General features: G+C 38.9%; 2 protein-coding genes and 1 pseudogene across 3 annotated transcripts; 2 read left to right on the top strand and 1 right to left on the bottom strand.

The window, feature by feature from the left end:
• Nucleotides 1–31350: 31350 nt before the first annotated feature.
• Nucleotides 31351–33846, top strand: LOC145630751 (uncharacterized). Its single transcript, XM_081682924.1, has 4 exons — nucleotides 31351–31463; nucleotides 31549–31606; nucleotides 31705–31803; nucleotides 33588–33846. The coding sequence occupies exons 1-4, from the start codon at nucleotides 31375–31377 to the stop codon at nucleotides 33678–33680; spliced, it is 339 nt and encodes a 112-aa protein (XP_081539050.1). The 5' UTR covers nucleotides 31351–31374; the 3' UTR covers nucleotides 33681–33846.
• Nucleotides 33847–41238: 7392 nt separating this feature from the next.
• Nucleotides 41239–51791, top strand: LOC145630750 (condensin-2 complex subunit H2-like; annotated as a pseudogene). The gene is made up of 11 exons (XR_014112228.1): nucleotides 41239–41753; nucleotides 41869–41968; nucleotides 46203–46306; nucleotides 46393–46532; nucleotides 46616–47063; nucleotides 47160–47329; nucleotides 47403–47573; nucleotides 47725–47823; nucleotides 50324–50425; nucleotides 50516–50671; nucleotides 50772–51791. The product of XR_014112228.1 is annotated as a condensin-2 complex subunit H2-like (transcript).
• A 2068-nt stretch (nucleotides 51792–53859) lies between these two features.
• Nucleotides 53860–55669, bottom strand: LOC145630749 (RING-H2 finger protein ATL2-like). The gene has a single exon (XM_081682923.1). It carries the CDS (start codon nucleotides 55432–55434, stop codon nucleotides 54502–54504), a length of 933 nt encoding a protein of 310 aa, XP_081539049.1. The 5' UTR covers nucleotides 55435–55669; the 3' UTR covers nucleotides 53860–54501.
• Nucleotides 55670–72089: the final 16420 nt, after the last annotated feature.

The following is a 72089-nucleotide window of genomic DNA, read 5'->3' as shown; positions in this document are numbered from 1 at the left end:
AAATCAACGCGCTGTCCGACAAGGCGGCGCGGCAGGCTAAAGATTTGGTGAAGCTAGGCCAGGCCCTGGAGCAAGAGTCCGTGGCCAGGGATGTCATGAGACTAGAGAGGGATCAGGCCCTCCTGGACGGCCAGCGCTGGAAGGAAGGATTCGAGGCCTCCGAAAAGCTTAGAAGTGAAGTGGATTTAGCCCAAAAACACTTGAAGGAGGCCTTGGACGAGGCGGACGTTCTCAGGGCCGAGGTGGAGAGTTTAAAGAAGTCCGTTGAGGACTTGACTCTACATCTGCAAACTCCTCGGGCTCCTAGTGCGGATGAGGTCGTCCGCATTGAACAGAATGCTGAGGATAGGCTGAAGAGCCACTTCTTTGAGGCTTTTGAGCTCATGGTGGACGAGGGCGAGGCGGCCTTTTATCAAGAACGCTTCACCAAACGCCTCAACTTTGTCTGCCTCAGAGAAGAGGCTAAGAAGGCCGGGCAGCCTTCTTCTGAGCTGGACGTCACACCAACTACCTCCGAAGAGGAGGAAAACGAAGAAGTGACGGCCGGCTAAGACGGTGAAGTGGAAAGCAAGGAGGCGCCTGCTGAGGACGCGTCCCTTGCCGCCGTTCAAGAGCCCGGCCTAGGCCAAAGTCCAGCTTCTACCTCAGCCGCCCCTTGATTTTAGCTCTTTTTGCCTTGTTTAGTTAATTTCTATTTTCTTTATCTGCCGCCTTTTCGAGCGGTTTTATGTAAGATACTTTGCCGCCCTTTGAGCGGTCTTTTTATTAATCCAAGTTTTCTATTATGCTTCATACTTTGCAAATTTACACTTAACATGTTTTTGCTTTTTCGTACGCGTACTTTTTACACATTTTTGTATCCTCGTACAATTGGGTGGTATGCCCCTTTATTCGGCGTTCGCTTAGTCAATATTTTAAGTGGTTTGATTGACTTGGTAGAATTTATACCTTGGGGGGTATGACTACTAGTAAGTTAATCAAATCATAGTAATGATTGCCCTTGGACTAGGTGATACGCCGAATCAACACATTATTTGGCCGTTCAATTGGCTTTATGTGAGTTTGTCCGTTGAAACTATCGCTCGGACGCGCTCAAAAAATTTCAAGTATGATCTCAACTTAAAATTTCTAAGTTTGGCTGGGCTGGAATGCCTAGGTATGCCCTTGCCCCATTAGAGGGGTTTCAAAGGGTACCTTACCTTTTCCGTCCGTCTCAGGTCGGAACGGACGTATACGTGTGACTTAAGGTCAAGTCACTCGTTCTTATTATTTTTTTTTTTTATTCTGCGACCGGGTTGCTATGTTGCAAGCAACCTAATCACAAATTTCACGCGGCATCTCTTTGTAGACTATGACCGTACAACTAAGCATAAATATAATGGAAAATAATATAACAATGTTTGACTTTTCATTAATTTGTCAAAATTACATTGTTGTGGATGTACGGCTTACATTGCTCGGTCAACAGACCTAGCTGTATATACAGCTTTTGGCTTAGTACTAAACATAATATTTCTTCAAATTGTCAGTATTCCATGTACGCGGAATTGGTCGGCCGTTCATGGCTTCGAGACGGTAAGTCCCATCTCGGACTTCTTCCCTGATTCGATACGGCCCTTCCTAGTTTGGGGTCAGCTTTCCATCTTCATTTTCTCGTCCAACAACCTCCATCTTCCTTAGGACCAGATCTCCCAAATTTTAGCGGCCGCTTTGACACTCGGCGATTGTATGCCCTTGTCATCCTTAGGCGATAGATTTTGTGTCTAAGAGTCGCGTTGCCCCTAGCTTCAGGAAGGAAGTCTAGGGCGGTCTTCATGGCTTCCCAATTAGCCGCTTCATCATATAGCATCACCCTAAGGGTGGGCTCATACATCTCAATTGGGAGGACAGCCTCGGCGCCATAGACCAAGAAGAATGGAGTTTCTCCTGTGGAGCTCTTGGTCGTGGTTCGTATGGACCATAACACATTAACCAACTCATTAGCCCATAAGCCGCCTGCCCTTTCAAGCTTGCGCTTAATTCCATTGGAGATCAACTTGTTGTATGCCACTACTTGGCCATTGGCTTGTGGTCGGCCGACTAAAGCAAAGCAATGAGCTATGCTCTGGTCCTCCAACCATTCTTTGAGTTGAGGCGTTTCAAACTGGGGTCCATTATCGAACACCATATACTGAGGAACGCCAAAGCGTGTAATGATACTCTTCCATATGAAGGCTGAAACATCCGTCCACTTGATGCCCCATACAGCCTCGGCCTCCACCCATTTTGTGAAGTAGTCTACTGCTACAAACACATAACGCCTTTGACTAGATGCTGGTGTATACGGTCCAAAAATATCCATCCCCCATTTGGCAAAGGGGAGCAGACTACTGATGGCCGACAGACTGTTGGCGGGGCGGTGGATCAAGGTTGCAAATCTCTGGCACTTGTCACATTTCTTTACCATTTTCATGGCGTCCGACTTTAAGCTCGGCCAGTAATAGCCCAGATGAGCAGCCTTTTCAGCCAAGGCTCGTCCTCCAATATGAGAACCGCACTGCCCCTAGGGAAGATCGTCCAGGACATCATGTCCTTTCTCAGGAGTAATACACTTCAGGTACGGCTTCACAAATGCCTTTTTAAACAACTCCCCCTGCTTCATTTCGAACCAGGCCGCTCTCTTTTTCATTAGCCAGCTCTCTTTGGGATCGGCCGGGAGTAATCCATCCTTTAGATAAGATATGATCCCGTCCATCCAAGTGGAGCTTCTAATAATGATATGTACCGGCTCGGCATCAATACTCCTTCTCTCCTTTACCTCCCAAAATACTGACCTGGGAGTATCACATGATGCTGAGGATGCTAATTTAGAGAGGGCGTCCGCCTGATGATTGGACGAACGAGGAACTTGTTGTAGAGTAAAACGATCTAGGCCCTTAGCCTCCTCCTTTAAAATTTTCAAGTATTTCATCATAGCCGGCTCCCTTGCCTCGAAGTCTCCATTCACCTGGCCGACTACATGTAGGAAGTCCGAGCTTACATCAATTTTTGTTGCTCCTGCTACCTTACACATTCTAAGGCCGGCCAAGAGGGCTTCATACTCGGCCTCATTATTGGAGGCTTGAAACTGAAATCTCATAGCGTACTCAAACTTATCTCCCTCATGAGACTGACATATGACACCTGCACCACACCCGGTCGCTGTTGCACTACCATCCACGAACACCTTCCAGATCTGGTCTCCGGCCGGCTGAAGATCCGGCCGAGTCATCTCAGCTAAAAAATCAGCAAAGGCTTGTCCCTTAATTGCTTTTCTTGGCTCGAACGCAATGTCAAAGCCTCTCATTTCCAAGGCCCACTTGAGCATACGGCCACTTGCCTCTAGAGTTGTAAATGGCTTCTTCAGAGGTTGGTCTGTGTAGACCACAATTGAATGTGCCAAGAAGTATGGACGCAGCTTTTTCGATGCCATGTATAATGCCAAGCCAATTTTTTCAATAGGGGGATACCTCAGCTCAGCGTTGTGAAGTACATGGCTGATAAAGTAGACTGGGATCTGGTGGCCGTCCCGTTCAGCAAGCAGGACGGCACTTAGGGAGTGTTCAGAGATGGCGAGATAGATAAATAGCTTCTCACTCTTGAGTGGACTTACGAGCCGAGGCAATGTATTAAGGTGGCTTTTTAGCTGTACGAATGCTTCCTCGGCCTCCTCTGTCCACTCAAACATGGCTTTCTTCTTGATGGTTTGAAAGAAATAACGGCACTTATCCCCTGATCTAGACAGAAATCTACCAAGTGCTGCTAAACAGCCGGTCAATCTTTGTACTTCCTTAATCGTCCTTGGTGACTTCATGTCCAGGATGGCTTGAATCTTTTCAGGGTTGGCCTCAATTCCACGCTGATCAATTAAAAATCCGAGAAATTTACCGGACTCAACACCAAAGACACATTTCTTTGGATTTAACATCATCTTATGCCACCTGAGGTCGGTAAAAGTTTCTCGCAGATCCTTCAGATGGTCGGACGGCTCTTTTAACTTGACAATCGTGTCATCAATGTACGCCTCCATATTCCGGCCGAGCTGATCTCTGAAGACTGTATTAACAAGTCGTTGAAAGGTAGCTGGGGCATTCTCAAGGCCGAATGGCATAACTTTGTAACAGTACAACCCCTGCTCAGTTAAGAACGCTGTTTTCTCTTGATCTTCTTCCCATAATGGAATTTGATGGAATCCGGAGTATGCGTCCATAAAACTCATCAGGGCATGCCCGGCTGTTAAATCAACCAGGCGGTCGATTTTGGGCAAGGGAAAGTTATCCTTAGGGCATGCCTTGTTCAGGTCGGTGTAATCCACACACATTCTCCAAGTTCCATTCGGCTTCTTCACGAGAACCACATTGGCTACCCAGTCTGGGTAATAACATTGCCGAATGAAACCGGCGTCCAGCAGCTTTTTTACTTCAGTTGCGGCCGCCTGGTTCCTCTCTTCTCCATGATTCCTTTTCTTCTGGCGGACAGGCTTAATGGTTGGATTTACAGCCATGTTAGGGCTTATTCCTGGCATCTCACTAACATCAAATGCAAATACATCCTTGAACTCTCTCAGCAATTGAATTAACTCATCCCCAATCACACCCAAAGCTATAGTGCCCACACTAACCGTCCGACCTGGTTGATCGGGGTCAAGCACTATATCTTGGTGACTGCCGGCCGGCTGGGGTCGTAACTCTTCTGGCCGACCGACAGTCATTAGCTGCTATGCTTTTTCTATCTTGGCCGCCTTACGCTTCTGGCCGACCTGGTTTGCTGGGAGTGAGGTTCCTTCTTCTTTTGGCTCGGACGCCTTTGGTCCGCGTGCTGTAGGCTTAACGGCCAACTGATTACATTCCTTCGCCATCTTCTGACTCCCTTGGATTGTCCCTATTTTTCCGTCTGTCCTCTCAAACTTTAGCAACATTAGGTGAGGTACATGACTGCTTTGGCTGCGTTCATTGTAGGACGGCCGAGTATGACATTATATCCAGTCACCTCTTTCACAACCAGGAAGCGGACAACCATATCTCTTCCCTCCCCTTTTTGCCCAAAGCGGACGGGTAAATCTATCCGCCCAACCGGGTGGATAACATTCCCCCCAAATCCGACCAACGGGTGAGTGATGTCCTGGAGAGCATCCTCTGGGAAGCTTAGATTCTTCAAGGCGGCCAGGTTGATGATATCAGCCGCGCTACCCGTGTCAATCAATATTCGTCCGACCTTTAAATAGGCTATCTTCATAATGAATACCATGGGATCATTGTGCAGAGCTTTGACCTCCCCCCGGTCGGCCTCACTGATGACTACTTTAGGAAAGGGTTCGGCCTTCACTGAATCCGATTGCATCACCTTTCCCAAGTTCCGGGCGTCGTGCTTGATCCCTTTCATAGTTGGGCCGCCTGAGGCAAATCCCCCTGATATCACGGCCACAAAGCCTGAGTCAGTGTTATTCCCATCATCTTCCTTGTCTTTATTCTTATGATTTTTCTGTCTTTGCTCGGGCGTGTTGTTTGTCCTTGTGTAAGTGAATTTGGACTTCATCACATAAGAATTCAGCATGCCCTTCTCGGCTAGCTTGTCCAGCAATCTCTTCAAGTTGATACAATCATTTGTGTCATGTCCCACGTCCTTGTGGTAATGACAGTACTTGTTCTTGTTCCTGTATTGAGCCGGGCCTCTCAGCGGCTGAGGCTTTTCAAACTCAAACTTATCCTTGATTTTTATCAAGATAGAATAACAGTCCTTGTTGAATTCATACTGAGGCTCGTACGTCTTAACCTTCTTGGACTTCTGTGGCTGGGCATCGGCCACCCAGACTTCTTTTCTCTTTTTTCCTTCTTTCTTTTGGCCGGCCGAGTCTTTCTGAGAAAGTTTCTTCTCAGCCCCCTTGGCCGGCGCTTCTTATTTTGTGAGCGAACAAAAGTCCGCCGCTTCAATATAGGCTTCGGCTTCCCGCAAAACACCTGCGTATGTCCGAATCTTTTTCCTTACTAGGTCAAATTTAAAACCATTGTGCCTTAATCCCCGAAGAAATTCAGAGTAAGCCATTTCATCCGGCAGATTATGAATTTGGGCTTTTTCTTGGTTACATCGCTGGACGTACGAGCGTAAGCCCTCATTCTTCCCTTAGATGATTGTCGCCAAATTAAGGCTAGTCTTTCGAGGCGGTATGTTGTATGAAAAATTTCCCACAAATAGCAAACTAAGGGTAGTAAACAATTGATACATCCGGCCGGCAGACTGTTGAACCAATCCTGCGCCCGCCTTTCAAAGTGGCCCGGAAAGCATTTGCACCAAGTAGCATCATCTACACTTTGCAAGTACATCAGGTTCCTATACGAGGTGATGTGTTCTTCTGGGTTGCCCGTACCATCATAGGCTCCCACAAGTACACTCTTCACCTTTGGCGGCTGAGGGGCAGTTAAAACATCTTGTGAAAACGGAGGCGACTTATCTCCCAGAGTTAGTAGGCGCATCTGCCAATCGATGGGTTGTGGCTGCACGGACGGTCCATCCATGTAGGGAGCCTGTCCGTACGCCTGTCCGTAAGGCCCATATTGTCCGAAGACTTAGGGATTCGGCTGCATCAAGCCATTGAACCCCTAAGGAGGTTGATATTGAAATGATTGGGCTGGAATAGGAGTTGGAGTGTGGACAACTGGAATAGGAGTTGGGGTGCGGACCGCCTGACTTCTGCTGGAGATGGCCGTGTTGGTATGTTGGGAGAGAGAATGATTTGAAAAATCATCCGGCATAGTTGGGGTTGAGGCCGCGTCCGAGTAGGCGGCACGTTCCCGCTGCTTATGCCGAAGGTAATCCCTTGCGTCCTTCCATCGTCTAGATGGCTCAGGCTCCTCTCTTCGAGGCTGCCTACCCCTCCCCCCAGCCGACTGTGTTTTCGCCAACAAATCAGAGAAATTTGTCCGTGGTACCCTTGGGGACCTTCCAATCGGCCTTCGAAAGGGAGTGTTTCCAGCGTCCGTTGCATGGACTGCTTTGCTATGTGTCTTCTTTGGAGCCCTCTGTTCCTCTCTCCTGGGCGGCTGCCTAGAGGTAGAGGCTCCATTGCTCTCAATCTCCTTCCTGAGTTTGTTAAGCGCGGCCTTAAGAGAGGCTGCGGTAGCAGGAGGGTCATCAGCTTCTTGAAATGTGGCTATCAGCGGATCGCTGGTATGGATTGTAGGGATTATATCCTCCACATGTCTGTCCTCTCCTGGATTAGGTGTCTGATCGTCTATCGCCATAACGTACGAGTATCCCCACAGACAGCGCCAAATGTTTTGGGTGTTTTTTAGATTTCCTCGGATACTGGTCACGCTCTCCTGGCAACGAGACGGTCCGACTGCAAAACAACGAATATTCCGGTTGTCAGAATATTCGCCTCCGACGATCAAGTTAGTGATCGGAAACGGAAAAGGCTAGAGAGAGAAAGTAGAGAGAAGTTGGAGCTATTAATGCTCTTTTTTGTTGTAATGTCTTAATCCACCCCTCCCATCATAAATGATAGGGGTATTTATAGGGGTGGAACTCGTGCCCCTTTCTAGGATTTGTACCCTAAAATTGCGTGACGTGATTGGCTGCGCAATCAGTGAATGCCACGTGTTACTTTGGGGGCGCCGCTTTGCGGCTTTCAATGATATCTCTCGAGATTTGGGCCCTGACGTTATTAGGCCTCTTTTGCGTGCTGATTTCAGGGGAACACATGCCCTAAACACGTGGCATCTTCTTGTAACGACACGTGTCACCCTCTAACTGGGCCACGTGTCGCTACGAGATTGGCCTGAACCTTTGGGTGCTCTTAGGCTGGACATGTGGCATCTTCCCATAGTGATACGTGTCACCCTATAACTGGGCCACGTGTCACTACGGGACTGGTCCACGTATCCGGGGTATTTTTACCCTCAACAAGAACCATATGGGAACAATGAATTCCAAATTTCTTTCCAATTATTTAACAACCAACATACCATGACTCTTCATGAGCTCAATGCCTTGCTGGACTTCAACCCCAATGCGGATCTCCTTGCCCCATCCATGAGCCTTTTCCCAGAGTATGATGCATTCCGTTGGTGGCGAATGATTACCGATTTTGACGAGTTCAATACAAGGTATTCGGTGGCAAACCAAATCATCCACCCTGCTCTCCGTATCCTTCACCGAATCTTGGGGCATGCGGTGTTTAGTAAGAAATATTTGAGTAAGCTCTCACATGAGAAGCTCTTTACTCTATGGGTTTCTACTAGAGAGGAGTTAAGAGGGCGGCTCGACATGGGGTATTGGTTCGTCTTGTGCTGCGAGGCAATCAAATCGGGTAACAAGACGGGTGAAATCGCCCTTGGTGGGATGATCACTAGGATTGCTAAGAAGCTTAATTATGAACACTTCATTCCCGCATGTACTCAAGTTGGGTTCGATAAGGATCTATTCATTGATATCCAACAAATGAGAAGGTCGGGGTTCATTCAAGGAACTGCCGATGCCAACAATTTTCATGATTGGTATGTTGAGCGCGAACACCATTGCATCTTTGCATTATCCCAGCCGCTTATCTTTGGAACAGAATGCTAGGAATGTATGGAAAGTTCCGCAAGACAATGGTGTGTTACCCATCGCTTTGGGTGGCGCAAGGAATTTGGTAGTTGAACAACAACATCATCATCATCATCATAAACAACAACAACAACAACATCATCATCATCAACAACAACAACAACATCAAGGCATGAGTAGCCTTGAGCAGCAAATGATGAGCATGCAACTTGGCATGTAAAGCTTGATGGAGAACTAGCAAGGTATGTTAATGCAAACCCAAGCTCTCTTTGGTGCGGCCGTGGATAGATGTGAGATCACCCCCCCCGGTCAATTACCCTTATTGGCCGCCTCAGCAAGGCCCGCTCCCTCAATGGCAGGGATCGCAACCTACTTGGCTATATTGGCAAGCTCCCTCCTCCCAAGGCGTTCCCCGGGTAGACTACCCGACGGAAATCGGGTACGATTATCGTGCCCCGGGAGGGAGTGATTTTAGGGGTGACCCCAACTATCCTTATGTCGACCCTTCCCCTCTTCAACTTCCTGCCCCATTTGACTCGTTGCCTCAATGGCAACAAGACCTCTATCGAGGTACCTATGGTTGGCCCCCGGGTTTCATCGGTGGTTAGGACCCACATGGCATTCCTCCGGACGGGTTCTCTTATGACCCCGAGGATGATGGGGATGATGACGAAGCTGGCCCTAGTGGCCACTAGCCTCCCTCCTTACTCTTATTTCTCCCCTTTGACCCTTCCCATTATTTTTATTTGGCGCACCGCGGACGGTGCATTGCTTTAGTGTGGGGGTGTAAGAAGCAAAGGGATGTTCTTTTTGGTAGTACGGGGGAAGGTTTAGCATCATACTAGTGTAGGGGGGACTCCATTGTAGGTGGTAGAGCTGTCATAGTTTGGTCGGTTCTAACATGTTTTGATGTTGATTGTTTTTCTTGATTATGATGATGATGTTTCAGGGTGATTTTGATGAGATTTTGCTAATGAATTTTCAATGAAAATTTGAGTGTTTGTGTAGGTGATGGCGCTCTTAAGAAGGAAAATCCAAACTCCCGATAATCCAAATTTCCCTTAATCTAAACTTTGTAGATAGCTTTTTAATTCTATTTCTTCCTTTTGTTTATAGTTTTAGTATCCTTCTTTGATATTTAACTTTTTTTTTATTTATTTTTGTTTTCTCTTAGTAGTTTCTTTTGTTTTGGCTCGTTTTTCAAGCTTGGAAATGGAGATGAAGGAAGTTAAGGGGCAACTCGAGCTCCCTTGGTGAGATTGTATGATTTATCTTGTCTTCCATTTCAAGCGGCGTTTGGTGAGACCTTTCCTCTCTTCTATTTTCTTTTTCTTTGGGTGTTTAGTTTAGGTTTAGCTTAGGAAGAAGTTGAATGGTTCGAGGATGTTTGCTTTTGGTTCTATGGAACCTGGGATCATTGATGTTGTTATCGAACGATCACTTGTATGACGATTAGGATTTATTTGGATCATATGCCTAGTTTATGAACCTTTTTAATTTCTTCCTCCTTCTTTTGTTTTGTTTTCCCCTTTTTGTGTTACAAGCATAACTATGACAAGTTGAAATGATTTTTTATTTGGAATTTGCTCATTCGTTTGGATTGGTTTGCCTCTCATGATGATGTGTCTTTGAATGCTTATCTTCCTAGTTGATGAGGGTTTACACGGTTTGAGAATGCTTGGGGTTGAGTTGGACACATTTTAAGCTAAGGTATCACGGCTAAGAACTTTTGAGGACGTTTGAACCCCTAGCTCATGGGAAAGTGGTAAGATGGTGTTGCTCTCTATAGTGGATAGGAATACCTTTAGTTGGTATTTGCTTACTTCCCACCCCTTGTGAGGTCTAATATTGTTCAAGCCTTCATTACTCTTGTTGAGCGGCATTTAGGATCCTTGACTATGCGTATCTTAATCCTTGTGTTGGCCTCTAGCTCCCGAGATTGTGACCAAGCAACTCTATAGGAGGAAAAGGGCGTTTTTCATTTTTCTTTATTTTCCTTGTGTTTTGTTACAAATTTGGTTTTCATTTTTGCATCAACTTACTTGCTAACCAATTTGAGCCTTATTTCCCTTTCTTGACTTTAATTACCATATTACTAACCTATCGGCCTATGTCTTACTGACCCTTGTAATTAGTGAAGCATTGGCTTGTGAGGTTTGATTTTTGAGATTTTTTGATATGAGCAAGAAATATATGTGAATTGATTCAAGTATAGTTTTGAAAGTTGAACAGGAAAAGAATATGCAAAAAGGCTTGAGAAGAAATATGCAATTCAAGAAGACTAAAGAAAAGAAAAAAAAAACGAATGAATGATGAAAAGGGATGAAGTAATGTTGTGAGATTTGTATTGAAGGTTGTAGTTTGAGTTTTGGTTCAATTCTTAGGTTGTTCATGAGAGATGGCCACTCTTTTGCTTCACTTAGGTTTTGCCACCAAAATTTTCAAATTGATTCCCAACCTTAACCCTTAGCCATGACATTACAACCCTAGTTAAGACCCTTGGATTTTAGAGGAGAGAGGTCAAAGACCGGTGGAGGGAGATAGATTTCAACCCTATGGAGAGAGTATGCATAGTTGAGATGTCGGGTTGACCTTATGATTCCACATAAAATTTCTTTTTCCGATTCCCTCGAGGAATCATGAGGAGCTAACTAAGGGATGAATTGAAGCTAGTGGAGAGAACGTGGACCGTCTTGGTTGGGGCTAGGGCAGAGAATGAAATCATTAGTTCTCTATGCTTAGCTTAGGTCTGTCTCTTTCAACCTTGAGCATCTTAGAACGTGTTTTCCCTTTTTGAATTGAGAAAGGTAAGTATTCTTTGGTGCATTTATTTGCGTGTGAGTCCAAATGGAGCATTTCCTACCTTGAGGCTTGATTGGTTTTTCTAAAACCTTGCCATGTTATGTTTGTTGAGTTTGTCTCTTTGTTCTAGTTTTCCTTGCTTGAAGACAAGTAAGAGGCAAGTGTGGGGGATTTTGATGAGTGGCATTTATGCCACTCTTTTATCCTTTTTTCTCTAAGGATTCTCCCCTCATTTGCACTTATTTGGTCCTTTTCTAAGCATTTTTCCTTAGTTTTGTTTTCTCATTTCCCTTCTCCTTTATCTTCATTTTTCTTAGTTTTTTGCCTTCTCTTTATTTTGATTTCCATGCTTGTGTTTCGTAGGTATCATATGCCGAAAGAAGGAGGACTTCAAGGAGCCAAGTATGTTGTTCTGCGCGGCCTACTGCGCAGCTACTGTGCGGGCATGCATCCTTGGTTGTGCCAAGCTCAAGAAACAGAGCCAAACCAGAGAGTTTGCGCGACTTAATGTGCGGTCTTCGTGTGGGCGCGCGACCTGCTGCTCTGGCGCACAGAATTGCAGTGCGGGTGCGCCTCGTTTCCCCGTACCCTTAAAATTACGGCCGCGCAAGATACTGAGAGGGCGCAACTTGCTACTACGTGGGCGCGCATATTTCGTGTGCGGGCGCGCACCACTGGGTTTCTGATTTCTTTGCGCCTTGTTGCTCAAGTTTCTTTCTTTTGGGGGAGCCACATATATATAATTCGGACACTTTGTAATGAGTTGAACTGAGTTCTAATTTTAGAATATTAGCTTAATCTAGAGAGAGAAAGTGGATTATTACTCAAGTTTCCTTATTGTATTCAACTTTGGTCAAGTTTAATCTTCAATCAAGCAACACTTCAAGTTTTCATCTTTCATTAATCCTTTCTTTAGTAATCTCTAATCCTTTCTTTTAGCTTTATTTATTTGCTTTATTGTTGCTTATTTTTGTTAATCTTATTAGTTCATCTAGCTATTATTGATTTCATTGTTCCTAATCATGTTTTGTTTTGAGTTTCTTGAGTTTGTTTCTAGTTTTGATATTATGTTTAATCTCCCTTCTCTAGGCTAATCTCTTAGCTAGGGGAAGGGGTGGAAAATATGTGTTGATATTGGATGAATGATGATGGTTGGATTGAACTCATGCCATAAATTGATGAAAGACATGATTTTTGATAGCTTGAGATTATTGTTGCACTTTATTTGATGTTTTCTAGTTTAAATGCATGAAAGTGATTTGAACTAGATTAAGATCATCTCTATTTTAATGATTGCATGAGAATGAGTTATTAAAGTGGATTTTTATAGATCGTGTTTCTTTATTCTCTTGATTTGATTGTAACTAATAGGATGCATGAGAATGATCCTTATTAGTATAGACCTCTTTCATTGATTTGCCTAGACTATTGCATGAGAATGAATTGTTTAGGTAGAATCTTGTGTTCTTTGGCATGTTTTTTCGTGATAATTATCATTATTTCTCTCTTTCTAATCATATTCGACACCCCCGTATCCCTAGCGTCTTTTTCCATTGATTTTAATCTTCATTTTCCTTGCTTATTAGTAGTTTTAGTGCTCTTTACTCAAAAAAACCAACAAAAACAATCCCCTTTTTACTCTTGCATTAGTGAATATTAATGTTGAATTAGTGTGCTTCCCTAGTGGTTCAACCCTTTACTTGCCACTAACTAGTTTGGTGTAAGTTTAGGTATTATAAGTGATTAATTTGGTTAGGGTAGTAGTTTAACGACCTATTTAACTCGTGATCAGCAATAACGATTGGCCCGTGAAGGTTACACCCCATTCATAATCCATAAGATTACTAACTCCATATGGTTTGGAACCACGAAAGGAGGATCGGAGATGATGGTACGAAGTGAGTCATGGAGTCACATTCGCCCGTATTGATCTCTACTCGATTCTTATAGTGAAAAGTGATTCATGTGATCTTCAAGGCATGCAGATCTCCAAACTATAATTAGGCTAAATTGGTTGAATTATTAATGCAACATATAATTCAAAAATATTTGTGATCACTTGATTTAATAACAAGATTAAAAAGGAACCTAAACCAGTTATCTAAATTATCTTATTAGGCGTGATTTCAATTACATATTCCCTTTAACATGCAATATGGTGTTCAATAAATATAATAAAATCATCATTAATATTGGAAGCAATTCAACAATAAATTGTTAGTCAAATCATATATAAATAAACCTAACCATGATACTCGCAACAAGAATAAAAATAAGAGTAATTAAATGATTAATTACTCACTTTCCGCATTTCCTTGAATTTCTACATCATGAATAAATCTTTAGTAACTTTAATAAAAATATAAATCAAATTGAAACTAAATTAAATAAAAGTATTGTTGATCTAGTCCAAACCCTCAGTTAATTCTACCTTTTACGCCTTGGTTTAAGGAAAGAACCTCGGGTCAAGTATGGACTCCTTGGAGTGCTTAGGGGATGTATGGTGGAAGAATGGGGTGGCTAGGGTTTAGGCTAAAGCAAGATAGAGAGAGAGAAAAGAGAATGATTGTTGGTGTAGAGGGAGAGAGAATGATTTTTTGGTGATCAAGATTGTTGATCATTGAAAAAGGGGTGATATAAATTTTATTTATAAAGATACAAAAAGGGTCAAAGAATCAAGAAAAGATCCAAATTCAAATCGGAATAAAACTCTTGCGATAGACAACAGTTTTTGGGTTTTTGTTTTTATTATATCTTTTGATCCAGAAATTGGAATAAGATAAATAATATGTCGTTGGAAAGCTCTTGAAATCTACTTTTTAACCCAATTAAAATCAGATTAAAATCGTTTATAAAAAAATATATAGCCGAAATAGTGGGATAGTGTCAGTTTTGGATAGAGTTTTGTATTTCTTTTATATCTTTTGTATTATAACTCGGAATTAATATTATAATATATAATTAAAAAGATAATTTCAAGAGATATCCAACCATATAATATTTGGATAAGAAATATGAGGCATGAAAATAAAATCTGACTATCTTTGAACGTCTTTCAATTTGAATAGAATTAGGACTTCCAAAAGAGGAATTTTATTCAATTTCAAACTCTTTCATCTTACCTTTTCAAAAAGGATAATTAAGATATTTTAGAAACTTATAATTAATCCTTATTGTTTAGGAATGGGATTAAATCCTTTGTACCCTCCACATGATCATTGGTCGTAGGTAAGGTAGGCTTAGGTTCGGTTTAGGCTTGGTTTAGTATTTTGGCCATAATTTATTCGTTATAACTCGGATTTGGGCGTATAATATATCGTTGGAAAGATATTTTGAAGATTTATCCAACTATTCAATCATTGGACCCAGATTATGGACCAAATTAAAATGTTCTAAACATTTTTATAAAAGGACATTAAATGAATGATTTTTAGGGACACGAAATGAACTATTTTGGGTTGAAAGGCACTCCAAGATTAAATACTCAACCCAACCAATTATGGCAATAAAAGGTTGTTTATCATCAGGTTTGATTTTGGGGAGACATTTTTAGGTGTCAACGACCTCCTGTTTCTATAAGAGATCATCCATTTTTGCCTCTTGGCTAGCACACAACTCTAGAATTTCCTTCGAAACAATCCATCTCTACACCTCTTTCAACTTCTTTTCAATATCTTCAATTTGTTTATCAAGGTTCTCAAACATCCTCCCACTCCACCCCCTAAGTTCACCCATCGGATATTTAAGTCTTACCATAGTCGAAAATCCAACAGAGTCCCTCTAAGCCCCTTTGACGGTCATCTTAGAAGAGTGATCAAGTAACCAGGCCATCTCAAATTTAAAATATTTTTTTCCTTTTCTTTCTCTTTCATCCTATTTGACCGCTACGTTGGTCAGACTTGTAATGAACCAAGTTTTCAATTGTCTCCTTAGGGAATAAATTGCACCATTGCTCATTGCCACAATACCTGTATAGCCTTTTACAAACATGTGTTTTCTTCACCACTCCCCTTTCCCAAGTGAACCACGGCCCCACATAGCCAAGGTCTTGCATGTTGCACACTTCTAGAGTCTCACGAAATTCTAGAATAGATCACCTTTCTAGGTCAGCCCCTCATTTTTTTCTCCATATAAGTCAAAATCTCAATAAAATCCATCCTATCAAAATTAGACCATCGACAAAGTCACAAAGAGTAAGAATGAGGTGCCAAGTTTTACATTTACTACCCGGCCAACTTTAAATCCCCATAAACCTCAAGCCTTCCCATCCGACTCCAAAATGTCCCCACAAATATGATATGCGATAGAGATACTAAAGACAAAGACAAAGAATCACTCTTCCAGCAAATGCAAAGACCACCAAACAAACCCGCACTACTAACACCTATAGCATAATAGAAAAATTTTATTATTTTTTCTCTTTGAAATAAATAACAAATCAAGGCTAAAAGACGTGCACCATCTACGTAGTGCTGCGAACTAATGGCCATGATATTTTAGATATTATTTTACCATATTCTTCCATATATTTTTCTTAATAGAATCTATGTAATAATATATTAATAAAATTACTTGCTTTAAAATATAGGAAAAATTGTCAAAAGTCTTACAAACTTTGAGCGGTCCGCTAAAAATAAGTCAAATTTTTTACTATTTCTAAATAATATAAACTTTGGGGGTGTCCGCTATAAACAAGTTATTTTATCTGCAACCTAAATGACCGGTTAATTTTTTTTCCTTTTTAATAAATTTGTTTAAAAATTAAATTAAATCTTAATAAAATTTTAATGATGGCTAATTAACAATTAAAAAAATTAAAAATTTTCTTCAAAAATATATTAAAAAAACAGCCATCTCCTCCAATAGCTACCATCGGCGCCAACCTCAGCTCCCTCCCATCCCCCTTAGCGCCGGCCACGCATCCATATCCTAGTCCCCAGTGCCGACTCCCCTCTCCCACACGTCACCCCTTCCTTTTTCCCTGACGCTAGTTGAACCACTAAAATCCCTCATCCACAAAACCACATAAACTCCCTCCCCCGCAAAACCACCGAATTCCCTCCCCCAAAATCCTTCCTCCCCTACAAAACCACCAAAAACCCATGTCCCACACTTGAAAAACCCTAATTGAACCATTATCGGTGGCTAAGGAGGTCCGATTTGGGTTTTGTAAAGGTGGGATATGGGTTTTATTGGTGGTTTTGCGAGGGAAGGAAATTTTGGGGGAAGGGGTTTGGTGGTTCAGGTCAGTGCCGGGGAAGGGGCACTACTACAAAAAAGGGAATAGAAAACGGTTGAAATAGGCCTTATATAACGCCTCAGAGGCGTTCTTCTACTAAGCGATGTGTAAATTTTACATAACGGTTACAAGAGGCGTTATATATGCAAGGGATAACCGTTCTCTTTCCTATTTCATATGCTTATATTAAATGAATTTTGCATCATGGAGGTTGCATACATAATAATACCATAAATTAATAAATAAAATCAAATTGAATTGAAATGAAATTGTAAAAGTCAAATATCAAATTAAAAAAAAAAACTTTTATTATCCTTATATTTAAATAATTACATCTCAATTACATTTTGATAGAATTCTATAACCTAACTTAGTAATTAACAATGTGCTAAACTGCTAACAACTTTAGAAGTGCAATTTGAATCAACTTGAATTGCCCTTGAAATTCGAAACCACCTCCACCTTAATAATCCAATTCAATCGCAGCGACGCTTCAAAAACCCAAACCACTAGTAGCGTCTCCACCAACACCACCGTACGTAGCGTCTCCACCAACCTCGACCACTGCAGCGTCTCCACCAATAGTGCACGCAAATAGTGAAGCCGCACTAAACACCCACAAATTAAAGATGAAAAATAAGAAATTATAATCCAAATCATAACATAAAAATCAATTGATAAAAGTTATAGATCTAAAATTAATAATTGAGAATTAAAATGCACTTTCAAATTCGCACACCTCCACCACCTCACACGACCCACTAATCAAATTAATGCCACCGTTTGCAGCCACCATCTACCTCGACATTGTAAAATCCCAATCAACCTGTAACAATTTGCGACCATAAAAAGAGAAAAACCGAGATTCCAATGGTTAGAGCTTTCGCGCACCGTACTGCATCAGAGTTGGGGTTGGAAATCAAAGCAATGCGACGAATAGGACAGTTATAAATAGAGGATGAAGACGACAGAGAGGAAGTTAGTTATTGGACGTTAGCTCAAAGTTTTTAGGATCGAACTTTGATAGATGAAGGTAGAAGAGGAAGGAGTAAGGGTTTCAGATGAGGGAAGAAGTGCGTGAGAGATGAGGAAATGAAGAGGGGAAGTTATTTGAGAATGACGGCTATCATAAGAGGAATATTTTGGGCCTCTTGGTATATGTTAGATTTTTCTTTTTTAAAAAAAAAAATAATGTTAAACATATAGAACGGTTAACTAAGAAGGGTGATCTATATTGTAAGTGTAAAATTTGGATATATCAAATAAAACAATTAACTAAGAAATGTGTTCTATATAATTAAATCACAATTTAATAAAATAAAATAAATAAATCAAATAGAACGGTTAACTAAGATAGGCGTTCTATATCATCCTAGAGATTGCCTATCTAAGTTAATCGTTCTGTATCTTGCGTTTCTTATTCTAGGTTTATAGTAGTGGGGGTGACGCGCAGGGGAGGGTGGGGCGCTGTAGACACCCAAATGTGTCTCCCCAAAACCAAACCCAGTGATGAATACCTTTCTTGTCATTGATTATCGAACAAAGCGAAAGTTTGAAAAGTCTAGTGATGAGGATATTTTTATTAAAATATCTCTTCTTTCTGTTTTTGAAAATATTTCTTTTCTTACCCTATTTTTGAAAAATGTGCATTCCAGTTTAGTTTGGTCCATGTTATGGGTCCAATAATTATGTAGTTGGATAGGGTTTGAAAAGACCTTTCCAATGATATATTATAAGCCCAATTCCGATGAATAATGAGGAAGTTATGGCCAAAATACTAAACTGGGCCCAAACCGGTTTTTACTTACGGCCCAATGATCATGTGGAGGGTCCAAAGGTCTAATCCTATTCTTAAACTAATAAGGATTAATTAGAAGCTTATATAAGTTTCTAAAGATCTTAATTATCCTTTTTGAAAAGATAAGATTAAAGAATTTTAGTTAAATAAAAACTTTCCTTTTATAAAAACTTTCCTTTTATAAAAACTTTCCTTTTTAAATCCTAATTCTATTCGAATTTAAAGATGTTCAAAGACAGTCATATATTATTTTTGTGCCTCATAATATTTATCCAAATCTTATATGGTTGGATAGATCTTGAAATTATCTTTCCAATGATATATTATAATATTAATTCCGAGCTATAACGAAAAATATATGAATGGAATACAAAACTGTATCCAAAACTGACACCATCCTACTATTTCGGCCATATTTTTTTATCTACAAATTATTTTAATCTGATTACAATTGAGTTGGAAATTAGACTTCAAGAGCTTTCCAACGACATATTATATGAATTATTTGGACTTCTGGATCAAAAGATATGATAAAAAAAAATCTGCAAAAACTGCTGTCCATCGAGTTTTATTTTGATTCGAAGTCGGATTCTTTTCTTATTCTTCGACCCTCTTTTTTCTCTATAAATAGAGGTCATATCTCCCCTTTTTTGAAATCATCAACTCTCATTAAGAAATCTTGATACTCTCTCTCTCTTTCTAAACCAACCTTTTTCAAACAAAATTCCGCATTCACAAGATCTAGACACCTAGCCAAATTCGAAGTTGTCTTCGCCCTAGACGTGAAAGGTTTGATTTCTGAGGGTTTGGTCCCAAATCTAGTCTAAAATTTCTTAATATTTATTTAATTTAATTCTTTGATTATTATTTTCCTTGAAGTTACTAACGTGTGTATTTTGTTATTAGAAATAAATACGAGGCATCCAAGTAAGTGTTTAATTGTTTAATTGATATTATGATATAGAAACCATGTTTAGGTTGTTATTTTGATTCCTAGTATCATGTTAGGATGCTTTTCTTAGTATGATGTTTAGGGTGACAACAATAAGTTCTTTATATCAATTATGATTTCTATGATGCTTCCTATTTCTTTCCTAATATCATGTTAGTGTCATGTTAGGGATAAAGCTTTGATCTTTGATGTTTAGTGACATGCTAGGGTTTGTTATTAATCTTGTTAGAATCACACCTAGGATCTTTCTATTATTATGCTTTATTTTTAACATGAACAATATTAGTTTTATAATTGTTATAATTATTATTATTATTTTGATGATGATTATTCTTGCTTGATTATATTTATTGTTATTGCTGATCACGCCTTTTATACATGTTTAAAGGGAATTTGTACTTGTAATCACGCTTAATAAGATAATTAATAACCTTGTTTAGGGTTAATATGATTATAATTCAAGTGATCGCCAATAATAGATTTATTTGTGCTTTAATATTCAACCAACATAGATTAAACAGGCTTAGGGTTAATCCTATTGATTGCATGTTAGTCAGAAAGCACACATGAATACGAGAAGAATAAAGTAGAGGCCTATTATTAGGACAGGTTCAATTTCTTTTAGGTTGGATTTGTACCTTCATCCCCGAACTTCCAGTCATGGTTCCAGACCTATTGGAGTTAAGGATCTCTTAGATCGTTAAGGGGTGTAACCTTCACCCTGTGAACGGTTTACAAGTTCCTAAAACTTGTTGGCGACTCTTTTGCTCTAGCTTCCTTCCCTTTGGACGCCACCATACTTAAGTGTATGATCACAGTGGGGTTCAAGTTTGGGGTAATGCTTGAAATATTTCCTACAAGCGCCGACGCCGAAGGAGGGGATCTGGGTACGGCCGACGCCGAGAGGCTGGGTAAGGTGGCAATGGTGGCTAGGTTGGTGGGTGTAGGCGTCGTTCGAAGTCACCTACGTTAAGAATGTGGTGAATATGCTTGGCACTCATAGGAAGTTGGAATTGACATATACGATTAGGGACAAGGAAAGTAGGGAGCCGCCAACAAGTTTTTAAGGAACTTGTAAACCGTTCATTGATCACAAAAAGGCAACCACGATAAGGGACAACGATAGGCAACAACGATTGACCCATGAAGGTTACACCCCATTCATAATCCATGAGATTACTAACTCCATATGGTTCAGAACCACGAAAGGAGGATTGGGGATGATGGTACGAAGTGAGTCATGGAGTCACATTCGCCCGTATTGGCCTCTACTCGATTCTTATAGTGAAAAGTGATTCCTGCGATTTCAAAGGCATACAAACAAAGATTCAATAATTTGCTCCAAACTATTAGTATGCTAAATTGGTTTAATATTAATGCAACACATTATTCTAAAATATTAATGATCACTTTGATTAATAACAAGATTAAAAAGGAACCTAAACCGGTTGTCCAAATTATCTTATTAGGCGTGATTTTCAATTACATATTCCCTTTAAACATGCAATATGGTGATCAATAAAAATAATAATAGAATAAAAATTAATATTGGAAGCAATTTAACAATAAATTGTTAGTCAAATCAAATATAAAATAACCTAATCATGATACTAGCAATATAAAAATAAAATAAGTAATTAAATTAATTAATTACTCACATTCTGCGCGTTCCTTTAAATTGCTACATCATGAATAAATTGTTAGTAACTTCAATAAAAATATAAATCAAATGAAAATGAAATTAACACTAGTAGAAAAATTGAAAAAGGCACCGCTCAATGGCCACCGGTTTTTTAAAACCGATGGCTTAATAAATGGGCGGGATGAGGCAAAACCACATTGCCACCGGTTCAAACAAAACCCGTGGCAATAATGATAAAGGCCACCGGTTTTGAACCGGTGGCAATAACCAATTATATTAAAAAAAAAATCGCGCCTTCCTCCCTCTTTTCTTCCTTCTCTTTCCTCTTTCTTTTTCTTGTTTCATTCACAAATTCACTGAGCTCTCTAAGTTCACTCTCCAACGAACCCTACCACCACAAAGCCACAGCCACCGCCACCGCACCACCCTCCACCACCTTTGCGCACCCCCTCCACCACCTGTTCGCACCAATTTCGCGGCCCTCCTCTTATCAGAAGCTAGCAGCAAGAAGCAGCGACCTCGGCTCCATCGAGACAGCAGCCCTGCTCGCCCTCGCCGCCGCGCCACTGTGCCACGCCGCCGCTCCACACTGCGGTCCCTCCACCACCGACCATCTCTTCTCCCTTTCCACCTCCACCTAGGGTTAGTTTTAATTTATTTTGCATTTTGAACAATGTTTAGGAAAATTAAATTTTAAGTTTTGAATATAGTTTACCCTAATTTTTCTGAATTTTAGGTTGTTTTATTTGAATGCCTTTAAGTTTTGTATACCGGAAATAAGATGCATGAGACGATCAGTCATATAGGTGCACATTGATGAACTTTGGGTTGTGGCCTTTCCAAAATTTATGGTGGTTTTATTTGGATTGGAAAGGAGAATATTGTGAGGATAAAGACTGATGCTTAGTCATCTTGATATAACCCATGGTGTATCAGACAATTTTGTCAATTTCTGGAACTAATTTTACCTGAGTTACAATGACCCTTTTATGTATTGGTCAATACAAAGCCACAAAGCCAATTTGGGCTGTACGCCCTGTTAAAAAAAAAATTCAAAAACAAAAAAATAAAAAAAAGAAGATGCATCAACTGTAACCTTTTATAACCTTGTTACTTATTTGAATTTTCATAAGTTTTAATGGGTAATTTTTATTAAATTAGAGATTATTAGTAACCTTGTTACTTAATTAGGTGAATTTTGGTAGTATGTTTTAATGTGTAATTATTAATTGGTATGTTTTAATGTGTAAATTTAGGTTGTTTTATAGTTCTTGACAAAATTACTAACTTTTATTTTGTTGTTTTATTTTTTTATTTTTGTAGATTCATATGTAGTGAAGCACAAGTTTATTAGCTATTCAAGTGGGAAGTTCGAGACATTACATCCATTATACTTGCTTTATTGGTATGAACTATAAACTTTATGGAGCTATATATATTTCTTTCTATTTATCTATTTGATAAAAGTTTGTTCATGATATTACAAGTTGTGTCTTGTTTAATAATAAATAATTACAATAATATGTTGAATGTTTGCATCATCATATGCCTAGATACCCGTTCAAGGCTTTCTCATTAGGAGAAAGTCTTGAATAGTCCCCGGTTGGGACTGTTCTTGAATGTTTACTCTCACTTAGGTGGTGAATGTATGTCTTTTTTTCGATTTTAAGGAACATCTTGGCTGTCCATTTCTTCTCCATGTTCTCTAGGTACATATGTGGGTAAGTAATTATCTACATCTTGTACTTGGAGAACTGGGGGGAAGTGCTGCCGGATTTTCCTTAAAATTGGAAAGTTGACATACATTCACTAGTGAGAGTAGACATTCAAGGATGGGTTAGGTTGGAGTGATAAGGACACTTTGGAAACATGCATTTGTTCACTATATGAATGGTATATTCACGATGTGTACTTGAAGTTGATTTACATAAGATATGTAGCAATTGTACATTATTGATAATATGTTGCTATATATGTTTAGAGACACTTTACTAAATGGGAAAGGATCGTGGTTGGATGTATGGTAGACGTGATACAATGGATTTTTGGAATGGGGTTCAAGAGTTTTGCGAGACGGCTTTATCTTATCAGCGCAAAATTGGTGAGGAAGGCATATACTGTCCTTATGTTGATTGTAATAATGTGAAGGTGGTCAATAGTGTTGAAATCATTAGAGATCATGTACTTTGTCGTGGGTTTAGACTTAAATACCATGTGTGGATTTGGCATGGTGAAAGTGGAGAGTATAGTGAGGATCTTGATGGGAATGATGTGCATGATAAAAGAAATGAGATTCATGTAGACGAGGAATGGGAGAATGATGAATATGTTATTGATAGTGGTGAGGATGGAGCTGAGGATCATCCAGTGGATGAGGTCGAGGATAATGACGTGGATGAGATGTTGCATAATGTCGAAGGTGATGTGTTTGAATTACTATCGGAGGCTTCCAAAAAGCCTTTGTACCCTGGGTGCAAAAAATACTCCAAACTTTCTGTCGTGCTAACACTTTTTAACATTAAGTCGAAGCATGGGTGGACGGACGTTAGTTTTACTTCTTTGTTGACCGCATTAAGTGAGATGTTGCCTGATGGGAATGAAATTCCTACGTCTTACTATTATGTAAAGAAGCTTATGTGTCCATTTGGTTTAGAGTATAAGAAGATACATGCATGTCCTAATGATTGTATTTTGTATCGTAATGAGAATGAACAATTGGAGGAGTGTCCACGATGCAAGCAATCGCGCTACAAGTGCATGAGTTGCAATCCTGGTACAAAGGGACCTCCTGCTAAGGTGTTGTGGTATCTTCCTATTATTCCAAGGTTTAAGCGTTTATTCTCAACACCAAAAGACGCTAAAAACTTGAGGTGGCATGCCGAGGGAAGGAAGAAAAACAGAATGCTGAAGCATCCGGCTGACTCCCCGCAATGGAAGAACATTGATTTGAAGTTTCTGGAGTTTGGTAATGAAGTCAGAAATTTAAGACTTGGGTTGTGCACAGACGAGATGAATCCATTTGGCACTCTTACTACCCAACACAGCACTTGGCCGGTTCTTTTAGTGATCTACAATTTGCCTCCTTGGTTATGTATGAAACGGAAGTATATAATGCTTTCATTGCTAATAACGGGGCCTAGGCAACCTGGAAATGACATAGATGTTTACCTTGCGCCACTAATTGACGATTTGAGAAAGATGTGGGACGAAGGGGTTTCTTATTTTGATGCTCATAAGAACGAGGTGTTCACATTGCGTGAAGCCCTTATGTGGACCATGAATGACTTCCCTGCATATGGCAACCTGTGTGGGTACAAGGTTAAAGGGAAAAAAGCATGCCCCATATGTATTGATGAAACATCAAGCATATACCTTAAGAATTCTCACAAAGATGTGTATATAAGGACTCGAAGGTTCCTTAGGCGTGATCACCCGTACCGTAGGCAAAAAAAGGCTTTCGATGGGACAGTGGAAGAGGAGACTGCGCCTAGGCCATTGACCGGTGTTGAGGTTTATGCTCGAGTTAAGGGTATACGAACAGTGTTTGGAAAATCTGAAAAAGCTCCGGTCTCAACAGCTCTTTTCAAAAAAGAATCAATTTTGTGGAAGCTTCCGTACTGGAAAGAACATGATGTTAGGCACTGTCTAGATGTGATGCATATAGAGAAGAATGTGTGTGATGCTCTTGTGGGAACACTTTTTAATATTTCAGGCAAAACAAAGGATGGAAAGGGTGTACGGTTAGATTTGGAAGAGATCGGGATTCGTCCGGAATTGTGGCCTCAAGACAAGGTTACAAAGGGGAAGGACAGAAAGGGAAAGGAACCGGAACAAGAAACTGTAAATGTTTCAAAAAAAGGAAAGGGGAAGAGCAAGGGAAAGGGAAAGGTCGCGGATGCTTCAAAGAGTAGGGATGAGGGTAAAGGCAAGGTTGAGAAGAAGTATTTACCACCGGCTTGCTACACATTGTCAAGGGTAGAAAAGCGGATGTTTTGTGCATGTCTTTACGGCATTAAGGTTCCATATGGGTACGCATATAACATGAAAAGATTTGTATCCTTAAGTGGAGAACTGAAGCTGACAAGTATGAAATCCCATGATTGTCACATGTTGATGCAAGTATTTCTACCGATTGCAATACGTGGTATTTTACCGAAGCACGTGAGAGAAGCTATTACAAGCCTATGTTCGTTTTTCAATACAATATGCAGCAAAGTGCTTGATCCTTGTACACTTGATGCTTTTCAAACGGATGTGGTTGTGACTTTGTGCAAATTTGAGATGTATTTCCCACCCTCCTTTTTTGACATAATGGTGCATCTCATTCTTCATTTGGTGCGTGAGATTAAGTTTTGCGGTCCAGTTTTCTTGAGGTGGTGCTATCCTTTTGAAAGACACATGGGCACATTGCAAGATAAAGTAAGGAATCCGGCTCATCCGGAAGGAAGCATGATTCAAGGGACCGTGAGTGAGGAGTTTTGTGGCCGACTATTTAGCCGTTGCTGAACCTATTGGTCTTCCTGCTTCTCGACGTGAAGGGAGACTGGATGGTCATGGCACAATTGGGTCGAAACGAATGTCACCGGATCGAGATTAGTTCTTACAAGCACACCTTTATGTGTTGCACCATGTTGCTGATGTTCACCCATATTTAGATGAGCACATGGCTAGTTTGCGCACTGAATTTCCATCGAAAGGTGAAAGGGCACTAATGCAGTTGCATAATAAGAGGTTTGTGAGTTGGTTTAGTCAACGAGTGATGAGTCGTGACAAGACAATAATCGTGTCGTTGAGCGACTACACCTAAATCAAATGAATTTATAACGCTCTACCGACCTAATACGTGTATAGGGTAAATAGAGGGGTCGAACCACAGGGAGAAATGCTTAAGCACTGCATTCATTACCTAGGGTCTAAGCTATCTCGGAACAAGAAGTGTGAATAACTAGAAGGTTAAACTAAGAACAAAATGGATTAAAATTAATATAGCTAGGCACCAAGGGAAATGGGTAGGTGAAGTTGACGCTTGATCATGCAATAACAAAGTAGCATATCAATGGTAAACTAAACATGCACGAATACCGAAGTAAAGGGGTCCAATCTAACCGTCTTCCGGGGTTAATTGGTTTCTCCTAACATAGCCTCTATGTTTCCACATTAGAACCATATATTAGAAGGTGCAAACAAAGAATTATCGATAGTAATGAATCTCAACTAAGTCAACTTCTGTTACTTGTTAGTAAAGACTCATCTTTGATCAACTAACAATGTGCACTTGCAAGAAAGACCAAAGAATATCAAGCATGCAAAGACTTTAATCACCATTAACATAACCCCAACATTATAAGCATGAACAATTAGCAGCTACACCATCCCCACACCCTTGGCTAGGTGACTACTCACAAATCATATTGAAAACAATATCAATCATCAAATCAATAAGCATCAACATGATTAATAAGCAAAGAAGAAAAATCAAAGCAAATAAGCAAAATAAAAAACAAAGGTAAAGAGAAAGAGTAAGAGATTGCTCATTAATTGAAGATGAAGGTCTACAAAGGATTGAACAAAACTCCTTCTTCAAAATCCAAGTTCATCAATGAAGAAAACCACACTTTCTCTCTCTACCAATGAAGTCTAATAGTGTTTCTCTCTCTAGATTAAGCTAAAATGTAGAAAAATTAAAACTAAGTTAATCTAATCCTCCAAACGTTCTAAGATGGGACTTATATAGTCCGTACAGAGCCAGCTGATAAAAGGAGAGGTCCGACCGAACAAATGGGAAGGTTCGGCCGGACTACAGGGTAGGTTCGGCCGGACTACAGGGTAGGTTCGGCCGAACCATGGGTAGGTTCGGTCAAACCTCCCTAATCCTGGTCTGGTCGAACTCCTGTGGTTCGGCCACTCCTGCAAAACTGCCAATTTTCAACTTGCCCCTGCCTCAACGTTCGGCCGAACCACTGAGAAGGTTCGGCCACACCTTGGTTCGGCCACACCATCAGGGGGTTCGGCCGAACCTCTTCTAAATCATGCTTCCTCTAGCTTCCCTTGAGCTTAGCTTCCTCCTCTTGAAAATCCCGATGGTTCCTACAAAGCATAAGCATGAAAATCACAATAAGAACAAAGCGGGAAAACTAAGAAAAGGGAGGGTAAAGGAGAAAGAAAAGAGGAAGCAAAACTAAGTAAAAATGCTTAGAAAAAGGGCCAAACAAGTACAAATGAGGGGAGAATCCTTAGAGAAAAAAGGATAAAAGAGTGGCATAAATGCCACTCATCAAGTCGCTTGAATGATAGTGTCACCGATACAGTAAGGTGGCTTGCTTATGGTCCTAGGGATGATGTTCGCTCATTTGAGGGATATGACATCAATGGGTACACTTTTTGGACAGAGGGTCGGGATTTGAAATCTACGTCGACCCAAAACGGTGGAGTAACGCTTGTGGCATCGTCAAGGGAGTTTGCAAGTGCTAAGGATAAATCACCTGTCGATGCAAAATTGCCATACTACGGTCGAATTCAAGAAATATGGGAGCTTGATTATTGTAACTTCACGGTTGCTCTTTTCAAATGTAAGTGGGTTGATAATATCAGGCGTAATATCAAGTATGATAACTTTACTCTTGTAGATCTTGGGCACTTGAATGATAGTGCAGAACCGTTCATCCTAGCTTCTCAAGCTAAGCAAGTGTTCTATGTAACTGACCCACTCGATTCAAGAGGTCCATTGTGCTAGCTGGGAAAAGAAGAATCCTAGGCATTGGAGATGTTAAAGATGAGGAAGAATACGATGCATTTGATGATTCAGCACCTTTCACTGTTCCTAGACCTATTGCATCAAATGACATAGACGACCAGACATGTTATATGCGGTCAGACCACAACGAAGGAATATTAGAATGAGGTACTATACCATTTAATTTGAAATTGTAAGCAATTAAAAGTATTATTAAATTTAATCAGAAGTTAGGTAATTTTATGAATAGTTGGAGGGAAAATGTATGATATTGTTATCTTAGTTGATAAATTTTCACAAATTCTTGTTAATGAATGAAGTATATCTCAAAATTGACATATTATGATAGAATTTAATTTTTTTAGTGTTAACAGTACTAGATAATAACAAGTTATGTCAAAATGCATCAAAAATGATAGAATTTAATATTTTATATACTAACATGTATTATGACCTACATGTCAACATTTTTATCTCTTATGGACCTAATATCGTGTTATGTTTGTAATGACAGGTGTTTATAACTCATGGAGGACGATTATGACCCACTAGTAGAGGATTTGGAGGATGATGATGATGGCTATGAGGATGAGGATGAGGATAAGGACGAGCCATATCATGTCAACAAGGAGACTGATTTGGGTGAGCCAGAAGATCAGGAACAAGATGCTTATGAGCGCAGGCTTGATGAATTTGAAATTTTAGCTGAACGTGCGCCTGCTATTGATTCTACAATTGTTGAGATTGTTGGTGAGAACACTACTCCTCAAACTCAAAGCCAAGGAAAGGAGCAATTGAACACAGGTGGTGGAGTGGGGGTAAAGGCACCAGCTAAGAGAAAGGGTAGGGGTCCGACAACAAGTTTTAAGAAGCCAACCGGTCCCATGGTGTTGGAGTATGACAAAAGAGGCCGACCTACTGGCCAATGGATTCGGAAATATGCAAACCAAGTTGGCATATGTTCGCGCAAAATCCCCATTACACTTTCTTGAAAGCAAGTACCTCCAGGCTTGATTCAAACATTTTGGGATGATACCAGGGCAAGTGTTTTGTTCAAATGCACATTTACATGTATTACAAATAATTTCACCTAATGTTAGTTTGTAAATGGAAAATAATAATTGCTTGTATTTGTGATTGCAGAAGCTGTTTAGTATTCCTATTGATCCCCAGAAGAGAAGGGTGTTTGATTCTTTACTAGGAGAGAGATTCAGAGGCTTCAAGACCCACTTGACCAGTGGATGGATCTATAAGAAAAAGAAACACAAGAAGAAAGCTTCCAAGGGAAATGAAGGTGAAGGTGGAAATGAGGAAGATGTTGAGGAACAAGACCCACCGTGGAAAAAATGGCCAAGCGTGACGGAGGACGAGTGGAAAGACTTTGTTATTCAAAGAACTCGACCCAAAGCAATTGTAAGAACTACTAAATCTAATGAGAATTGTATAACATATTGACTCTTTTTGCAGTAATGATGCTAACATTACTATTTATGTAGGAAATTCGAGAGCAAAACAAGGCAAATTCATTGAAGAAGGAGTACCGCCATCGTACGGGGGCCAAGACATTTGGTGAATGGAGGCAAACTTGGAAGAAGGAGGGTATATACCCCACTTTCACTCAAGGGTCATCCTCAGAACCCTCCAACTCCACGATCACTACGTTGGTTAGTCGTGTTGGCGATTTCATTTGTTCTCTACATTCCTTTGATAAGGACACCGGAAAATGGGTCATCAAGGAACCGGAAAAAAAGTGGCGGATAAACTTGTAAGCTATTTGAAACTTTAGCATAACTTTACCATACAAAAACATTTTATGTATTAATGTTAACATTTTTTCTTATGCTACAGCTTGAGTACACTACAGAAGTTGTTGAAGGCAAGCTGGTCCCGACTATAGAGAAAGACCCCTTCACCTTGGCTTTGGGAAAGCCCTACCATCCAGGCCGGGTAGTAGGTATGGGAGGGACGTTTCTAGGATGGGAGAAGGTGATGGGTTCAGAATACACAAAAAAGGGAAGATCTCGAGGAAGTGTTAACTCACCGGAAGAATTGGATGCCAAGGTGGCATCCATCAAGGAACAAGTTTGCAATGAGTTAATAGGTGAATTCAATGCTTGGGCGAAGCAAATGAACTTACCCTTGCCGTTCCCCTCGACTACACCGGTCGACTCCAGTAGTCACCCAAAAGGACAAGGAGAAGAGGAGATACATGAGGTAGTTTTCTATCTATTAGTTTTGGCCTAGCTTGTGAGTTACGTGAGATCTAATGTGGCATTATTGATTAATTATTGCAGGTTGTTACTCTCACACATGCGGACTCGAGGGAGGTTGATAATCCAGCACCCCATGAATTTCCAGATTTAGAGGTGAATTTAGGATTCGAGGGAGCGTGTTTGGTTTTAACATAGTGAATTTCGTTACATGATCAATTGTGTAGGAAAAGACCCTTTTTGATAATTTCAGTTTTTACAAGTGAATTTCGTTACTGGTGTAGGTAGAGACCGAGTGTACACTTCTAGCCCCGGGGCTATCAAATGGAGGAGAGTTGCAGTTGGTGGCGTATGGTAGTGTACAAGCAACGACTGGTGATACGGTCCATTTCCAATCGCTTAGGCCACAACATTACTCGGTCGGGATCAATTCTTACATTGCTGGGTTTGAAAACATCCCACTACCGGTGCCTATAGTGGATGATGGGATTACTCTTCTTTGGGAAGCAAAGGGTAGCTATGTGCAATGGCCACGTGCTTGGGTGAGGTTGATCAACGAGGTAATATTTATTTTGATGTTGTGTAAAATAACAAATCTGCATGCGTACTTATTAGCTTAAACCCCGACCAAAAATTTTTGAACTCTAATTATCTTTGTTTTGATTAGATTTCAAAAAAAAAGTCAACCATCAAAGAGAAGGAAGGTGGTGAAGCCTAAAAGCGTTGATCAACCTATAAAGAAGATGAGTGAACAAGGGTCGAAGAGTGAACAAGTGTCGAAGAAGAATTCTTCGAAAGGTTCGGCCATGCAACCTACTCCACTTGTTGGAGACAATGTCCTTCAATCGCTCACTAAGGATTTAACTTTTCTACACAATTGTTTTAGTCATTTGCCTAGTGACGATCCCATTAAAATTGCACTTCCTAAGACAATGTTCCATTATGATGAGGATGCAAGTGCATGGTTAAACAAACAAGATGTGAAGGAATTTTTAAGCGGTTCAATGCTTAACATTTCTCTCATTCAAATATTCATGAGGTACGGGCACATTCCACTTAAATTAATTATGTTATTCATATTAGCTAGTGTTGTTTATCCTTCATATATATGTCAATTAATTTTTCATTGCACATGCACGTAGAGCACTACGGGAGCACTTAAGTGACACTGATTCCCCTAGTAAAGTTGGGTGGTTATGCCCCGAACAGACATCCGAGACTAGAATCTTACACAACTCCCCCGAGGTGATGTATTATGTTAATCATAATATTCGGGAATCAATGCGTGCGGAAGACAAGTTCATATTCGCCCCATGTTATGAGGAGTACGTTTAACCATGTGTAATTCAATTCTTTCTACATTTGAATTATTTGTTATACCCTAATTATTGATTTGTTTGTGTATTGTGAATTTATGTAGGTTTCATTGGTTCCTCATGGTGATTTGTCCTGCTAATAACACAATCTTTCACCTTGATTCAGCTCGATCAACAAAGAAGTACCTCGTGATGTCTGTACTACAAAAGTAAATATAGCTACCTAGTGTTGATTATCTTAACCTAACTCATTTAGTAGTCAAACTAATCAAATTTGAATTTACTTTCCTATAGTATTATGAAGAAGATACATGGTCGTGCTCCACGGGGTCCTACATGGAAATCACCTATGGTAATGCCACATCATATTGTGATTATCTTAATAAACATTGCTAAAACAATTGTGGGTTTTATGTGACGTTTGATTCATTTGATTTGTTCCTATGCTAGTGCCCACAACAAGATAATGGAGTTGATTGTGGATTATACGTGATGAGATCCATGCTTGACATAGCGACTCATTGTTCCAACACCATACATCTTGATGAGGTACGACCTTAAACTTAGTAAAATGCCCTTTTTCTGTGATTTCAAGGCTTAGCCACCTATAACTAAGTATAATTGACATGTTATGAGGAAGAACTTGGTCATTTGTTTAAAAATGTAGAAAATGGGCAAGTAGAAGTCAAATAGGCCTTTTTATGCTATTTTGGATGAAAATGCGACCTTAAACTTAGTAAAATGCCCTTTTTCTGTGATTTCAAGGCTTAGCCACCTATAACTAAGTATAATTGACATGTTATGAGAAAGAACTTGGTCATTTGTTTAAAAATGTAGAAAATGGGCAAGTAGAAGTTAAATAGGCCTTATTTTGGCTATTTTGGATGAAAATGCGACCTTAAACTTATTAAAATGCCCTTTTTCTGTGATTTCAAGGCTTAGCCACCTATAACTAAGTATAATTGACATGTTATAAGAAAGAACTTGGTCATTTGTTTAAAAATGTAGAAAATGGGCAAGTAGAAGTCAAATAGGCCTTATTTTGGATGAAAATGCGACCTTAAACTTAGTAAAATGCCCTTTTTCTGTGATTTCAAGGCTTAGCCACCTATAACTAAGTATAATTGACATGTTATGAGAAAAAACTTGGTCATTTGTTTAAAAATGTAGAAAATGGGCAAGTAGAAGTCAAATAGGCCTTATTTTGGCTATTTTGGATGAAAATGCGACCTTAAACTTAGTAAAATACCTTTTTTCTGTGATTTCAAGGCTTATCCACCTATAACTAAGTATAATTGACATGTTATGAGAAAGAACTTGGTCATTTGTTTAAAAATGTAGAAAATGGGCAAGTAGAAGTTAAATAGGCCTTATTTTGGCTATTTTGGATGAAAATGCGACCTTAAACTTAGTAAAATGCCCTTTTTCTGAGATTTCAAGGCTTAGCCACCTGTAACTAAGTATAATTGACATGTTATGAGAAAGAACTTGGTCATTTGTTTAAAAATGTAGAAAATGGGCAAGTAGAAGTCAAATAGGCCTTATTTTGGCTATTTTGGATGAAATTGCGACCTTAAACTTAGTAAAATGCCCTTTTTATGTGATTTCAAGGCTTAGCCACCTATAAATAAGTATAATTGACATGTTATGAGAAAGAACTTGGTCATTTGTTTAAAAATGTAGAAAATGGGCAAGTAGAAGTCAAATAGGCCTTTTTATGCTATTTTGGATGAAAATGCGACCTTAAACTTAGTAAAATGCCCTTTTTCTGTGATTTCAAGGCTTAGCCACCTATAACTAAGTATAATTGACATGTTATGAGAAAGAACTTGGTCATTTGTTTAAAAATGTAGAAAATGGGCAAGTAGAAGTCAAATAGGCCTTATTTTGGTTATTTTGGATGAAAATGCGACCTTAAACTTAGTAAAATGCCCTTTTTCTGTGATTTCAAGGCTTAGCCACCTATAACTAAGTATAATTGACATGTTATGAGAAAGAACTTGGTCATTTGTTTAAAAATGTAGAAAATGGGCAAGTAGAAGTCAAATAGGCCTTATTTTGGCTATTTTGGATGAAAATGCAACCTTAAACTTAGTAAAATGCCTTTTTTCTGTGATTTCAAGGCTTAGCCACCTATAACTAAGTATAATTGACATGTTATGAGAAAGAACTTGGTCATTTGTTTAAAAATGTAGAAAATGGGCAAGTAGAAGTCAAATAGGCCTTATTTTGGCTATTTTGGATGAAAATGCGACTGTTTTTAATTTTCCCAAGTATTTTAATTTTTACATATTAATTTAATTTATTCTAACATAATTTATATATATTCCAAGTTTTGCAAGGTGCAAAAGGGAGATCCGTTAACAAGCAAGGAGCTTAATGAAATTCGAGACATGTTGGCATCTTTCATCACCTTCAATTTGTAAATGTGGCATCATTTTGAATTTATACTTTGTTAATTATTAACTTTTAAACTACAATATTGACTAGTTATTAGTATTGTTTGTATTTATTAATATATCACACTTTATTTAATTTGTTGTATTGCATTTGGTTTTTAATTATAAAAGTAGTCTAAATATATATTTTTAATTCTTGTTATGATTATTAATAATAATTATATTATGGCAGCATTTATAGCAATAATATGGCAGAACATTATAGCAGGATCAGTTACAGGAATAATTGCAGGCAAAAAAAAAAAAAAATTAGATCCTTTTATTGCCACCGGTTTACCGGTTCAAACCGGTGGCAATAGTCAGCCTTCAGCAGCAAAAAAAAACCGCGCCATTTTTTATTGCCACTGGTTAACCGGTGGCCATAATTATTATTACCACCGGTTAACCGGTGGCCATGAAGACTATTGCCACCGGTTTTGAACCGGTGGCCATTTGATGCTTTATTGCCACCCCCCAAATGACCACCGGTTCAAAACCGGTGGCAATGGGGGGTTTTCAACCGGTGGCCATTAGCAATTTTCGCCTAGTGTAAATAAATGAAAAGTAGAGTTGATTTGGTCCAAACCCTCAATTATTTGTACCTTTCACGCCTTGGTTTAGGACGGAACCTCGGGTTAAGTATAGACTCCTTGGAGTGCTTAGGGGAATTATTATGGAAGAATAAGGAGGCTAGAAATTAGGTTAAAGAGGGAGAAGAGAATGATCTTTGGTGTAAGGTGAGAGAGAATGATTATTGGTGCCCCAAACTGCAGAAAGGGGGGTCCTATTTATAGGGAAAATGAGCAGAGGGAACACACGGAACCCTAAAAAGATAAAAACCCTAAAAAATAACACCGCGACACGGCAGAGAACACCGTGACACGGTGCCAGGCACCGTCAGACGGGGGAAGGCACCTTCAGACGGGGGAAAATCCCGTGCCGCGGTGGAAACTGGAGTGACGCGGGAAATATTTGACCTACGGGAAGTGAAAACGCGTGAAGGATTTACGTGGAAAAGACACGAGAAAATTCCGTGACACGGCACACGTACCGTGACACGACAGTGTCCACCGTGGCATAGTACAGTACACCATGTCACGGTATGGGAAAACGCGGAAATTACACGGAAAAAGCACCGTGACACGGTGGGAAATATCGTGTCACGGCAGCAGGTACCGTGTCACGACAACAGGTACCGTACTACGGTGGAATTTGACGCAAAAGAGCTTCAAAAATTGCATCGTGACACGATGTAAAGTACCGTGTCACGGAACCAGGCACCGTTAGACGGGGAAAACTCCCGTGACACGGTGCTTTTGCACTGTGCGCGGTGATTCCAGTTTTTTACCTGTTTTAAAAATCATCATAACTTTTGATCCGTAACTTGGAATAAGGCATATAATATATCATTGGAAATCTTATCAAGTCTACTTTCCAAGAAAATTAGAATCAGGTCAAAATGATTTTTGGATTTTAAGATATGGCTGTTTTAGTGGAAGGGTGTCGGTTTTAGGCCGAGTTTAGTGTTTTGCTCATATCTTTTTAGTTATAGCTCGGAATTGGGCTTATGATATATGGTTGGAAAGTTTATTTAAAGGAATATCCAAAAAAATAATAATTGGATCAAAATTGTATAGCAATAAAATCAGTTTCTCTCAGTTTTGCGATGTGGACACGAAAAGTGGAAAATAGGTTATGGTTTAGGGAAATGAGCTAGAAATTGGATTGGTTCATGAAATATATTGGATAGAACATGGATTTAAGCACTCCAAAGATTAAATACTCAACCCGGCCAATAATGGCGGTGAAAGGTGTTCATCAACGGGTTTGGTTTTGGGGAGACATTTTTAGGTGTCTACAGTGGGGGAATGAGTTTTTTCAAAAAAAAAAATTAATTAAATACAATAAAAATATTTTTAAAATAAAAAAAAATTAAATAAATAAATAAAAATCAAATTAAATTGCTAAACCAATAAAATTTTGACATGTATGCCATGTAATCTGTTAATTAAGTTACTAACCGATTATAACTTGTTTTAGACGGAAACCCCCCAAAGTTTGTATATTTAGAAATAATCAAAAGTTTGACTTGTTTTTAGCGGACGCTCAAAGTTTGTATTATTTTGGAAAATTTCAATTACTACCGCGTATTAATGTCATTTTGAAAATTACTACCGCAAATTAAAAAACTTGTGAATTACTACCGTAAAAAATTTTAAATTTTTTATTTTACTACTAGACTCCACTTTAGGCCATTGATGACGTCACTTTAATCCTTAAACCACATTTAAGCATTTAAGCAACAAAAAAAAATCCCCTTAACCCATGGTTACCCCATCTAAACTAAAACCCCTTTCCTTTCTTTCTCTCTCACAATTTCACTTTAATCCACTAAACTTCAACCTCCATTATTGAAGAAAACTCTATAAATTGGTGTCTCGAGTTTTCTGATCTGCAATGAATCCTTTACTTTGCAAAATTGACAAGAAATTCAAGTAATGAAGGAAAATGGAGGGATCATAGAAGGAAGAGGAACAAAAAGAAACAATTTACAATTCCACGCTATAATTCGTTGATATATACTTTAATTCAAAGAAAAATCACATACTATGCATAATTGATAGCTTAATTCAAAGAAACAAATACAAAATCCCTCTGTTAATCAACCCAAAATCATATACCATTAACCCTAAAATTCGAAAACCCTAAAATTGGAGAACCCTAGATTTCAAAAACCATAAAGACGAATTTATCAGAGGTGAATCACATGTTCTCCTGAGCAATTGTAGGATAAATGGAAAGAATTAGTGTGAATTTAGAGCAAGAAGCTTGGGGGTGTTTAGAAATGGTGAAGGAGGAAGATTAACTAGGTAAAGTAACCATGGTTTAGGTTTTTTTAGGTCGTTTAAATAGTTAATCCACTAGGTTAGCACCCATGCCGATGCACGGGTTTCACAGTAATTTATCTTTGGATTTTTGTAAATTTTGTTTTCATATTTTTTTGAGTTCAAAATGTTCATAAGTTCACTTTAATTGACCTTAACTATGCTAACAACTTATATAAAGACTCCAACAACCTAATATCAATGGTACCTTTTTTAAATTAATTATCTAAATAATAGTTGTTACCTATTTAAAATTAATTAGAATTTTGTTTTTTTTTAAAAGCATTTGAGCGGGAAATATTTTCATGAAATAACGCCACATGTACAACTTTGAAAAAAGATGGCATCAGCGGTTGCTACTTTAGTATTAGTTATAGAAGGTTAAACATGGTTTAAGAGGTAAAAGTGACGTAATGGATGATTTTAAGTTGAGTCTGCTAGTAAAATCAAATTTTTAAAATTTTTTGTGGTAGTAGCTCACAAGTTTTTTAATTCACGATAGTAATTTTCAAAATGACATTATTACGCGATAGTAATTGGCAAATATTCTTATTATTTTTTACAATTATTCCTAAAACTAGGAGTTCCTATGCGCGGGCTAGCGTTTCAAGAAGAGTTATTGCAATTAGTCCTTATGTCGTGTGTCGGTTTGCGTACTATTTTATTATAAATACTTGTATATATATGTGATTAATGTGTCGAATGTTGTGTATCTTTTCAATGTTCTAAACGGGGATGCCCCAGTTTCTCATAGTGAATAAATCAATAACTTTTTCACTATAGTGGGCTCCACAATTGAATAAAGTTGAATAAAGTTGAATAAAGTTGTTGGTTTATTTATGAAAATGCTATGTGAGAAAGAAGAGATATATATATGATAGATTGATAACACAATATGTGCACGATTAAAGTAGTATAACATCCATTCTGCATACCAAAAGCTTTTAGCAGTTAACATCTTTATTGCAGCTTAATTATTACCTTTATCATCTTTATTTTACTCCATAATTTGCACTTATCTCTTCGTCTACTGCAAACTTTAGAACACTAAATACTGTCATATGATCTTGTAATGCTTTGCCGCTTTGTAGTATCAATTTCTTAAACACATTTTTTTTAATTTATTTATTTAAAAAAAAAAAAAAGTAGTTATTGAGTGTAAATGTGTAACTAAATATTTTGAAGGATAAAATTGAAAACATACTATTCATAAGAGTAATTAAGGATAAATGTGTAACTAAACATTTTAAAGGGTAGAATTGGAAGCACACTATTCATAAGGGTAAAGAAGAGATATATTAATAATAGATACAATTAATAATAAATACTTGTATATAATTCTTATATAAATACTTATATATGTATTAATATTAATAAATATGTATTTTTATAATGTATATATACTCTAAAAATGTATGAGGTATTTAAACCATTCAAACCACACCACCAACTCCTTCATTGTAACTTCAAACCATGCTTTAATAATGGCAACAACCTGATCTCTTCCTCTTACCTTCCATTTTCATTATTTTTTTTTTTTGCTCTATCTCCCCCCTTAACAATGCAAGGCCTAAACCTCATAAGAAACAAAGCTCAAACTCTCGAAACCCTAAACTCTTATTGAGTTGCAGTTACAATGAAAAATAACCAACGTTTTTTACAAGAATAGATTTCCCTCCCTCTCTTTGACGATGATGGTGGGAATTCGACAGAGGGGTTGTGGTGAGTGATAACAAAATTGTAGGTGAAGCTGAAAATAGAAGTGGAGACTAGAGAGTGGGGAGGTAAATTGTGGTGGTATTTCTAAATTATGGTGACAGACTGACAGTGTGAAGATGGTTGATACCATGGATGTAGTAAAGAACAACATGCATTGATTGAGGTGAAAAGGCAAGAGGGATGGTAAATGAGGGTATGATATTTTCTTTTACGTTGAAACGATAAGGATAAATAAGGAAAAGTATAATGTAAAATTTGCCAAAGAAGGAAAAATGTCAAGTAAAAAGAATTTTTTCAAAAAGGAACACGGATAAACTAATACTAGATTAACTGACAAAGAAAGTATGGAATTTGAAATTCTATTAGGTAGTGTTTGAATATAATCATTTAATTTGAAAGGCTTCATTTCAAATCTGACATTTAAATACAGAAATTGAATTCCAAATTATTTGTTTGAAAAAATTTAAGAATTTTAGATCAAACATTACAAAGCTAGTATTTTGTTTGAAAAAAAATGAACTTTCAATATTGAAATTAATTTTCAGGATTTCAACTTTCTCACTCATTTATCCATTTATTTCCTCATAAATTCTTAAAATTTAACCTTCACATCTTGTCTAACTTTTAGATAACATCTTGTAATCAGAAGATCAAGAATAATTATGTTAGTCAAGCTGCATGCGGAGGATGGCAACAATGGTGGAAATAGCGATCGAAGTTATATAAAGTTGTGGTGTTGGTGGTTGTGCAATAGAAGTTGTAGGGAAGGTGCAACGAGAGTTGTACAGTGACATCGAAGAAGAGCCAACTGTAACTTTAGACAGCGGGAGAAATCAGGAACGACAGTATTACCAGCGAGCGGCGTAACAGAAATAGAAATTAGAGATTTGAGGAGAGAGAAAATGGTAAGTGTTAAGGAGTGAGAAGGGCTAGAGGGAGGAAGTATAGAATCATAAAGATTAGAATTCGAAATGACATCTTACCATATGTAAAATTTGAAATTCTTGAATCTACACAGTAATTAAGAGCGTTAAGGATTTGGATGAAATCCAATTCCAAATTCTTCCATTTGCCAAACACTCCATTGTAGGAGTTTATAGGTACTATAAAGCGGAAAATCATAAATCATATTCATAAAGCACCTAATCCCGAGATCGCATGCATAACACACAAGACACATAATCATACCTTTGAAGCGTGAATTCCACGAAGCTATTTGACAGGCAAATCAGGGAGAGAATAGAGCCCCAAGCGTTACTCCTCTACTTGGTCCACGAGATTCTAATGAGCCGTCCACCAATACTAGATTGGTAAAGTGAAGGGAAGAACCACGATCACCACCTTTAATGGACAATCGACCACCACCACGAACCACCACCGGCGCCGAGGAGGAGGATAGAGCCGTGAGAGTTTGAGAGAGTTGGCTTCGTGTTTGCTAATTCGAGTTTGATTAAATTGATCACTGAATTCTATTGTAAAAACCCTAGACACTTGTCTATTTATAATCCTATTATAATTAGACTAAGTCGCGAAGCCCAAAAATCCTTCTAAACCTCCCTATGGCTAACCACCTAGAGTGATTAGGCCCGTGATGGGCCTCGTCCTCTAATGCTCAATATAGGCCTTTTGTGTGATCGCATAGGATCCGTCCATTGGGCTTTGACCTATTATACTAGCCCAAAGATCGTTAGTATGTCTAGCTATGACATAACGACGACCCAAATGTACGAACTTAATTATCTCCATAATTTGATCCATTTATATATCCAGTAATTGTACACGACAAAGACATAATTCCTTTATCCATTTCCTCCAATTCCAAGATTTGAAATGAAATCTTTATATCCAAACACACCATTTTAATTACTAAAGCGAATCCGTGTAAATGTACGAGATATTATGTAGAAGTTTTTCATAAAGTTATTGGTATTGATAGTTATTTGTTTATTTTTGTAATGATTTAGTATTAGATTCAAATATCAGACATTTGATTATTTTTAATTTACTAATTGAATTTAAATGGTAAGAACAACCGCAATAAACTCAAGGATATAATCTTTTATCAAATCCAAAATTTATACCAAGGGCTTATTTTGATTTACTGAAATGAGCTAAACTGAATGGAGCTGAACTAAACTGAACTAAGTTGAATATTTTGTGAAAGAAGGAAATTAAAAAGTAAATTGAATTGAACTGAATTGAAAAATAAGCGAAAGAGAACATGCCTTAATTAATTATTTTTTTTTTTTACAAAAGGAAGAGGAAAATCCAATTTTTGTACTATTAAACAAAGAACTGCCCCCAGTTAATATGCCATATTAACAAACTTTGTTAATATGGCTATCTCTCCTCTCCTCTTCTCCCCTCCAAAAGCAATTTGTTCTCTCTCCTCCCCTCCCAAAGCACTTCAGACTCACTCCTTTACTCAGCCATAGTTGCAAGACCACCCTCGAAGTTATAATCTGGCCGGCCAGCCGGTCGGCCGGCCAAACAAAAGACACCCTAGTTGCAAAACATGTAAATTGGGGCCATACTAACCCTTTAGGGGAAGGAATTTGCTCGTGTAGTGGTGTTAATGGTCGTGGTGGTGGCGCTAATGGTCGAAATGGTGGTTTCAATGGTGTTGTGGTGGTCGCGCAATGGTGTTAACGGTAATACAGTGGTCGCGAGATGTTGTTAACGGAAGTACGGTAGTCGTGTGGTGATGTTGGTGGTCGTGCAGTGGGTGGTGCGTATGGTTGTGAGGTGGTGACAGGTGGGTTGAAGGTGTAGGTAGAGGAGAGAGAAATGGGGTAAAGCTAAGAAAATAAAAAAATACCCTCATATTAACATTTTTTGTTAATATGGCATATTAATAGGTATTTTATCTTAAACAAATTCTTCATTTGCTACTTATATTTCGATTTTTCACGAGCAGGCGGGAAAAACGGTCATCTAAAATTTTGAACGCCTTTCTCTATCCTATCCAACTCCCCTCACTTTTGCTACAGCTTCAATCGACAATCTTCCAAGAACAACCAAAACCCCCAAATTTCTTATCTCAATCTCAAATTTCCTCCATTTTCTTCCATTACTCACATTTAATTCAATAGAACTACAACGAATCGCGACAAAAGCACCAAACCCGAAAACCCTAAGTCAATTTTAGGGTTTTTTCCACCTCAATTTCCCCCAAAATCAAGTCTTTTATTAGGGTTTCAGTAGAAATTCCAGTTATGGTTTTGCAGTAATGGAGAATGCGATTCTATTAGACGAATTATGGAAAGCGAGAATCAAGACCCAAATAGTGGAATTGCTGGGAATAACAATGTCATTCATACTGTTCAAGCGCATAGAGACCTTGAATCTAATTGGGGTGTCGATCTTGCAAAAAACCTTGAAGATTATCTTTTGAAGATTTGTTCTGGTGAAATATCTGGAAGAGATGATGCCCATTTATCCGTTAATTTTGCTGAAGGTTTGAGTTTAATTTTTAAAAGTTTTTTGCTTTTTTGAAGAAATTTAATGGGGTTTGATTTTTCTTGGTGCTGTGAATTAACAATTTTGTTGCTTTTTTTGTGGGTAAATTGTAGCTGCTTTGTTGCTTCAAGGTTCGATACAAGTGTATAGTCGTAAAGTTGAGTACCTTTACAACTTAGTATTGCATGCTTTGGAGTTTGTTTCTCAAACAAGGTTTGTTTTTGGATGCACCCATCTTCTTCTATCGTTTGGTTTTCATTGAACTTGTTTGTCTGCTTATTTTCGTATAATTTGTGGCCCCAAGATATATTTTTTCTTTTACACTAGTAGCAAATAGCTCTTTGAATTGGTAATGATATTGTGATGCATTGCAAGTTGCTAATTTTGAGTCTTAAGATTTATAAGGGTTTCCCATTTTTCTTCAAAAATCTCAAGCAAGTCTTGAAATTTCAAGACTCAACTTAAGACTCGAGACCCACTTCACTTTTATTTTTATTATCTTTTTTTTTTTTTTTTTTTTTTTTTTTTTACACTTTTCTACATATAATATGTCAAATATTTAAATCTTAGGGCTAAAGTGATAAATTTGTGTAAGTCTTAGTGAGTCTTAACAATAATTTGATGACATCATTTTCAGTGGGGACCACCAAAAATGATGTCACATTCAACTCTTAAGACTTAGGGCTAAACTTGCTCTAAATGGTAATTTTATGGAGTATGTTGCAACTTGGGTTGGTTTTTTTTATTTTTTTTTTCTTTGGTTGCTCAACACTGAATACCCGGAAGGCATCAGTTGCCATCACGAATGGTGATAAGCAGATGGAAGGAAGAGAGAAACACTCCCTCTGTCTGAGTGTCGTCTGGAAATAATAGTCATGTATGCTGTTTTTAGATGCTAAAAAAATTGTCAAGTTTGATAATATTTGACAGATTTTGGTTTAATTCCCGAACATAATACGTTTATATGAAGTGATGGAGAGAGGATGGGAAGAGGGCACAAGTTATGTGTGAATACTTTAGTGAAATCACAATACATCCCTAATTATGTGGGGTTGGAACTATGCTGCACTTAATTCCACCTAATTCCAGACGTAGGGAGTATTAATATGGTTGTGACTCCAAAGTAGTGTTTTTACTGTTCGACTTTCTAATAATTGATAAATGGTGTGTTAAATTACTTCTTTCAATAAACTTGAAATGTCTTCAATGGCGGTATTGTGGCTGAATAATAGAAATTGGCATACAAAACACATTGATCTATTGATTGCAGTTTACCTAGTTTTGAGATGTGGAATTGAGAAGTTGTAGATAAGAGAAACTTATATTTTGAACTCATTATTGTTAATAGGAGCCAAAAGAGTTTTATTAAGATTTTATATGTTAAATATTAGGATTTTTTTGGTCAAAATCTACCTTATACAACTCAAAATTTGTGAGAAACTACCTAATAAAAAAATGTTGTAAGAAACTACCTATCGATGTTGAAGAAAATGCCTATTAAAATAAAAATGTAGAAGAAAGACGTCAGTTTCGGAAAAAGAGTTAAAAAGTAAATAAGTTGAACTAAAGGGGATCCTTGATTAGATAACAAATCCATTTTTTCGTTTTTGGATTCATTATAGATAAAAGAGCTTCCTATGGTATACTATTCAATTCGTGACAGCGAATTGATATGATATCTAAGATATGATTATTCCAGATTCTGATTAAATATCATCAACACATAAAGTTTGGATTATCTCTATGCGATTAAATCTCGAGTTAATCGTACGTAGAAAAATGATAAGATTATGGAGGTAAATAATCTCAAATTTATTGCTATTGCACTATTCATTATAGTTTATACTGTCTTTTTCCTTATTGCACAATTTTTTATTTATTTTATTTTATTTTATTTATTTATTTTTTTTTTTTGTTGTCGTCAAAAACTGCCTATTATAACTCAAATTTTGTGAGGAACAACCATATAAAGAAAATGTGGTAAAGATCAACCGATTAAAATAAAAATGTTGTAAGAAACTACCTATTAAAGTAAAAATGTTGTAAAAGATTACCCTTTGCGGCTTCGCTAGGTTTCCATCATTGACTAAGGGCCTGTTCGCATTGGCTGAAATGAGCTAAATTGAACTAAACTGAAACGAATATTTTATGAGAGAAAGAAATTAGGAGTTGAACTGACCTGAACTGAACTTATTAGAGCTGAAATGAACTGAATTGAACTGAACTGAAAATAATCCGATGAGAACAGACCCTAATTTCTTCGACGTTGATTGCCCATGTGATTTTAATTAACCAAATTCTCACCTTTTTTTCCCCAATTCGGTGCCCAACATCCCAATTTCATCTTTATATCCCTCAATTTCTCCTTCCGTTGCTTCCCTTGCATCATTTTCCCCTTCCCTTGCATCATCCTTAATTTTGAGCTAACACTTTTTCTTCCATTTGACAATATGCAATATGGGTTTTTTAAATTTGGGCTGATTTTGCGGGCTGAAATTGCTACAATTTATGTCGTGGGCTGTTGTGCTATTGTTGTTGGTGTAGCGTGGTTAGAATGATGGTTGTTGTGGCTGCTGCTTGTGGTTTGGTAGGGGAGCATGGAAGGATGACTCCTTGTGATATTGATGTGGCTGCTATTTGTCGGTGTGTCAGTGGCTGGGTATTGCAGTGAGGCGAGAGATATGAGCAGCGAGGTATGTTGAAGAAGAGAGTGCGCTGGTGTTATTGTTGGTGGTGTCAGGAGGTAGAGATGGTGTGTGGTGGTGCGGTGATGGCGTGCGAAAATGCGACAAGGAATTGTGAAGGAGAGAGCGCTTGTGTTGGTTTTGGGGATGCGTGAGGTTGGTATTCGGGGTTTTTTTGAAGTGGGTTGGGATGATATGGTGGTGGGTCAAAATGGTGCGGTGGTGATGAAGGTGGCACAGCTGGTGGGGCATGGAAATAAAAACGAAAAAAAAGCTTTCTAAAGGACCTGTGACCGGCACGTGTATGGTCGTAGAAATTAGACAACGGTGGAAATTCGGTGAACGGTAGTCTTTCACAAAATTTTTATTTTAATAGGTAGTTTTTTACAATATTTTTTTTATTTAGTAGTTTCTCGCAAAATCTAAGTTGTATTAGGTAGCTTTTGACAAAAAAAATCTAAATATCATCTAATATGAAATGATTGTCTAGAATTATTTTCTTTATTGACATCTTTTAATCTTTCTTACTACATCTTTTTATGATTACAATATCCTATTTAACACCTTTTCTTCTCATTTGTTTTATTGGTCATACTATGAGATCATGTTATAGTTTGGTAATTCACAATTCCCACTGCTAGGTGCAACGTTACCTTACTATGAAGATGTTAAGATGAGTTTTGCATTGGTTCAAAATACCCTTTTGCACATGTTTAGTCTTTTCAAGTTTGTATACACCTCATATGCATAGTTGACAATTTGAACTATACCTATGTGCTTGATGCAAGGATGTAGGACTAATATTATGTCTCTTGAAAGCTTAGGCTTGATGTCTTGAGATTCGTTCATGTCATTATATTTGTGAAATCAGGTGATGCTTGAATAAATTTCAAGGTCTATATAGAACACCTGCATGAATGGAATTTATCATTTCATATATTATTATTAAGGTTGTTTAAACTGTTATACTATGTGTGATTAGAGGTATCCTTTCATACATAACCATGCTCCTTTTTTGAATTCATTCATATTCGTGCAGAACCTGTTTGTTTGCGCATGTTCACAAGTCTTCCATGTTATTTGTAAATTTGAAAATGATAGTGTAATGTTGTAGCTAATTTTATTTCACCGAAATTTCAAAGATTTTGTATCATTAATACAAATTAACTTTCCTATGTTTTCAAGTAGTTTCACTGTGAATTGATTGCCTTTAAAGTTTTAAAGATGAGTATTTCTAAGTAAACAAATGAACGCTTAAAACTTAAATGTTTACTAGTGCTCACAACTGGAACCTGGTTGAAGCTTTTTGGTCTAAAGATGCAACACCGTTGGAAGAGAAGAGAATTCATTGTTCATAGTAGATTTTAAGTGATGAAATCCATGAGTAACTTGATATGTATAGCTCAAAAAGGGCGCATGCACTGTTTTGGAATTACAATAATACTATCCACATACCGAGTACTCCACTTTGACGAGGTTATTTATAAATAGATAAAAACATAGTCATGTAAGATATTGTTAGATTTGTCCTAACATATAGTTTCAAGATGTCATCTTTTTATAAGTTTAACTGATAGACAATTAACGACATTAAGGGTTAAAGTTATAGCATTGGTAGATGAGCAAAATTAAAATGAAGCAACTAAAAAAATTAAGGAAGAATTTATTTCTAATTTTCTTCAGTTTTCAAAGGTTGAGATAGCCCATAGGGTGGGTGAGTAAAAATTTTCAAAGGGTGCTAATGACTTTCTATACATATATAGATCACAAGAAAATGTGGGAAGCACCTCAGATCAGCCTGAAGCCAGTTCTTCTCACGCAGTTCATGACGAGGAAGATCAGTTTTGGGTCTCAGATGATATTCCTGGTATTCAAATAGTTTCTGCTACCTATTCTGTGTTTTTTGTCAGGTTTGTAACTTTTGTTGTTGTCTTAACCCTGATTCTATGGCAGTGGATGCTAAAAATTGCCTGGATAATGTGACCTGCAAAGACACTTCTTTGGACCACTTCGTAAAGCCACCTGCTAACTTAGTTGTACTTGAAGGTGATTGTTTAGATTCTACTGATGATGGTGAACTGGAATCATACCTGGTAACATTTTGTCTTTTATAATATCTTAGAGGATAATATACTTTGATTTTACACTGATAACTCTCGTTCATATATGGTTGCAGTTGGCCACCAACAATCTCTATTGTGATTTTATCCTCTTAGACCCATGTGATGCAGTGGCTGTAGATAAGTTTCTGAAGGATGATAAAACTGGTGAAACACAGCATAGTAGCCATAGAGGGAGCTCATTGATCTCAAAAGCTCATAAAAGTTTCCTGTCTCCTGCCAGATACACTGGAGGGACAGCCCGCAAGTCTTCTTCCAAGAAAGGGTTGGATAATTTTGGTCAGGCTTTGCCTTTTGGCGAGACCAGCAGAAATTTAAACGAAGATTTTGAGCATGGTCCTTCCAATAATGGTATTTCTGATCATGGTGAATGTGGATTTGAATCAGATGATAATAACCCACATAACGATGATTTTGATGATTCTGATGGTGATGATGATGATCCTTGGAAGCCTTTGAATCCCCATGAACCTGGAAACTTAAAAGTGAAGCCTTTCAGAAAAGGTTCTTATAATGCTTGGCAATATGTTCTTACGATGGTGTTCTTGTATTTTTTTTTTTTTTTTTTTTGATCTAAAATTTGCTGAATATATCTGACAGTTAATACTCTCAAGAAGACAAGGATGAGGAAGAATGTCAGTGTAGTTCATCAGTTTCCCCTAGCAAAGCTGCATGGAACAGTTAGTCCCGAGCTCCTAGAGATATGGGAGTTGCACTTTCGTTCTTGTAAAAAACAAGAGGAATCACAACCAATTCCATTGTTTGAAAAGGTATGTTTTCTGTAGTGGCTGGAAATTTATATTGTATGTTTGGGCTTGCATGACTTCTTAAATTCAAATGCAGCTGCGCCAAACCCTTGTTGGAGGGCATTCGAATCCTGATTCATTTTTCACTCCTGAAAACGGTGAAGCAGAAGATATTTCAGAAGATGGGATCCCTGATTTTGATCAACATGATTTTGACATGCCAGACGTCAATTATATGGATGAAGGAGTTGATTTTAACACAGATAAGGTCAGGAAAGCTTGTCTTTCCTATAATCTCTTGTGATTGCTGATATTGTTATATGAGGAGAGAAAGAAACTTGCAGGGTTGCAATCTTTGATATCCTGCTTTTGGAACTATATACGATTTCATCTTCTTATTAGCTTATTTATGGATGCAGCATGATGATTTTGCTGATCACTATGATGCTGCCAATGCTGATGTAAATGAGGACCTAACTTCTCAACCTAGCTTGGAAGATCTATGTCGCGCTCATCTGGTAAGACTGGGTCTTTTCATGACGACTTATCAATTTCTGGGGCTGTATTTGTTTTTGCACCTTGTACTATCTATTTGTAGTGCTACAATTCTTTAGGATATCTTGATTTATTTTACATATTTGAATCAAGGTTCTATACAATCAGGGTTTTTTGGACCTTGTGAAAGTGGGATCAGTAACCTTTGTCATGTCATTGACACGGTGCCTTTGATGAAAGAAAAGAGTGTTAGTGAATAAAATAAGATAGTAGATATAATGAAAGATACTTGTGTGTGTGTGTGTGTGAGATAACCATGTTAATTAAGTTAATATACATTGATTGCTTTTCGACTGTGGTAGCAAAATAAGGAAGGAGTTGAAAAATGATCACATGAAAGGGATCCCATTCTAGATTGAACAAGGTAGCAAGGTTGGGGGAAGTGCTTTTAATGCTAAATGTTTAAATTAGCAATAGGAACACTTATTGCCTCACATTTGTACTCTGTAAGTAAAGAAATCAAACCTGTATAACAGTCAGTAAAGAAAAGCTTGCATTCTGCAAAGAATAAAAAATGTCTCAAGGCCGAATTGGACTACTCATTCAGCATCAAACCTAAAATGTGTTGCTCTGAAAAATTTACCCTCTTTGTTCCTTTTTATTGGTTGTGTTTTTACTTAACACGTTTGCCAATGCACTTGTTTGACCATTAATAACTTTCAATGCATCCTTGTAAAAATTATAATGATTGAATATTAATAAAGTACTCGTTGAGATGAATCAAACAAGAACCCACATGACTATATTATGTCTTATATATTGGAAATAAATAAGAAGAATATCTCATTCTATGAATAGTGCTAAAAATCAAAATGTAACTAATAATAAGGAACATAGGGAGTATTAGGTATCATGAGCCATAGTTTATACTGTGGATAGTTGATACAGACCAAGCACTTAATTAAAGCTTTACTAAGCTTGATGGCTTTAATTCTTGAGGGATTTGTTGATTTTGTTTCTATTTATGGGCTTAATAGGTATGAATGTATGACAGTGGGGTGTGCTGGGCCCTGCTGGCCAGCCTATTCCTCTGCCTTCATGCCTGGGCCTTGTTCAGGCACATCCAAGTAGCTTCTTGCCTTGCACCCTTGCTTGGTGTTAGAACAAACATGACATACATGCCAAGTGAGTTTGGCTTGCGCAAGCTGATGTTCTAAGTGAGTTTCTAGATTGGTTATTAAGTTTATGACCTAATAATCTAATAGGAAAAGGTATACTTTGTTTTCTTACTTGTTCTACTTTGACTTTGACCATCATTTGTTATACAGAATGAAAAATATCGTTTTGTTGGATATTGTTAGATTTGCCTCGACATATTAAAATTCAGTACAAGTATTTTTTTATTTATTATTTTTATAATTACGTAATTAAAGGTATCAATGGTCAAAGTTGCATATTGGAAAACGTGCTTATTCATAAATCATGTTAAAATAACTTGAAAAAGAGATGTTCTAAGAACATAGCATCACTAATAATGCAATCATTAATTTAGGATATGTGCTGGCTATACCTTCTGCTTAATCTACTTGCCATTTTTCTTGCCAGTCGTGGGACACTGTCATTTCCGCAAATTATGGCCCTAGCATGGACATGTCCACCCCTCCTTCCCCTTCAGATTTAGGGCTGGTTTACCCTCACATCTGTTAGGCTTAATTACTTTTGTGGCTCAAGAATTATTCAGTATGGTGAGTGTGTTTTTCAGTTAGTTTAACAAGCAGGTGTAGGTTATTAATAATTTGTGGGCCTTTGTGGCCTTGCCGAGGTTGTAGGAATTGTGTGTTTGGGACAACCAAACTAATGTGGATAGCAAAGAATGAAGGAAAGGAAGGGGAGGGAAAAAGGAGGAAGGGGAGGGAAAAAGGAGGAAGGGGATTGAAGAGAAAGGGAAGGGAATGGTGAGCTCCATTTTTCCTCCAAATCTCTTCAATTTTGGAGGGATTTTGCTTATTAAAAAGAGGGAAATGGTTCCCTCACTCTCCTTCCCCTTCCTCCCCCCTATCCTTTACCCCCAAACAAGAGAAATTGTCCTCCCTTTCTCTTCTCTTCTTTTCTTCCATTTCCTTCTATTTAAACAAAGTTTAAAATAGTAAATAATTGGTGAAAATCTGTAACTGTAAGTGCTAAGAGATTGATTCGGTATAGTCTTCATGAGCTAGAGGTCAAAGGTCCATTATTTGCAGACTTGCTGCGGGGTGGGGGGGGGGGGGGGGGTAGGGATTTCAATTCTCACTTTAAGCTTTAGTATGTTTGATATGAAAAATCATGTTTGTGCTTTGTGCACACAATTCTCAGCCTCAAACCTAAGCTTTTGGAGAACTCTGTATCATCCACTGTTTCACATACTAAAATTATAGAAGCCAAGTAGCTCTGAACACGCAGATAAGTTTTCTGTAAAAACTTATGTTTTTTCTTCCTGATCTATTTCCCATGAGAAACATCCTTATTATTTTTTTTTTTCCTCAGGATTCACTTCTTGCTAGCATAGCTGAAAATGAGACGCAGACTGAGTTGGCTGCTCGAGTTTCATCATGGAAGCAAAGAACAGAACATGACTTAGAAGAGGAAGTATGCCCTTTTCAACCATATATTACAACTAAAATTTCAGTCAATTGCTGCTGTTTCATTCAGTTCTAAGGTCCATCCTTTTTGTTTCAGGACTCACGCCCACCATTTGACATACATGAATATGGTGAAGCAGTGTTGGACAGAATATCTCAAAGTGAAGATGGAAGTGTTGTGTCCTTCACAGATGTGGTTAAGGGACAAGAGAAACATGATATTGCACGGACTTTTTCTGCCCTTCTACAACTGGTTAGATTTTGAGTAGTGTTGCTGTTTTTCTTGTTTTTATACTGTTTATACTCTTTTTAGTGTCTTTGTTGAATGAGGACTGTTTTGCTTGATTTTGTAGGTAAATGACAGAAAAGTTGACTTGGATAGGAGCACTTCAACAAATGATTCGTTTTGTTACACAGTTGAAAATCCATTTCATGTCAGACTTCTTAGCCATGCCAAGGGGCCAAAGAAAATGCAATTTCAGATTGGTAAGAAGAGGCAAAAATCTCCCATCAAACTTGGATGCAACAAAGATAAAATTGACCGCTTGAGCAGACATCCCTCAACTATTAGCTCACCATCTTCCGGATCTAAATCAAGATCTATTTTAGCGCAACCAAATTGTAAATATTCTTTGGAGCTGGAGAAGGGTGGGCTGGGGTGCACTCCTGATGGGAAGCGCAGGCGAAGATCTCAGGTAGCGAGTCAGTTGACTTGAACTCAGCAAGATGACATGATATTCGAGAACATCTTTGTAGTGTATTCCAGTGATGATTCATAGCTTTAGATTAGCTAATACTGACCATTTAGCGCCTTCAAGATTGTTTCTTTCGGTCATAACTTAAATCAGTATATGTAATTGTAAGTCATTAGTCATTGTAACATCTTATATCAGCAAGTGTAGCTGTATCCATTATTATTATTATTATTATTATTTTTTTTTTTTTGAGTAAAGTAGCTGTATCCATTCTATGTAATATATGTATTACATTCATAATTTTTAGTAGGAAAAAATGGTTTTAATAATCCAAATTTTAGATTATTTACTTTAAATAATCCTAGTTTTTGGGGGTTTCAACATGCCAAATGATCAGTGATTTGATTTAGAGGCCTTTTTATCCTTGTTAAATGTCATGTGTTGCAATTTAATTGGTTAATTTTTTTGTTTTTTTTTAAAAAAACTTGAAACTCCCTTCTCGAACCCCATCTGGCAAAACCCCAACCCCTCCCTTCCCCTTGCCGAAAAGTCTAACCCCCCTGCTCTTTCCTTGCCCGAAACCACAACCCTTACTCGAAACCCCTTCCCTCCCTTATTTACATCGGAATTCACCTTGAACCCTCCAAAGTTGGGAACTTGGGGTTATTGCAGTATAATCAAAATTTAGATTATTTAAAGTAAACTAGCATTTTGGTTCGTTTGATGCACGAGTTGTTATTACTTAGATTGTTTTTATACGTAGGTATATTTTTCAATAGTTGAAACTTTTGATATAAAATACGAAATAATTGTTTCATGACCATTGAGATAAATAAAGATCATTATTCAAACTTAAAACAAAGAGAGTGAGGGCGGAATTGTGGAAGAAGAGGAAGGGATTTAGTTACATATGTATACATACATGAATATTGTGGGATGAAGTGACATATTGATTTTAAGTTATATTTTTAAGTTTATGAGATGAAAAGAATATTCTTATTGTATTTCATATGTTTATTAATATGTACTAATTAGTTCAACTTTAATTTATTATGGTGAAAATGAAATACTTCATTTTTTTACTTAATTTTGCAAGTTATAAAATGCATAAAAGACTTTTATTTTATTTTATTTTAAGTGATATTACCTCCGTTTTTAAATACTTGCTCCACTTTCCTTTTCCGGCCGTTTTTAAATACTTGCTCCATTTCATTTTTTATAAAGCTTTTACAATATTAAATTCAATTTTCACACTTAGTGGACCCAACCTAATACTCTCTCTCCTCCTATTCTTCAATTACTTGTGCTTTTTACATTTTTTATTTTCTCAACTACCCCACTACCTCCATATTTTATTACTTTCTCCAATTTATCCTAAAACTCCGCGCATGGAGAAATGGAGCAAGTATTTAAAAACGGAGGGAGTATTTAAAAGTAAAAGAAAGATTAGGAGATGCGGCACATGAGTAATTTGCAATGACATGTGGCACATGAGTAATTTGTAGTGACATGTGGCATAAGATTGATTTGTGGTTTGTATTTTTAAATACTAACTAAGTATTGATTGATATTGATATCCCAAATTAGGATTAACAAAATCAAATTTTCCTTTTTAAAATGACTTATTTCTTTTAGGATGGGGTTAGAGGTGGGCAACGAGCCGTGCTAGGCCGGCGCATGTCGTGCCTCGCCGTGCCTGATGGTGGCTCATGTCATACCATGCCTGCATCTTGACGTGTCGTGCCGTGCCGAGCCACCATTTAGCACACCCCATCCCACGGCACAGCACGACCCACGTGCCTGGCGTGTTGTGTCGTGCCGTGCTGGACATCGGGTTGCCCATAATTTTTTTAATTTTTTTTGAACGACTTATAAAATGGATATACTATTTAAATAATTTTATTAATGTATGTTTTTTTTTTTTTTTTTTTATTATTATTATTGTATATTTTTGTTTTTTTATTATTATAGTTCTTAATTATTATTTATGTTATTTTATGGCCGTGCTACGACGGGCCAAACTACCGTGCCACCCGTGGGTTCGTGCCGTGCTCGTGTCGAATTCTTGAAATTGTGTGTACCTGTTGCACGCAAATATTTAGCTGGACCCGAGACCAACTACTGCTGGCTGGTCCCGAGGTAAAATGGTACCGTTTTTCCACTTCAATGGCTTTTCTCTTTATCTTCTCCTTCCTCTTTCCAAATTTCAAACTTAGGATTTTGTCTGTGGCCCGTGCTCACCATTCTTGCGAGCTGAGTCGTCTTCTTCTCACCACAGCCATCAAATCTCCAAAGCTCGCCATCATGGGGTTTGTCTCTAATTTTTTCTCTCTGCTCTCTTAAATGTTATCGATTTTTTCATTGCTCTTTTGCTCATTTTTCTTGCATTATTATCCTTCTAATTTCTCTTTGTTCACTGTTGATGATTTAAGGGTTTATAGTTTTTGCATTCGTATGAAAAGTGGTTGTATTTCACATTTGTTCATTTTTTCTTTCAATCAATATAAATTTTGTACACTTTTGTGTTAGTAATTGTCCATTTATGTTCAAGCATAAAATGTTTATTTTTATCATTAAAAAAAAATGTTCATCTTTATTATATTAAATGCTCATTTTTCAAATGAAGGACCGACCACAATTGGCTAGTCATGAGAGCAACAAAAAATGTTCATTATTTTTCTTGTAAATGTTCATTTTTTTTTTCTTCAGTAAATGTTCATTTTTGTTAGGAAGATAGCCTTAAGTAAGAAAATATTCATTTTTATTATATTAAACGTTTATTTTCAAAATGAGGGACCAGGTATAATTAGCTGGTCTCGAGACCAACTAATACCAACTGCCACTTGCATTTAATCATTCTAATACGTTAGGGAAATATTAAGAACAACACTAAAGTAATAAGTATCAATTTTATCACGTCTATTTACCATAATACGGAGTACCAAATAAATAAACTAACCCATACTTTTCCTTTACTAACAAAGTCTACGGCTAGAAATGTACACCATAATTTTCTCTGAAGAACAACAAATTAAAAATTGAACAAATCGCAAAATACTGTATTTTTTTTTTTTCATACTTGTATATGCCGTAAATGTATAAAATGACCGTTCTACCCTTAACAAAAACGGGTCTCGCCCACGTGTCAAGCAGGTCACATTCATTGACCAGAGCTAGCTCGAGGTATGAACACCACGACTCTCTGACAACTTCCGCCGAATGTTTTCAAAATTCCAACGACTTTTTTAATATTTTGCGCCGTCGCGTGTACGTCATGTGCCCTTAAATCTCGCCCCAATTTTTCCCACTCACTTGAAAAATATGATTATCTTTTAAAATTAGGAAATGACGAAATTTGATCGGAGATTTTGTATACTGTACCAATTAATCACCTCGGCGTTAAGACCTGACCCGACGATTCAACTCGACCTGACTCGATATCCAACTCGCAACAACTCGACCCGGCACCCGAAGGCGAAGGGAGCGGAGACCTTTTATCCCTACTCAATATCCTCTTCAATGACATTATCCGACTCGTTGGCGATCTAAAACCCGAAGCCGGGGAACGACTCGGCCCCGGCTCGTCCGAGTTAGACCCTTGAAAACAAAAACTCTGGGTCCTTGTCGGCACCTCAATTGACACCCCCACCAAATCCAACCCCTTCCTTCTCCCCGCAAACGACGACGATCCCGTAGTTAAAACGTCCGACTCACCGTAACTCAGACTTAAATTGTTTCTTGATTCGGCTACATTAACACTTTGCGACAGCTCACCCAGCTCGACAACCACCTCATCGCCTTCCACAGTAGGCGGTAGTGGCGGAACATCGTCGGCGTCGACGGGGGAGCGGCAAAGGGGACACGTGGAGTGAGAATGGAACCACATGTCAATACACTCAACATGAAAACAGTGTTTACATTTAGGCAATAAACGCCCTTTTTCTCTCTCCTCAAATTCTGACAAACAAACAGCGCATTCCAGCACTTCCCCTTCGACAAGCTCAACCACCTTGTCCTCCCCAAACGTAAAAGTCGGTAAAAATTTAAGCACAGCCGCGTCGAGCCCCTGCGATTGGGCGAGAGCAATGTCGGAAGGATTATCCGGCTCGATGTAGAATACGAGGTGGGTACGACGACGAGCGCGACGGATCTGTCGCCGTCGCGTTCGTAATATATACCATCGGGCGTACACGTGAAGACATACCATTATTACAACCACGGCGAATAGAATCACGATTGCGCTTAGCATTATTCTGCCGCTGAGGGCGTATCCCTTCTGTTCGTGAGGGATATTGTAATCCTTACCAATATGATCCGCCATATTTAGGAAAATTATTCAATTCAACAAATAAATTGTAATAAGTTATGAAGATTGTGAATAAAGAAGAGGAAGAAATACGAGTTTGAAGTTTAAATGAGTATTGAGAAAGAGGAAGGTTCAAGAAAGTTTCGGAAGTAGAAAAATGGAGTCAAGGGTAAATGTGGGGGAAAGGGAGGTATTGGGCGTCCACAAAGGGACGAGAGACGGCAGACGCCCAAGTTGACGCGGGTTTTAATTTTAATTTTAATTTTAATTTTATTTCTTTTGTTATTCTTTTTGGTTAAAAAGATAGAAATTTAGAATTTAATGTTATTTTAAAAAGACAAAAAAGGAGCCAACTTGGTGGTTGTTGTTGCTGACTATGAAATTAGGAGATGGACTCTGTCGTGAAAACTGATTTTTAATTTTAATTTTAATTTTATGAGATTGTTTTTTGGGTTTAGGAAATTACTTGGACATTGCAACTTGGTAAGTTGTTGGATGAAGTCATTGATTTACTTGTAGGAGTCAGTCCTAGGACGAAACTAACTAGTTGCTCAATAATAAGTACAAGACGTGCGTTCCATGAACTTTTGGTTGGATTATATGGAGTAGTTTATAGATGAGTGATGAATGTTTCATTATATCTGAATTATGGAGTGATATTTACGTACCAAACGTAATACAAGTAGATATTGTTTACGACTTTACGTTAATATTCCTCTTAATCTTTACGTACCAAACGTAATTATTGGTTAAGTTGAAAGATGCTTATTATATTAAGGGCTTGTATGTTTCGTATCGTATTATTTACAGGCCATTTTGTGTATAAAAGAACAGAAGTAACCGTTATAATACTGACTAAATAACCCATGTAATACTCACCAAGTAATCCCTATAACATTGACCAATTAACCTTATAATATTGGCGAAGAAACTTCTTTAACGCTAACCAAGTAACTCTCATAATGGAAGACCACATGGTGTGGCCAGCCACATAAACCTTTGCCAAAAATTATTAACTTTTGAGTAGGCAGTAGCCATTGGTATTTTTTCTATAGTTGTAGGGAGGGGGGTGGGGGGGATATTATTTATCTCTAAACAAATTCTTATACTACCTCCGTTTATTGTTATCTGCAACTTTGGAATATTTTATATCTCTCAAATAATACCTTAAAGTTGCAGATAACAATTAACGGAGGTAGTATACAATGTGGTCAGCCATCAAAGGGTTACTTTGCTAGTGTTATATAGGGGTTACTCTGTCAACAAGGCTAGGGTTACTTCGTCAGTAGTATAGGAGTTACTCAGTCAATGATAAACGGGATACTTCGTTAGTGCTATAGAGGTTACTCGGTTAATGATAAAAGGGTTATTTCGTTAGCGTTATAGGGGTTACTCGGTCAGTGATACAAGAGTTACTTCATCAGCGCTATATGATTGGTCAATATTAAAGAGATTACTCGATCAGTATTATAAGGGTTATTCGATCAATGTTATAAAAATACTTTGTTTTTTATACTAGCCACACACAATACAAGTTTGATAATTTTTACTCAGCTCACTTCTAATTTTGATAAAAATTACTTCCACCACAAAACACTACGACCTTATTGGACATCAATCGTCTAGCACTAAGGTTTTCTATCAAGCTGTGGTTTACATCGTCTAGCACTAAGGTTTTCTATCAAGCTGTGGTTTACATAATATTTACATCTCAATAATTATTCAAGATGGATTGTTGGTTGATTGATATTATTTTTAACCTTAAGCTTTAGTATCCATTGATGAATTATTGAAATGATCATAGAAATGATTTAGGAAGTATTGGAGTTGATCAATCGAACATGAATTATAAAGGTTATTTACTTGGCGCTAGATAAACTTACAAGAAGCCATAAAAAAAAAAAAAAAAAAAAAAAAACAACTCAGTAGGTGATTGAGTTTTGTCGTAAACTATGAGTCTATGGAGTGATAAAGGGACTTGTCATACTTTTAATGTGTTTGATTTTTTTTTTACATCAAGGTGTTTGATTTGTCGATTGTAATTGAATTTGTAATTTTGAGTTGTCAATTATGTTATGATTTGTCAAATTGATTCTTTTTTCTTTTGTAATCATTTACTCACTAGAGATATAGTAGTATGACTTCTCAAGATGACAATAGTCTCTTAACTCTTTGTTTATAGTCTCTTAACGGACGATAGGGGTAAGTCGACCCTGGCAAAATCGACCGGGCCCAACGTGACTCCGCCCGTCCAAAGAGTCCAAAAATCTGATTGGTTTGAGGCCTCTCAGTCGGCCAGTGATCAACCTAGGTGCACAGGTGAGGAGGGTGACGAGCCTGCACCGCCTCCTCCATTCACCTTCAAGCCTCTTTCTCTTCCGAGCTTCTCAGACGGTTAGCTTTAACAACTTTGCACACTCTTTTCTTTTTAAGTCTACTTGCTTAAGCTAAACTCTTTTTCGCCCGTGTGTCGATATTACGGAGGAGATGAACATGAAGATGCCCGACCAGTCTCTTACTGGGGCGGACAGAAAGGCCATGAGAGAAGCCATGGCCAGGGCTGTCCCAGCTGAGTAGCGAGAAAAGATGCGGGGGATTCATGAGGGCTTCCTCGGCCCTATGATTAACTGCAGCGCTGAGGTAGCTTTTCCCAACTCTCATACTTAGAATATTTTTCATCTTTCTTTTGCTAACTTATATTGTCTTGTACGCAGCTCTTCCTGCGGCTGACCGCCTTCCTTTAGTGGAAGGATAAAGAAAATGAAAAGCTGAAAAGAGCCTGGGAGAAGGTCCAAAAGGCTCAGGACACCGTTACTGGGTTGGCCGCCGTCCAACGCACTTATTTTGAGACACAGATCAACGCGCTGTCCGACAAGGCGGCACGACAAGTTGAAGATCTGGTCAAGCTGGGCAAGGCTCTCGAACAACAGACCTTGGCCAGGGAGACCATAAGACAAGAAAGGGATCAGGCTGTCCTGGACGGCCAGCGCTGGAAAGAAGGGTTCAAGGCCTCTGAGAAGATGAAAAGCGAAGTGACCCTCACCTAAAGGAATCTGAAAGAGGCCTTGGATGAGGCGGACGCTCTCCGGGCCGAGGTGGAGACTTTAAAGAAGTCTATTGTGGACTTAACCCAATAGCTGAAAACACCTCGGTCCCCTAGTGCAGAAGAAGTCGTCCGCATTGAGCAGAATGCTGAGGATAGGTTGAAGAGCCACTTCTTCGAAGCATTTGAGCTCATGGTGTATGAAGGTGAGGCCGCCTATTATCAGGAGCGCTTCACCAAACGCCTTAACTTCGTCTGGCTCAAGGAAGAGGCTAAGAAGGCCGACCATCCTTCTCCCGAGCTGAACGTTACACCAGCTACCTCAGAAGATGAGGAAGATGAGGAGGGGACGGACGGAGCTGAGGGCGAAGAGGAAAGCAAAGGAGAGCCCGCTGATGATACATCCCTCCTTGCCTCCGAGGAGCCCGTCCTAAGCCAAGATCCAGCTAAATAGAGCCTAGGCCGTACCCTGATTTTAACTTTTCATTTATCTGCTTTTGTTGAACAATTTTTCTTTTTTATTAAGTGCCACCTTTTTTGAGCGGTTTTTTGTATTATATTTTGCCGCCTTTTGAGCGGTTTTAATTAATGCAAGTTTTGCCGCCTTCTGAGCGGTTTTCCATTTAATCTATTTCGTACTTAGCAAATTTTGCATGTTTTTCCATTTTTGCGCTTTTGTATGCTGGGGGGTATGCCCCTTTATTCGGCGTTCGCCTAGTCCATATTCTGAATGGTTTGATTGACTTGATAGTTTTTATACCTCTAAGGGTATGACTACTACCAAGTTAATCAAAATCATAGTAATGATTGCCCTTAGATTAGGTGAAACGCCAAATCAACTACTATTGCGGCCGTATTGCAGACCTCATGTGAGCCGTCCGTTGAATCTATCGCTCGGACATACTCAAGAAATTTCAAGTAATATCTCAACTTTGAAAATTTCTAAGTTTGGAAGGGCTATTTTGCCTAGGTATGCCCTTGCCCTCATTTATGGAGGTAAATATCCTTGACGGATTTAGGGTACCTTGTGCCTTTATCCGTCCATCCCAATGGAAGACGAACGTCTGTCTGTACTTATCAAAGTATATATTATTTTTGCAGTCTTTGTGACCGTTTTGCTATGTCTTAAATAATTTCGTTTAGCTTTAATAAGCCATGTTGCTATGTTGCAAGCAGCATTGTTATGGCTTTTACTCGGCCTTTAGTTCATTTAACAGGGACGTACGCATGTAAAAACAAATAGCTGAATAAGATAACAATGCCTGACTTTCATTAATTTTGTCAAGATTACATTGTTGGGACGTACGACTTAAATTACAAGGCTCGGTCATCAAGACCTAGCTGTATATACAGCTTTTTGGCTAAGCACAAAAACTTCTAAACATGATATTTTTTGAGATTGTCCGTGTTCCATGTATGCAGAATTGGAAGACTGTTCAAGGCTTCGAGACGGTAAGTGCCATCTCAGACTTCTTCACTGATTCGATACGACCCTTCCCAGTTTGGGGCCAGCTTTCCATCTTCACTTGCTCAGCCTATAACCTCCATTTTTCTCAGTACCAGATCTCCCATTTTTAGCAGACGCTTTGACACTCGACGATTATATGCCCTTGTCATCCTCAAGTGATAAATTTCGTGCCTAAGCGCCGCATTGCCCCTGACCTCTAGAAGGAAGTCTAGGGCGGTCTTCATGGCCTCCCAATTTGTCATTTCATCGTATAACATCACCCTGAGAGTAGGCTCGTACATTTTAATTGGGAGAACTGCCTCAGTGCCATAGACCAAAAAGAATGGGGTTTCTCCTGTCGAACTCTTTGCTGTTGTTCGTATGGACCATAATACATTAACCAGCTCATCAGCCCATAAGCCGCCTGCTTTTTCAAGCTTGCATTTGATACCATTGGAAATCAAATTGTTATATGCTTCCACCTGGCCGTTGGCTTGCCGTCGGCCGACTGAGGCAAAGCAATGAGCTATGCCCTGGTCTACCAACCATTCCTTGAGTTGAGGTGTTTCGAACTGGGGTCCATTGTCAAACACCATTGACTGAGGTACGCCAAAGCGAGTAATTATGCTCTTCCATACGAAAGCTGACACATCCGTCCACTTAATGCCCCGGACGGCCTCGGCCGCTACCCATTTTGTGAAGTAGTTTACTGCTACAAACACATATCGCCTTTGGCCAGATGCTGGTGTGTACAGGCCTAAGATGTCCATCCTCTATTTAGCAAAAGGGGAGCGGACTACTTATGGCCGACAAACTGTTAGTTGGGGGATGGATTAAGGTTGCAAATCTCTGGCACTTGTCACATTTCTACACCATTTTCATGGAGTCCGACTTTAAGCTTGGCCAGTAGTACCCCAGATGGGTGACCTTTTCAGCCAGTGCTCGTCCTCCAATGTGGGAGCCGCACTGCCCCTGGTGAAGGTCGTCCAGCACATCATGCCCCTTTTCAGGAGCAATACACTTCAGGTACGGCTTCACACAAGCTTTCTTAAACAACTCCCCTTGTTTCATTTCAAACCAGGTCGCTCTCTTTTTCATCAGCCAGCTCTCTTTAGGATCGGCCGGGAGTAATCCATCCCTTAGATAGGAAATGATTCCGTCCATCCAAGTAGAGCTTCTATCAATGATTTATTTTAGCTCGGCATCAATACTCCTCTTTTCTTTCACTTCCCAAAACACTGATCTGGAAGGATCACATGATGCCGAGGATGCTAATTTTGAGAGGGCGCCTGCTTGATGATTAGACGAACGGGGAACTTGTTGCAGAGAAAAATGCTCTAGGCCCTTGGCCTCCTCTTTGACGACCTTCAAGTATTTCATCATGGCCGACTCCCTTACCTCAAAGTCGCCATTCACCTGGCTGACTACCAGCAGGGAGTCAGAGCTCACATCCACTTTTGTTGCTCCTGCCGCCTTACACATTCTAAGGCCTGCCAGGAGAGCTTCATACTCGGCCTCGTTGTTAGAGGCTTGAAACTGAAATCTCAATGCATACTCAAACTTATCCCCCTCGAGAGATGGACAAATGATTCTAGAGCCATATCCGGTCGCTGTTGCACTACCATCTACAGACACCTTCCATATTGTAGGGAATAATTTCAAGCCTTTTTAAAATCCCACTAGCTTAAACCCCACTATGATCATACACTAAAGTACGGTGGCGTCCAAAAGGGAAGAAGATAGAGCAAAAGAGTCGCCAACAAGTTTTTAAGGAACTTGTAAACCGTTCGTAGGATGAAGGTTACACCCCTTAACGATCCAAGAGATCGTCAACTCCATAAGGTCATGAACCAAATAAGGGTTCGGGGATGAAGGTACAAATCTAACCTAAAAGAGATTGAACCTGCTCTAATAATAGGCCTCTACTTTATTCTGCTCGTATTCATGTGCGCTTTCTGATTAACACGCAATCAATAGGATTTACCCTAAACCTGTTTAATCTATGTTGGTTGAATTTAATGCACAAATAAACTATTATTGGCGATCACTTGAATTATAATCACAATTAACCCTAAAAAGATTATTAAATATCTTATTAAGCGTGATTACAAGTACCAAATTCCCTTTAAACACGCATAAAAGGTGTGATCAAGCAATAAAGGATAAGCATCAAGCAACATAATAATAATCATGATAATGACAATCACAAAAATAATAATCATCATTAAAAATAATAATATTCATCATAAATTATAACAATTATAATCATAATCGTATTCATGTTAATATTAAAGCATAATAAACATAGCAAGATCCTAGGCATGATACTAACAAGATTAATAACAAACCCTAGCATGTCACTAAGCGATAAAAATCAAATCTTTAACCCTAACATGATACTAACAATCATAAATATTAGGAAGAACATAGGAAGAATCATAGCAATCATATTTAATATTAAAATTACCCTAGACATGATACTAGGAATCATAATAACAATGTAAACATGATTTCTACATCATAAATCAATAAAACAATTAAAGTACTTACTTTGATGCCTCGTACCTCTTTCTAATAACAAAATACACACGTTAGTAACTTCAAGGAAAATAATGAACAAACAATTAAATTAAATAGTTGAAAGAGAGATTTGGGACCAAACCCTCAGAAATTAAACCTTTCACGTCTAGGGCGAAGGCAACTTCGAATATGGCTAGGTGTTTCTAGATCTTGCGAATGCGGAATTTTGTATGAGAAAACCAAGTTTAGGAGGAGATGAATGAGAGAGATGAATGATTTAAAGAATTAAAAGAATGCTAATGAATGAATGATTGTTGATGAAATGGTGATGAATCTTGATGAATGAAAACTGATTGTAGGTGAATGAAAACGGAGTTTTTGATACGATATTTATAGAGAAAATCAGCCAAAAAAGATAAATTAACAAAACAGAGTCCGAAGCTCAGGAAACAGAGCTGGCGCCAACCCTGGCTAGCTGGCGCCAGACACCAGCACTAGCGCCAGGCGCCAGACACCAGCACTAGCGCCAGGCGCCAATGGCTAGCGCCAGGCCTGGTTCCAGGCGCCAAGGCCTGGGGTCAGACGCCAAGCTCGATTTTAACACGTTTTCGAAAATCCGATAAGTTTACCGTACTAGAGGATAAAATAATATAATTTCTTCGAAAATACTATTTGATTTTGATTAAAACTCTGAAAAGTCAACAAAAGTCAACTTATCAATGCTAACTGAATTAGGAATGAAAAGAACCTTCTAGAAGAATCTAGAAGACTAAAACCATTCCTAATTGCATTAGGAATGATAAATCATATTAGGCCCTCCCCTAGATCATTGGGCCGCATATAAAGCTCAAACCAGGCCCAGTTTGGTAAATTGGCCATAACTTCCTCAATATTCATCGGAATTGGGCTTATAATATGTCTTTGGAAAGGTCTTTGCAAGACCCATCCAACTACACCACTATTGGACCCATATCATGGACCAACCAAACTGGATTGGATGTTTTCTTAAAATAAAGTTTTCAAAAAACAGAGAGAAGAGAAAAGAAATAAAAACTTTTCGCAACACTAGACTTTCCACACTTTCGTTTCATTCGATTATGATTCGACGTGAAAGGTACTCATCACTGGGTTTGGTTTTGGGGAGACACAAATAGGTGTCTACAGAAGCCCCCACTTTGACTGAGTTGGGAGAAACGTGAGTTTCGAAAACAAAAATCAAAGTATCGATAGGGACGGAGAATGATTCAGAACGTTCTGCGATCCTAAATCATTCTTGTAACGCCGATACCTGCAAAACTAGCGTTAGTTAAACAGATAAAAAAGTTAAGAAACGCGTATCTTCCACCGTCGAGCACACGTCTCTGAAAGTAACCGATTTGCTGCCGCTTTGCTGTATCCTTGCTTTGATGACCTTCTGCAAGCTAGAGAATGCCATCCCGCTTGAAAACCGCTACGCCTGTAACTGCTTCCAAATTAGAAGATTGCTTCGCCTGAAACTATCCTCTCTGCAATGATAATATTCCACATCCTAGGGAACATTATCGAAGATTATTTCTCTTGAAACAATCCTCATTTGCATTGACAATATTCCACATCCTAGGGAATACTATCGAAGATTATTTCGCTTGAAATAATCCTCATCCGCATTGATAATATTCCACATCCTAGGGAATACTATCGAAGATAACTTCGCCCGAAATTACCTCCAGTTGTTCGTGACAACTCTCCGTAAGCTAGGGAACGTTGTCGAAGATATCTTCTCTTGAAGTCATCCTCATTTGATGCGATAATTTTCCAAAGGAAATTACCGAAGATCCACGCCTGTCGATCTTTAAAAGTTTGCCTGAACTTTGCTTCCGCTATGCCTGTACGTCGGCGCTCTTTTGCTTTGAACCTATATGTCGGTGCCCTTTGCTTTTGAACCAATGCTTAGGCGCTTTAAGCTAAGTGAGACGATCTCTTATCAGGTCGATCACTTTATGTAATCAAGCCGATTACTAAATCATGTCAAATTGATTAGAGGGGCTAACTAGTGTACCAAGGAACCCAAAAATATGTTGCAGAAGGGTAGCACAACCTCATCAGGTGGCTGGATGCTTTGGCGTCGCTGAAAAACCATCAGCGCCAGCTATTTGGTGTTAGCGCCAGGCGCTGATGTTGGCGCCAGGCGCCAAGCCTAATTTGTGACGCCAATGCATAGGGAATGGCGCCAGCACGGGATCTTCTTTAAATACGTATTTCCTCTTCATTTTGCTGCTCTGTTCGTCGCGAAACTGCTCGAGGAAACCGAAAGCTTCAATTGCTCATTGCTTGCTCGTTTCTCAACCGAATTCACTCAAATTTGTTGTAAATCAAAGCTCTTCTCATCTATTTTCCTGATCTATGTAAGTTTTCTTCAAACTCACATCAGTTTTTATAAATTCTTGGCATGTTTATTCACGAATTTCATGAAAATTCGAAATTTATAATGCTCAATTTGCTTTGTTTGTCAAGTTTTATGCCATGAATTTTCTTGATTTTGTTTGTATATTGCCTTAGGAGTAATTTGAGACTTGTTTGACTCAATTTGGTGAAGAAATGAGCAATTTGCCATTGTTGGACCTCTTAAGGTCGTAAAGAACAATGTGACTCGTTCTTGATGTTTTTGCTAGCAATTCTTGTTCAATTTGTCACAATAATCACTATAGTGTTGCAAGAAATTGTTTGATTGCTTGAAAAAATGCTGTCATGCTCAATTTGAATTTGTGCTCTGTTTTTGCGAACATAGTATCATGCGGCAGGCGAACCTTAGATATTATAGAACCTTAATTTTCGATAATTCTGCACAATGTAGCATGGCTAGACAACGAGGCTCGGGTTCACGGTCCCGAAACACTAGACGGGAGCATGAGCCCGTAGAGGACGACGCCACGCTGTCCACTTCACTTGGTCGGCTTCCGGAGTGGGATGAGCTGACTCTGTTCTTTGCCCCTGTCCACCTTATTTCTGAGAGGGTGAGACGGGGCACCGAGCCCGGGAGGACACGACATCACGGCTCTGTCTGTGATGGTTTAGGCGATTTGTACAGGATGCACATCGCTAGGGATCTTGAGACGAGGCTCCTATGGGAGTCTTGCGGTCTAGCTACTCTGTTTGAGACCTCCGAGGCTATGGTCGCCTCTAGCGGGGGTCATCACGTAGTGCGCGCTTTGGTGGAGTTCTTCTGGGACACCACCAACACCTTTCATTTCCCTTGGGGCGAGATGATGGTCACCCCTACGGACTTCAATCTCATCATAGGACTGGAGTTCACTTCTGTGCCACTGCCGTTTGACGGTGGGATCAACGTATTCTCTTCAGAGGTCGAGGAGTTGTTGGGGCCGATCGCTATTCAGGCCCGAGCCGAGGTCGAGACGACTCAGTTCAGTGCTAGGGGAATTCGCCGCTCGACGCTGGCAGCGGCTCTTAACGACGATGCGACCACCCGAGAGCAGCGGGTGCGCATCTTTGTGCTGATGTTGTTGTCAGGGACATTCTCCCCTTACAAGGGTAGTAGGGCATTGATTTACTACCTTCCTGCTGTCCGTGATCTCCAGCGGATCGGGACTTATGACTGGGCCAGCTTGGCCTATGCTGACTTCGTTCGTGCGCTGAGGGACTCGTGTCGTCACCGGTCCTTTAGGACGAACATCGCTTTGTCTGCTTTTTGGAAGGTCGTAGAGGTAAACATTATTCCCTATAAAGTTTAGCCCTACATATTAGTTAGCATTTACTCACACTTTTAACTCCTTGTAGATCTGGTTCTACGAGTACTTTCCTTCCGTTGCGCCGGCGAGACCATTGCCGAGGGGATTTCCAGTGAGCGCCTCTTGGGGCGGCCACCACGTGGACATATCTACGGCACGTGTCCAGAACTAGATCATCTCGGTACGACATTTATCGTTTATCTTTCTTTTCCGCGGTGTTTTAGATATATTCTTGCTTGATTGATGCTTTTTATAGGGACCTGAGGTGGTATACCGACCGTGGGGCGGTTGGACAGTCCCTGGATTAGCCGCACAGTACTCTGCTGAGCGTCGCTATTTTCTGGGGACTTATGGAGCGGTCGCGTACTTAGGAGAGAGGGTCGCTAGACAGCACTCTTCTGATGTCTTCGTCGTTCCTGCCGCTCCACCACGTCATATGTTCGACGAGGCGCGGTTGTCGAGCATGTCTGAGGGAGCTGGTACCCCTTGGTGGGCCCATGCGATCCTCGGGCGGTGTTATGCTTAGGAGCTACTACCTTTGTTAGCTCCAGCCCTTGTGCCGGCTGAGGATGTGAGGGTAAGATTCTTAGATTTTTATTTTTCGCTAAGTAGCCCCCAAGTAATACTTTACTGATTTTTTCTGTTTTATCAGGACGGTGCTGCTGAGTTCGTGCCGCCCCGTATGTCTATCCACTACCAGGGGATGTACGGGCCAATCGAGGAGATGATTCCTCCGGCTCCCGAGGGCGAGCGCTTCGTAGAGCGGTCGATTCCTCGCCACCAGACTAGCGTAAGCCTAGTTTTAATTCAGAATTTTTGTGTTCATGTATATCATGTATATTTACTAACTTATTTTTCTGACAGTTTTCACGCGAGGTGGTTTCGGCTATGGAACGATGCATAGATGCCTTCCGGAGCCAGCTCGTCCGGATGAGGAACGCGACCACCTGTCGTCGGGATGATGTCGTCCGAGAGGTAGCCTTTCTTTACCCATTATTTTTGCATTTCTGCTTCAATTTTACTTTGTTTCTGATTTAATTCTTTTTGCAGGGCCAGCCTATCGCTTCTCACACCCGCATGAGACCTGAGGGGCGGAGGGATCCAGCGAGGTCTAGCTCGAGACGTCTTCGCACTTCGTCAGGGGGTAGAGGTGGTCGCTCTGAGGCTGCTCGAGCCGACGTTGCAGAGGGCTCGGGATTTTCTTCTGAGGGTGGTCATGCCGCACCGGTAAGAGAGGCTACCTTGGCTTTCAGAGGTGGTGGGATGTACGAGGTGGGCTCGTCATCGTAGCAGCCTCCGCGGCCTCAGCCTCAGGTTGATCCTGGCTGGAGTGGTCCTATCTTGAGTCTTCCTCCTCCTACGGAGACTGGAGCTGGTGCTGGAGCTGGAGCTGGAGCCGGTGGAGAGGTGACTCCTCGTACGGCGCAATTTTATAACATGATGGGCCTACGTCCTCCGGCACCGTAGTTTGTTCCTGTATATATTTTATTTTGACTTTTTTTATAGAACTTTGCCTTTGACTCATTATTTAGACACATTTTGTATTTTTATGCTAGTATGAATTTATTATGAGTTTATTTGATTTTTGTGTGTGCAAGAAAAGTGTGACAACAATTTTGCGCAAAAATTCTGTCATTTTTATTATTGATGGAGGGTATCCGACTCTCTCCCCCAAAAAGGAAAAAATAAAAAAGGAAAAAATTAAATAGAATGTCGGATGTTTGGAATTTAAAATAAAGTCCAAAAAGAATAATATAAATTAAAAAAATAATAGCTATATTTAATTAATTAAGAAAAGGATAAAAAAAAGGATGTTTAGGAGAATTAAACGGAGCCATAAAGTCATTAACCGACTCGAGTTTAATATTAAAAACGCAAGCTGAGCACGCGCGGCTGTCTTGGTGACTTGGCGCCAGCTGGCGCCACACTATGGCGCGTGGCGCCAGGCGCTACACTTAGCGTGTGGCGCCAAGCTCTGGCGGTGGGCGCCAATCACGGGTGTTTGACGCCAATTGACGTTGACTCCGTGTTTCATTCTGATCAAAACTCTTCGCAATTTGTGCATAAATAGCCCCCTGCCCAGCCGATTCTTCTCATAATTCCAGCGAATAAAATTATTCTCTTCTTTAGAAAAAATAATAATCATGTCTTTAGCCACTAAAACCTTCACCCAATACACTCATGAATGGTGTCGATCTCTTAATGCTAGAGACAGAAAAGAATTAGATTTATTTCACTTGGGGGGAATTTATGGCATCAAAGGGGTAGATCTAGACCTAGACTTCATACATACTGCTCTAGAATTTTGGAATGTTGATACTCATTGTTTTAGAATAGGGTATGATGAGATTAGCCCTTTGCCAGAGGAATTTGGTGCTATTTTAGGCTTCCCTGCAATAGACCTCGTAGTAATCCCTAGAGTAGATGCATACTATTATAAGGATTTTGAGCGCTTCTTTAATTTAAAGGAAAGGGATTTATCAAAAATAGTGAATGGCAACATAGTTAATTTGGAAGAATTCGCACGCCATTATTTTGATAAACCTCTTTCTGAATCTTTTCATATATACAGAAGAAGGGCGTTCTTATTTTGCATGCTCAATCAATTTTTTCTTAGTAGTGGTAAAAATAATGAGGGTCAATCAATTATAACCACTGTTTTAGAACAAATTGAATCAGGGAGAAATCCAATGCATTAATAGTTGGAGAGACTATGATTAGTCTAGATGAATTGAAAAGGGACCCAAAAGCGCCTCTTCGCGGTTCTCCAATTTTATTACAGGTAGAAAAATAATATTTTTAATTACAAAAATCAAAAAATATATTTTTGTATTGTAATAATAATTTATTTGCATTGCAATTTTTTTACAGATGTGGTTAATGGAGAGGCTAGGATTAATTAGCCCTCCAGACGACATTGAAAAATATACTCCCAATTGCTTCGTGAGAAGGAAGAAGCGCATCCCCAAAATTGGGCGCCATGGGTGGAGAAAAGTCTTTGAATCACGTGATTTTGCTATCAAGTGGGTCGTCCCATGGTGGAAAATAGAAAGGATGGTTGGTGTTAACAAGCAACCTTTTTGCCGTCTTCCAAGCTTGTCTCGTGTAACATATTATTATCCCTGCAGGGTAAAAAGACAATACGGCTTGCTTCAGAATATTCCTTCCGGGGATCTTCGTCCTCCCTATGAGTACCCTATATCTCAAGAAGTAGATAGATTCGATGCTTACTGGAGCACTAGACCTTTATGGGAAGTGATTACCCAAAAGGTTCCTCCTTCTCTGCCTAATGATGTAAAGAAGTGGTTGCTGAAGAAATCTTCGATTGATCAGGGTAGAACCGATGTGAAGAATTGTCTAGGTGACTGGGTGACTCCTGCCAAAGAACGCTTAGGTGCAAGAATTGAATTCAAAACACCTACAATGCCTAGGAAGAAAAATACTACCAAAGACAAAGGAAAAAGGAAAGCTAACACCACAGACAAAAAAGTTTAGGTGGAAAAGAAGCATGGAGTGCTAGCTGAAGGGGAGACCATCTACTCCAAAATTGAATGTAGGTCCTCTAAAGGATGCCTACTAGCTAAAGTAATGGATGAGAGGAGGAAGCAGAAAAGAATTGGAAAAGAGCTAGAAAGGAAAAGAAAGATTAAAAGCATTGCTTAGCTTTAGATTTATTAGACTTAGATTGTTATTTTTATTTAAAGTTAATTTATTTTAGCCTTATTTAAATTCCATCAATAATGTAATTTTATTTTATTAATGAAATTTTAGCTTTCAATTAAATTTTTTACTTTAAATTTATTTTATTAAAGCAATGAAAATCGAAAAAATTAATTCTCTAGAAATTCTTCGAGTACGGAAGTCGAATATTTTCCGTAAAAACACCGAAATTCGCCCAAATTTTATTCCCAAATTCGCGCCAGTCATTGGCATTTGGCGCCTGCCATTGAAGTCTGGCGCCAGGCGCCAATTCCATCGGCTGGCGCTGATGACTTCTGGCTGGCGCCAGGCTCTGCTTTGCGACGCCAATAATTCGCCGATTTTTCGTTGACTTTTTAATTGATTCTGGAACGCGGAGATGTCGAAAAATAAAGTGGCCGCACCCGTAAAGGGTTGCCTACGTATCCTTTCTTAAGGAATCAGGCCGAACGTAGCTCTCTTGAGTAATTATGGGTAGTATTTTTTAAGTTGGTCAAGATTAGTCATGTTTGAGAATTCATTGCCATCCATATCAGTTAGTTTTGCTGCACCTCCTGACAGGATTGTTTTGACAATGTAGGGGCCAGACCAGTTAGGTCTAAAATTTCCCCTTGGGTCTAAAACATTTTTCCTTAGTGCTTTTAATACCAAATCTCCTACTTTGATATTTCTTGTCTTGACCTTCTTATTAAAATGCCTAGCCATACGAGTTTGGTAACACTGAGTGTGATGTAGAGATTCTAGTCGTTTTTCGTCGAGTAGAATCAATTCTTCATATCTTGCCCTGGTCCATTCAACTTCATCGAGTTTACTCTCTAATGCGATGCGTAGAGATGGTATTTCTAATTCGACAGGTTGTACGACATCCATTCCATATACTAAGGAAAATGGCGTATTTCCTGTTGATGTACGGATTGACGTGCGATAACCCCACAATGCGAAGTGAAGCTTGTCAGGCCAATCCTTATAATTTTCTGTCATTTTCTCGATGATAGTCTTTAGATTTTTATTAGCTGCCTCGACTGCTCCGTTTGCTTGAGGTCTATAAGGGGAAGAATGATGATGTTGAATGCCGTATTTTTGTAGCAATTCTTCACATTCAGCTTGAAAGTGAGTTCCATTGTCACTTATCATTTCATGTGGGACTCCATATCGACAAATAATATTTCTCTCGATAAAGAGTGCTACATGTTTTGCAGTGAGTTTAGCGTATGATTGCGCTTCGACCCACTTCGTAAAGTAATCGACTGCTACTAGAATAAATTCGTGGCCTCCTGTTCCTGGGGGAGTGATTTTGCCAATTATGTCAATTCCCCATGTAGAGAATGGCCATGGCGATGTGTAGGTGTAGAGCAAAGATGGAGGGACATGTTGTAATTGGCATAAATTTGACACTTAGGGCATCTTTTTACGTATTGATGGCAATCCCTATTCATTGTAGTCCAATAATATCCTTCTCGCATTATTTTCTGGACTAACATTTTGCCATTTACATGAGTGCCGCAGATTCCTTCGTGAACTATTCTCATTACTCTTTGTGCATCCACCTTTCCTACACATAGGAGAGCTCGACCTTTAGGTACCCTTTTATGTAGCTCGTTGTCTATGAGTACATATTGAGAAGCCAAAAGTCTTAATGCTCGCTTTGCTCTTTTATCAGCATGAGGAGGGTATTCTCCATTGGTGACATAGTTGAGTATGTCTGTGTACCACGGTTCTTCTTCTTCTTCTTCACCTTGGACTAAGTCGTCGTCTTCTATAGCCTGGATATATGCTGGTTTGTGCCTTTTTTCGATGGTTAGAGGCATTTGCTCGATTTCCGTGGGAATCCTAACCATTGAGGCTAATCTTGCCAAGGCATCAGCAAATTGGTTTTCTTCTCTAGGTAGATATGTGTATTCTACCTTCTCTAACTGATCGGTAAGAGTTTCCAGATAGGTTTGGTAAGGGGCTAGGCTTTCGCTCCTTACTTTCAACCTTTTAGATATCTGATTGATGATCAAAGAAGAGTCTCCGAATATCCTTAACTTCTTTACTTCCAATGCCAAAGCTGTTTCAAGGCCTACCACGCATGCTTCATATTCAGCAGCATTGTTGGTAATGTCGAAATCAAGCTTTATTGAGATTGGAACGTGCTCTTCTTTAGGTGATACTAGTAGCACTCCGACGCCACATCCCTTTTGGTTTGAGGCTCCGTCGAAATACAAGGTCCAAGTATCATCTTCAGTGACCATTA

This window comes from Chenopodium album, chromosome 5 (genome assembly GCF_948465745.1).
Source record: "Chenopodium album chromosome 5, dcCheAlbu1.1, whole genome shotgun sequence".
NCBI lineage: Eukaryota > Viridiplantae > Streptophyta > Magnoliopsida > Caryophyllales > Amaranthaceae > Chenopodium > Chenopodium album.
The sequence above is the reverse complement of the archived record's forward strand: the minus strand, read 5'-3'. Positions and strand labels throughout refer to the sequence as shown.

What these genes read in the sequence shown, in the direction of transcription:
- LOC145630751 (XM_081682924.1), top strand. Translation starts at nt 31,375, where the DNA reads ATGGTGATTTGTCCTGCTAATAACACAATCTTTCACCTTGATTCAGCT. An exon ending in CTACATGGAAATCACCTATG is followed by an intron (nt 31,607 to 31,704) that starts GTAATGCCACAT and finishes TTCCTATGCTAG; the next exon opens with TGCCCACAACAAGATAATGG. An exon ending in ACACCATACATCTTGATGAG is followed by an intron (nt 31,804 to 33,587) that starts GTACGACCTTAA and finishes ATATATTCCAAG; the next exon opens with TTTTGCAAGGTGCAAAAGGG.
- LOC145630749 (XM_081682923.1), bottom strand. Translation starts at nt 55,434, where the DNA reads ATGGCGGATCATATTGGTAAGGATTACAATATCCCTCACGAACAGAAG.